General features: G+C 44.8%; 1 protein-coding gene across 3 annotated transcripts; it reads left to right on the forward strand.

Moving 5' to 3' along the window:
* The first annotated feature begins 30,971 nt into the window (after positions 1 to 30,971).
* On the forward strand, positions 30,972 to 60,318 carry HAO2 (hydroxyacid oxidase 2). Of its 3 annotated transcripts, none has more exons than XM_073310462.2 (8): positions 30,972 to 31,392; positions 36,986 to 37,138; positions 39,312 to 39,463; positions 39,978 to 40,261; positions 44,037 to 44,252; positions 49,773 to 49,931; positions 55,921 to 55,990; positions 59,898 to 60,318. In XM_073310462.2, exons 2-8 carry the CDS (start codon positions 37,008 to 37,010, stop codon positions 59,951 to 59,953), a joined length of 1,068 nt encoding a protein of 355 aa, XP_073166563.1. In that variant the 5' UTR covers positions 30,972 to 31,392; positions 36,986 to 37,007; the 3' UTR covers positions 59,954 to 60,318. The 3 variants fall into 3 exon arrangements, with proteins under 3 accessions (XP_073166563.1, XP_073166573.1, XP_073166581.1); XM_073310472.2 differs by lacking the exon at positions 30,972 to 31,392 and adding an exon at positions 35,136 to 35,968; XM_073310480.2 differs by lacking the exons at positions 30,972 to 31,392; positions 36,986 to 37,138 and adding an exon at positions 38,544 to 38,776.
* Positions 60,319 to 69,163: the final 8,845 nt, after the last annotated feature.

The following is a 69,163-nucleotide window of genomic DNA, read 5'->3' on the forward strand; positions in this document are numbered from 1 at the left end:
TAAGACATTTTGAAATTTAGGGGTTTTGTTCCAATTCTAGGCAATTTTTTAAAAATGTTGATGTCACAGAGTAGCTGGTCCTTGTGAGTAGATCAGGCCCAGTTCCCCTGTGTCAGAGCAGGTGGGCCCAGTTGAGCCAATTAAAGGGAGCAGGGCTACATCTGGGACTATAAAGGCCTGTCACAGGGTAGGAAGCGGAGCAGTGACTGGGGCAAGCTGTGCCTGGGGACAGGAGTGGTGCTAACTCCAGTGATGGGTCCCTGAAACAAGGGGCCAGGTGCCCAAGGAGGTACCCCTGAGCCATAGGCGCCAACTTCTGCTGGCGCTGGTGGGTGCTCGACCCCCCTCTGTCCCCAGCCCCACCCCAACTCCACCCCTGCCCCTCCCCCATTCCAACCCCTTCCCCAAAGTCCCCGTCCCAACTCTGCCCCCTCCCTGCTCCTATTCCAACCCCTTCCCCAAATCCCTGCTCCTATCCCAACCCCTTCCCCGCCTCCTCCCCTGAGTGTGCTGTGTTCCCGCTCCTCCCCCCTCCCTCCCAGAGCTTGTTACGCCACAAAACAGCTGTTTTGCAGTAGCAAGCGCTGGGAGGAGAAGTGGGGACACAGTGTGCTCAGGGGAGGAGGTGGAGGTGGAGGTGAGGTGGGGCGGGGATCTTGCACCAATTTTTCCTCATCAGTGCTCCAGCCCCCGAGCACCCACAGAGTCAGTGCCTATGCCCTGGGCTGGTGTTCCGGAAAGGTAGAAGAGCTGTCTGAGAGCTGAGCTGGCTGAATGAGAACTGACTGTGAGAAGGGAGCTGGCTGGGATTGGGAAGCTGCAAAAAAGCAGGATTACCAATCACCCTTGGGAGGGGAGGCCATGAAACCTTAAGACAAAGGGTGAGCTGAGGAACTTATGTTTGGACAAATAAACCTATTTAAAGAAGACTGGGCATGGCAGTGAGTGCTTGTTAAGCTAGGGAGAAACCCTTCCATGTCATATATGGCGGAGAATGAAGGCACTTTGATTAACCATTTATACACTGAGGATCTTTAGTGCCCAATGAAGAGGGGGAAAAGAGAGCCAGAATATCACAGACTGACCTCTGACCACAGGGGGAGGGGGGCACTGGGATGGCAGCTACTATATTACAGTTGATATTTCCCACAGAACAGAAATTCAGGTTTCTGACTAGTTCTATGTTTGAGTGTGCATTGATGGCACAATCTTAAGCACCCCGCCCTCATCTTCGGTCACTGAGGGGGGAGGGGAGGAAATAACCTCTTGTGACACCACTGCTGTTTGTGGCCATTGTCTCCTGCCACAGAGATGCACAGCCTCATTTTCATGAAATGGTGGCAAACCCCAGGATCCAAAATGATCTTGGTGTGGTTGTTTTCTCTTATCTGCCTTTTTATACATTGGCAAGTCCCCAAGGACTGTCATCAGTTTCCAACAGTGAAGGCATTCTTACTTTTGAACAAAAAAGGGGCCCCGGGCTCCCTACAGCGATTTAAAGGTCCTGGGGCTCCCTGCTGATGATGCCACTACCATGCCAGCGGCCAGAGCCCCAGGGCCTTTAAATCACCACCAGAGCCCTGAGGATCCCGGCCAATGCCACTTCTACGCTGGGGCTCTGGCAGCGATTTAAAGGACCCCGGGGCTCCCGGCCGACGCTACTGTCACCTCGGCCCTTTAACTCACCCCGGGTGGCGTGGGCCGGGCAGTGCTAAAAGGCTGGCTGGGGCATTTTGGCCCCACCCCTTCTGTCCAAGGCCCCGCCCCTTCCGGGGGCCCAAAGCTCCCACCTTGCCTAGGACCCCGGCTGCCCTGCATACCAGTAAGTCATTGAAGTTATTTTCACCCCTGTCTAGCAAAAATAGATTTGATATGCACAATCACCTGTTTACCTGCAGTATCTTCTAGTAAGGCTGTATCAGGGAAGTGAGAATAATAGTCCAGGGGAAGTATATAGTTTTTGAGCCAATTTTGTTCCAGGGAGCCAATTTTTCCTGTGCCACCAACATAGGCTCTTTCGCTTGACTTAGTCTGTATTTTTAGCATAGGCAACAAACCTTGACAGCTTTCTCAAAGTTGCTGTTCATTTGAGGCCAGTATAAAATAAGGCCTTTCCCCTTAGATTTTTCTGTCCCTAAATGGCCTTCATGCATCTTTTTAAACATATTTTTCTTTAACACCTTAGGAATCATCATTCTGGTGCCTTTAAACAAAATCCCATCTAGTATCAAGAGTTTTCCCTTAAAATGATAATAGGAGCTAGGAATATCCAAGTCTGGCCACCCTGTGCTAAGATAATAACCTTAATTACATTTGGCAGGTCTCTTCCTGAGCAACAGCTCTGCCAATCACAGTCCACGTCACCTGAGACTGAACAGGAGTTTTTATCAGATTGGCATGTACAAAATCTAGCTCGGAACTTTTCTCGACTGCACTTTTGTGAAACGCTCTAGCGTATGTCTGCAAACACCAAACCTCTCCCTGGTTTGTACTCAATTTGTAAATCACACATTTTTAGCTGAAAAAATAATCTCTATATTCTCCCAGGGTGGGAGGGGAAAGCCTCTTTTGGCAACGGCAATAAGTGGTTTATGGCCAGTTTCAGCTCACACAACTAAATGAAGATGGGAAGCTTTTTACACCCTTGGTTTGAAGCCAAAGCCTCCTCTATTGGAGCATTTTTGACACTCAGTTTTTGTTAGCACCTGTTACGTATACGCCTCTAGTCTCCAATTTTGATGGAGGAAGACTATGCCAATACATTCCTTGGAGGAATCTGTGGGCAACTTATTTTGTGCTCGCAGTCATAGTACCCCAGGACTGGGGCCTCTTTAATTAACTCTTTCTTTTTCTCACACTCTTTATTAAGATTTTTATCCCATGTTGATTGGACATCTTTGCGCAGTAGCACTGTCAGGTTGCTGGTTCAGGAAGCTAGACGAGGCTCAAATGTCCCACCCATAGTTCACCTTTCCAAGGGCTCTTTGTACCCCTTGTCATAGTTTCAGGGTAACTGCACCTGTATCCCCCTTCTCCTTGGTCCCTCCAGGGCACCCACTTAAGGTTTCCAACTCCCAGCTGTCACTTCTCTTAGGCAGAGATGCACATCTCCCTCCCTCCTGACCAGGGTTTTAAGGTTGCATACACTGTGATATCCCCAGCAAGCCAGGCTGCGTAAAGGCCCATGCCTGGTCTTTGCTTTCTCTCAGAGGGCTGCAAACTGTGTTTTGCCAGCAGTTACAAGTTACCACCCAGCTCTTTCTAAACAGGCACCTCTATTCGCAAGGTAAAAACATGACAGAGAAAACATGCAAAACAATAAAAGTTCCTATACACGTGCTAAAAACTTGCCAGAGGTCACCCCATCCATCCTATGAGTCCCTGCAGGCCACAGTCTCTCCAACCCTTCAGCAAGGGTTGGGGTCCTTGGAAAGAAGGTCCTGTCCATTTGCTGGATCAGTCAGAAGACCCCGAGGCAGTTTAAACCCAGCCTTTTGTCTGTTGGTCTCTGGAAAACCCAGGCTGAACCAATATATGCAAGCCTCCTCAGGGAAATGGCACCTCCAGAGAGGTGCCTATAACTAAGTGATTCATCTTAATCACCCACCACTGTTTTTGTTTCCTGGAGGAGTTGGGGTAGCCCTCCCTCCTTGAGTTACAATCCCTGGCCGACAGTGATACATGAACTTAACACAATATGGTCCCCAAAGATATTTTATGGGATTTCAGTATCTGTCACACCTCTTCCTAGTCTGTTAGGACAAGCGTGTTGGTTATTGTCTTTCCCTGTATGCCTTGCTGTGTTCACTTCTCTCCCAGGTAGGCTATTTCTGTTACACAGAATTTTCATTTTGTTTGTGTTACTTTAGCCCAGCAGCTCTGGCTCTTTCCAAACCTTCCTGGAGTCTCTGGTCATGCTCTTTCAATGTCTTTCCTCAGATCAAATTTAATCTGGGGCACCCTTAGCACCCTCTGTACCATCAAAAGTGTGGTGTATTGTCTGGTGACACACTTCAACAAAACCCCAGCGGCACTCTGTGGAAACAGTGGCTCCCAAGGGGTGTTGAATGTGCACACACGTGTTCTGTTTTTCTAAGGGCACCTGCCAGAACCCTGCTGATGCAACCAGCCTAGACAAATAGTTGGCTTCAGCCAACTCCCCTAAATTTCTCTCCATGTAGGCAGTAGGAAATGTTCCTTTTTAATATATTCATTTAATTCTTTGGGGTCTATATGTAAGCAAAGGAGTCCACCTTTTGTTTTCTACAATGTCCAATGGGTGTACCCTTTCTGTTGGTTCTTCTACTCGTATGGTGGTTTTTCAGGGCAATCGGCCCATCCAGCTCCTCCTGTGGCCTCTGCCTTAGGGTGAGAGGAACTTTCCTAGGGTTGTTAATTGTGGGGCAGTTGGGCTTTTTCAGCTCAATTCTGTACACTGTTGAGAACTTCCCTATTGCCTGGAAGATGTCCTCAAACTCTTCTGGGGCTAGATCCTTGGCCCTGAAGGAGTCTTAAATCCATCTTAAATGGCCCCTTAAGGACTCACCCTGCATAGGCAATCCTTGGATGACACAGAGCCGAGCCATAATAGCACTTCCTACACTGGCCTCTCTCCTAGCCTCCTGTGTAGAGGCATGTGGACGGGGGATGTCACCAGGGGCTTCCATGGTATCCAGCTGCCAGGCCAGTCCTTGCAGTATGTGTTCACTGCAAACAAACAAACAAAAAAAACCCCACAGCAGCAAGTCTCAGAGCCCGGATCAACTGACTTGGGCCTGCGTGGCTTGCTCTGTGGGGCTAAAAAGAGCACTGCCGATGTTCCCACTCGGGCTGGAGCCTGGGCTCTGAAAACTGCTGAGGGGAGAGGGTCTCAGAGCCGGGGCTCCAGCCCGACAGGAAGTTCTACACTTCTATTTTTTTAGCCCTATAGCTCAAGCCTGAGTCAGCTGACATGGCCCAGAGACTCACTGTTGTGGGGTTTTGGTTGTTTTTTTTTGCAGTGTAGCTGTACCCCACCAGACCACTGACAGCAAGATTAGTTACAACAGCCCTGAAGCTGCTTTTATTTATATCAGGGACTGGCCTGGCAGTCAGACAGCCCCAGATTTGGGGGAACATAAAAGCAGTTTAAAGCCACATTTGCATGACTCCCTTTCTGAGCTATGCCAAGCATAGCTCAGCTGCAGCTCTAGCCCTGGGTCTCAGAGTTTAGTAAGGCATTTGAAGGTGTTTCATGAAACCTTCATTTCAAAGTAAATTAAAATTGTCATGTACAGAAACTATCAAGTGGACTGAAAACTGGCTGAAGGTGTATTAATGATAAACATCAATGTATTAAGTTGGCAGAAGGTGACTGGTGAGATGCTGCATGTGTTAAGGATGACTTTATTTGACATTTTCGTTAATGATTTGGAAAAGAGTGTAAACAGCAACTTAATGAAGTCTGCAGATAATACTAAAATGGGAGGGTCGTATCCAGTAATAACACTGTAAATACACCAAGGAGAGAGAAATAATACAAAGAGATCAGAGAGATCAGAAACATGGGCACAATGTGACAAAATGAAATTCTACTTTGCAAAAATATAAAGTCATACATATGGGGAAAATTATCTGAAACACATTATTCACTGGGAGAAACCTGGAAATAGGTAGTGCTGGAAGAGACCTAACTTTGATAGCGGACAGCAAATTAGACATGAGTTTGCAATGTGTCAGCAAAAAAGGTCTTTGCAGTTTTAGGCTGTGCACACAAAGGCACCACATCACAGAGCAGGGAGATAATAAACCCTCTCTGCACATGCTTGGTGTGACCACACCTGAAGGACTAAGGGACTTTGAAGTCACTGGAGCTATGCCAATTAACACCAGCTGAAAATCTTGCCCATTGTGTTCAGTTCTGGTCACCTTGTTATCAGAAAGGTATTGACAAGTTGGAAGTGTTCTGAGAAGAGGACCATAAGTTATCAGGGAACTAGAAAGACTGACAAAAATGATTAAATGAACTAAATATTAGAAATGGTTGAATACTGCAAAAAAGCATTCACAAATGTTCATCCAAATTCCAAACAGCTGGTTAGTTTGACTGTAGTTTGATATCCATGAACATTCACATATTCGTAAGAAATCTGGGGAATGGCTGTTCTTTGTATCAGTGGAGATATTAACGCATAGAAGGCATTTGTGCACAAACAAGCGTATTCACTACAGAAGCCTTTCTCAGCATGTTCTCCTAAAACTAACCTATATTTAAGCACCAAAATAAGTGAGCTGTTTGTCAGAGGTTACTGACCCTGCACAACTGCTATGGACGTCTGCAGGACCTGCTAGAAGTTCAGCACCTCTGAAAATGACCCTCTTTTATCTCGGCGTTCAAACATGGATTTAGGGGCTTAATTGTAGGCATCCATGTTTGACTATTTTAGCCTGGATCACCTAAAGTCACCATGAAAATCTTGACATTTTCCATTCTGTCATCTTTTATTTGAACATTGACGCTATGTTAAACCTGTTTACTGCAATATCATTTGAAAGAAATTCCAGAAGCTGAAAGTTCTCTACCATTCCATGTCAAAACCAACAAGGGCCTGATCCAAAATCCATCGAAGTCTACGGGAATCTTTTCATTGATTTCAATGGGCTTTGGATCAGGTCCCAATTGGCAGCATCTCCTTCATTAACTCCAATTAAATTCAATTGTCTGAAATTGCACAGTAGACAAATGAATTCCTCTCCACCACCACCACCACCCTGCATTGTTTGCAGGCCAGATCCCTTTAATACCTTTTGTGGGGCTTACAACATTTAGTGGGATATTTAATTGTTATAGGTATCTTCTGTCCAATCTGGATCCCAGCTGTTGAGCTCTGACTGATCATTGTTAAAACACAATGCACAAAGCAACAACCAGAGAATCCAGAGGAGTCAGTTAATCTAAAGCATCCAACACATGACTACAGATGTCAGTGAGTTGATCAGACCTTGAAAATAGCAGTCAGATATGCCTCAGCAGCAGTCAGGAGACTACAAAAACCCATATGAATCATTAGTCTCCAAGGCTATAAAGTACTGCACCTGCTCTGCAATGGATGGCGACATCATAGCCCCTGTTCCAAACACACCAAGTGATGGTCTGACCACACAACTATTAGAGACCCAAATAACTTACATCACATATAAAGATGAGGTTTAACCTATGGCCATTCCTGTAGGAGACTGAGTCCCAGACAGTCCTTCACTTCCACAAGATGCCACTAATGTATAACGACTTCTAAAAAAGCTCGAAAAACTCAGTTGTGAAATCTGCGTTGAACCTAGTGAGCTAAGCACCATGAAAATAGTGAACTTTTACCTTGCTGTAGTGGCACAAGTCATGGCCAGATGCTCAGGTAGATTCATCTGCATGGTTAGCCATCTTGTGTACGGCAAGTAGGATAAAACTATTGCAACTACACCGCCATCTCCACCTCTACCTTCTCCCTAAGATTGATCAACCATTTTGATGCCCAACTGGAATCAACATCATGCAACCAAGACTCAGCAAGACATACCAGATCCCATGGTCACTTCATGAATCATGAAGTACACTAGTCTTATTCATATGAGACCTGGTATCACTCAACCAAAAATTTATGCAACAGAAACCTGAATTATTCATTCCAACGTAGCCACATGAGTGTTTCTCAGTAGGATATAGGGGATTTTACCAAAGGAGCCTAAGATGAGATGCCTTCTGACATACCTTGGTCTTATCTCCCCTATGGAGAGTTGTCTTAATGGGTAGCTTCATACCCACTATCTCAGCTACTTCACCATATGACTCACTTGTGCTATAACCTCCCCAGTTGGACTCTCTCTCTTTCGTGCATGTCAACAAAGACAAAGCAGTACCTAAGCACTCAAATAATGGGATCTCTCAGCTCCCTTTCTCTAAAGTGGAACAAATCAAACAGAGACAATGAAATAGTACTCCTCACTGTCAAAACACTCCAAAAACTCACCCAGAGAAGCATGCTGTAACCACTGGTGGAGAGAAGGAAATGAAATGATGGGTAGGTAAAATGGGGAAGAGCTCATCTGATGAAACAAATAGCAACTCTCCATACTCAGCAGAGACAAATAGTGCCATTAGGCTCTACCCTGCACTTCAGATGCTATCAGAAGCTGCTGGTGCCAGCACAGACCCTGTCTTTATGCTTTTGCCTCCATTCCAAACACCCATAGGCAAGTTTTGCAGTAAGAATTTTACTGCCTTATGTTATTTTTCTTGACTTAATGCATATTCCCTGCAGCAAGGCAGGTACATTGAAATAAATCATATTTTCCATCATCCTTGGGAATTTAGTATCACTATGAAACTGAGGTTTATAAAATTACCTCCCGTCCCCAAAGATAACAGGATTTGTAAAATCATTCATGGCAACCATGACTCATGGGTAGCCTGGAACATCTTCCCCAGGTGAGGGCTTGAAAGTGGTTATCAGACCACATCATGTCTCATCTTTTGTAAACAAAGTAGAGCAGAAGAGAAAAACGAGGACATCAGTGGAATGCACTTAAGAGAAATAGATACATGCACCAAAGAAAAATGCTTTGATATTTAAAATATTTATGACTTTAAAAGGCATGAAAAATGATACTATCCATTAACTAATAGACATTCCGCCTTTGTGATGTAGCCTCCATCCCTAACTAAAAACACATCTCTGCTCTGCCTTTGAAGCCAGACGCAAACATGATTAAATTTGAGGATTAGGTAGGGGAGAGTGTTTATGTCCCATCACTTATTGTATCTCTTTAGTGCACATAATGGCTCATGAAAATCTGATTGTACATATTACTTGCTTCACTTACTCTTGTTGAGCTGAGATTCTGATCTTCTGCTGTGTCACCCTGCTGCATGCTATAATGTGCAAGCAGAAGGAATTTAAATTTAAAGACACTTGACCTCTGCTCTCAGCAACAGCTCCTGTAGTGTGTTCATAATTTACAAATTATATGTTGTTCAGTCCCTCATTTGTATAAGAAAAGGAAAAATATTGGCTCTAGATCTTGTGGTGTGTAAGTCACTGTAAATGAGAGGAGAGCATACTACTTACAACTTCTGCATTTCAGTGCCTGAATAGCCTAATACTACCTGTGTATTTGTGTCATGCAGCTACCTAGAGTCGGAAACTGAAAAGACGGAGGCTGATTCTTTATTGAGACCCTCAAGTTCCTTGGCAAAGTGTCTCTCTGCTATTTGGAATGAATAAAAAGACACCAAATATATACATTTTTTATGCAGGACAATAATACATCCCCTACTTTACATGAACCTGTACAAATCAGCCAGGACAGACAGGATCCATTCTTCCTTTTCCTCTCTGTTCTAGTCAACACCACCTTCATGTAGCGTTGAGCCTAAACTGAATTTAGGATCAAACACACTCACATTCAGGTTTTTCAGATGCCCACACCCATCTTCCAGCCAAACACAAAGCTCCACAGGGACAGGTTCAGGGACACGAGATTAAGAGGTTCCCCCAAACCACTCCACTTTTGACTTGACTAGGCCCCATCCTCCAGTCACTCCTTTTCCTACAGTTATTCTCCCCCCACACTTCATGGGCCTAGCCTTTTCCATGCCTTCCTCCCCAGGGGCCTTTTGGCCTGGACTACAAATTTGGGCAACTTAGACCTCATGATTTCGGGGAGATGACAGATACTCTAGCCCGGACAGCAGAAAGTTATATCTCCACCAGGCATTCTGTGAGTGTCCATGAGACTACAGACCGTATTAAACCTTTGTGAGACTGGGATGGGTTTTTTCCTTCATATTTCTCAAAGGAACTTGCATTTATTTGGAACTCAAAGTTGGTGTTTTGTTTAGTTTTTTTTTTCCAGTGTGGTTGAGCTGTAGGGGCTATTGTAGTCTCGTCTAGTCTACCTAGGTTCTTATACAACCTTCATCATTGTAGTATCTGAACACTTTACAGTAGTACATGAAGTGACATGACTAGCATCTGTCACATGTAGTTCATTTTCTCATCCACTCCCATGGGGAGAATTGTGTGTGCAGTGGAGTGACTTGATCTGGTAGGTGTTTGTTTTTGAGGGTTTTTTTAAATGCATATGCTGCTCTGTGGTATGTGTGTTAGAGAAGGCACAGTTGAAGAAGTGCACCTTGCACTTGGGGCGGAAGGTGGTGGGGTTTGGGATGGCTCTTAGTGCCTGTGGAACTTCATTCCACAGTCTTGGACTAGTTCCCAAGAAAGCTCTGTCTACTGCACAGATAAGCTTTCCTCTGATGTTAGACAGTTCCATTATGCTAGAGGAGCAAAGTTGTTGACCATGGTCTCCATCCTGGAGTTTTACGCAGTCTTTTAGATATGCTGGGCCAACTCCCTTGGGTACATTGATGATTAGGACTGAGACTTGGAACTTGATTCGACATTCTATGGGAAGTCATTGTAGGGATCAGTGAACAGGTTTGATGTGCTCAGAGAATCCTATGTTGCTGTGCTGAGGAGACATGCTGCACTATTCTATACTAATTGGAGCTTTCTAAGGGCTGAGGACTTCATACCCAGGTATATCACATTGCTGTATGCCAGATGGGAGCTAAGTCATCATTTGCCATGATCAGATGTTTTGTCCTAGCCAATCAGAGATAGAAAGCCTTACTTGTGGATGATGCTATGCCTCAGAGAGGAATCCAGGAGCATTCCCAAACTGTGGGCTGAACTGACCAGATGAAGGTGGATACCTTCAACTATAAAAGACACCACTATGACTGCAAAATCTTCACCATGCTTTCCTCTGCCCACCAGCTTGAGCTCCCATCTTGGCTGGGTTCAGCTTCAACCAGGGGCTCTTTATTCATGAGCTGAGCTCGTCCAAGCCCTGGGCCATTTTAGTGTATTGGTATAGTTATATGTGGTGAAGGATAAACAGATCTGTGTGTCATCTGATCTGTTCTACTTCAAACAGGAGTTAATTCAGGGAAGTCCTGTGGCCTGTGTTATACAGGGGGTCACAGAACCAAAGTTTAAGGCCAGAAGGGACCTCCAGATCATTTATTGCAACTTGTATATCCCAGGCCACCAACAACACCACTCAGCCACCCACACACTAAACCCAACAACTGGAATTAGACCAAAGTATTACAGCTCCCAGGAGACTAAACTATTGTGTGCCACAGGCAAAGAACAGAAGGTCAGACAAGATGTTGACAATGGTCCCTTTTGGCCTTATAACCTATGAATTTGTGTACTGATAGGACTTGTATCCATGTTGTCTGACCAGTTCACCTAGTGGCTGTGTCTAAATATTGAATAAGACCTTAGAGAGAATTAATCCTCAAGGGACTTCAGTTGTCGGGGCTAACCAGGAGGACTGGGTGACACAGAGACAGACTCTGAAGAGGAAACTGGGCCTTCCCCAGATCCAAGAAACAGTAAGCCTTAGGGAGAGGTAGGCATGTGTGTAGACTGGTTTATTAAAATCTGTTTCCTCTATAATGCTTTGGTTTGCTTTAGGAAGGCTCTTTGCTCACTGTATTAACTACTTGTCTCTTACTCCTGCCGGGGACAGAACTGCAGGTACTGAAGATAAGTCTGATCTGTTTAGGTAACCATGGTTAGCACCTGGGGACTGCAGCCCAAGACCTGGTCTGAGAGCTACAAAATCACTGGGTTCCTTCATGCCTGACAAAGGTTGAGACTTGAAACCTAACAGAAGCACACTCAAAAAGATCAGTAGTGGTCAGAGGTGCAGTGAGCCCAGTAACCATGACAGAGTTAACAAGACACACTGACTGTCATGCATCAACAGAAATAACACCATCTTTATACAGGTGTCCAACAACTTTCAATGTGGTAAATAAGGAGAAGAGATCTGCATTACTATGCAAAGTCCTAAGAAACAGCCTTCCTGTTACAAGCTCGGAAAATGTATCTATTTTTACAGAGATTGAGGAAACTATAAAATAATTCCTATGGCTATAACTAGGGCTGCCAAGTAACTAAAAAAATTAATCGTGATTAATCGTGCGATTAAAAAAATTAATCATGCAATTAATCACACTGTTAAAGAATAATAGAATTCCATTTATTTAAATATTTTGGCTGTTTTCTACATTTTCAAATATATTGATTTCAATTACCACACAGAATACAAAGTGTACGGTGCTCATTTTATATTATATATGGTTACAAATATTTGCACTGTAAAATGATAAAGAAATAGTGTTTTTCAATTCACCTCTTACAAGTACCATAATGCAATATCTTTATCATGAAAGTTGAACTTACAAATGTAGAATTATGTACAAAAAATCACTGCACTCAAAAATAAAACAATGTAAAATTTTAGAGCCTGCATGTCCACTCCGTCCTACTTCTTGTTCAGCCAATCGCTCAGACAAACAAGTTTGTTTACATTTGCAGGAGATAATGCTGCCCGCTTCTTGTTTACAATGTTACCTGAAAGTGACAACAGGTGTTTGCATGGCACAGTTGTAGCCGGCATGGCAAGATATTTACATGCCAGATGCTCTGAAGATTCATATGTCCCTTCATGCTTCAAACACCCTTCCAGGGGACATGCGTCCATGCTGATGATGGGTTCTGCTCGATAACGATCCAAAGCAGTGTGGACCAACGCATGTTCATTTTCATCATCTGAGTCAGATGCCACCAGCAGAAGGTTGATTTTTTTTTTTGGTGGTTCGGGTTTTGTAATTTCCGCAACAGAGTGTTGCTCTTTAAAGACTTCTGAAAGCATGCTCCACACCTCGTCCCTCTCAGATTTTGGAAGGTACTTCAGATTCTTAAATCTTGGGTCGAGTGCTGTAGCTATATTTAGAAATCTCACATTGGTACCTTCTTTGCATTTTGTCAAATATGAAGTGCGCGTGTTCTTAAAACAAACAACATGTCCTGGGTCATCATCCGAGACTGCTGTAACATGAAATATATTGCAGAATGCAGGTAAAACAGAGCAGGAGACATACAATTCTTCCCCAAGGAGTTTAGTCACAAATGTAATTAACATATTTTTTTAAACGAACGTCATCAGCATGGAAGCATGTCCTCTGGAATGGTGGCTGAAGCATGAAGGGGCATACAAATGTTTAGCTTATCCGACATGTAAATTCCTTGCAATGCTGACTACAAAAGTGCCATGTAAATGCCTATTCTCACTTTCAGGTGACATTGTAAATAAGAAGCAGGCAGCATTATGTCCTGTAAATGTAAACACACTTGTTTGTCTCAGCGATTGGCTGAACAAGAAGCAGGACTTGTAGGCTCTCAAGTTTTACATTGTTTTGGTTTTTTGAGTGCAGTTATGTAATAAAAAAAAGTCTACATTTGTAAGTTGCACTTTCATGATAAAGATATTGCATTATGGTACCTGTAAAAGGTGAATTGAAAAACACTATTTCTTTATCATTTTACAGTGCAAATATTTGTAATAAAAATAATAATATAAAGTGAGCAGTGTACACTTTGTCTTCTGTGTTGTAACTGAAATCAATATATTTGAAAATGTAGAAAAGCATCCAAAACTATTTAATACATTTCAATTGGTATTCTATTTTGATTAATAGTGCAATTAAAAGTGTGATTAATCACAACTATTTTTTTGTGTGTTAACTGTGATTAATTGACAGCCCTAGCTATAACACTGTGTGGTTCCCATATGTACCTATAAATACGAAGTTGAAAAATCAGGGATAAGAATAAAAGAGCCTTTTTCCCCCCTGACATCTCAACTACAGTGGCACTACAGTACTAGGATTCTGTAATAAAAGAAAAGTGATGAGGAACAGCTGAAAAGCTGACATAATCTAGAGATTTAATTCATGGATGAATTAATTGCACTATATTTAATAGTCCCAATATGAAATTGCAGAGAAATTGGTTTTGTTCCTGCTCTTTGGGAATCCACCAGAGGGAACTGTATCCCCTAATTAAGGAAGACTGATTTGATTTTTCAAGCCTTCTTTTGCCCCAATTCAAAACGATGAGAAATAAATGGTGTGCAGGGTAAATTGAAACCACATTTGAAATGCAAACAGGATTCAAACTTTGACTGCACTGGATGCTAACAGCTAAAGTTCTTTAATCATTTAAATGGAGAGTCAGCCAAGTGGAGAGTCAGCCAGAGAGTCAAGTTAAAATAAGAGAGAATTTCCTTCTATTCTTTCAGTGTGGACAAATCAATGTGCTGGGACAATGTGTGCTGAAACTGTACACATTTCCCACCTATTTTATAGGATTGATTTTGGATTGCAGAATAATTAGTTTATCACTGTATTTCTTAGAACTGTAGGGGAAGAGAGGGGGTTAAGACCAAGAGGTGATCGTAGAGCCTTATGAGAGCCCAGGATTGGAACTGCAGAGAGGATAACTTGTAGTAATGATTTGAAACTGAACAAAAGAAAATGTAGGCTGAATAGCAAGAAAATGGTCAGATTGATTAGAATGCAGACTGGTTTTCAAAAAAGAAGTTATGGAGTCATTTAAAAGTAGGCTGAAAGAAGTCCTATAGAATAAGCTGTTGGAAATAGTCTTTCATTGGTCCACAGGAGAACTAGATGTGAGTTAATAATTCTTTTGCAACTCTATTTTGTGAAACTATACTTTTCCTGATATCTAAAGTTGATAAACAAAAGAAGAGAGAACTGCAAGTTTATTCAGAGAAAGGACAGTTCAGTTCTGCACCTTCTAATATATGCTATGGCTGGTTGATTGGAGGCATACTGCTGTGGTCAGGGTTTTATTGTGAGTTTCCTCCATTGCCGAAATGCCATGGTGAAAAACAGACTAGGGCTTTTTTTGCTAGAGAGAGGCTGAATGGGGAGACCTTTGATGGGTCCACAGATGAGTTGGATGATGATCCTTCTACTATCTACTGCTAGTGGCTTAAAAGTAGTTAATGCTCTTAGTCCAAACCAGTCTCACAGAATTTACCACAAGAAGGAGATGTTTTCCTCTAGTAATTAATATTTGTGTTTCAGAAACTACTCTCTGTGATCCCTAATTTTGCCGGGACAGCCTGGGAACTTTCTTAGTTTGTCAGAAGAAAAGACAGAATCGAATTAAAATGTGAAAAACTGCTGGCAACCATTTCCACTTGCTGATGACACTGAAATAACTCAGTCCTTGGACATGGAGTACCAGAGCTCTGCCCAAATGAAGGCCACATTGGCAGTTTACTGGGAGTCTGTGAGGCACCTCAGACAATCTGTGTATCTGTTCTTGGAATAGTTTTTAATGTGGTGATGCAGCTCATGGGCACCACTTGTTATAGCTTTCACTGTGTTTTGCAGGTCAGAGTGGCTTTCTCCATTCACTGCTGGGGGCATAATGTATGACCTCAGCATACTCAGATACTATGCTGGCAACAATCAATGAGGGAGATGGCTCTGATCTACACAGAGCAGTGTATACCTCACTTGTCTAATACAGATGAGGTGGCTGCCCTCTGAGCATCCCTCCTCTGTCTCACATCTCCAAAATCCCACCATGCATGTACACCCTACCTCCCACCCAAGTGCAAGACATTGTATTTTACTAGTCTGGCTTTTACTTTCACAGTTATTAGGCTAATTGTAGTTTTAGATGAGCAATGCTGTATCTATCCATGGAGAGAAGGATAATCTCTGTCCTCTCTAGTTCAGTGGTTCCCAATGTGCAGTTAAATCATTGTGCTTCCTCCTTCTCCTCTGTACTGCCTGAGCATCTTTTGTGGGGCATTGAGAGCAAAGAAGAGACAGTATTCCTGCACCACAATGACTCCTGGCTGCACAGAGCAGAAACTGCAGGGAAAGTTCTGTTCAGTTCCTGCAGCTCCTGCAGCCCTAGGGTGGATCATACTCAGTGCAGACAGAATCTTCAGAGAAATTATCCACCAGACTGATAACAAGGTCTTCTGAGTATGTGCAAACAGGGATTTTCAGGGGCTTATGACTTGGTCAAATCTGGGTGGATTTTCACAAAGACAGCGAAAGCCACCTCCATGACCCCAGGAATAATCCCCTTCTTCAAGCATAGAGCTGCATGAGCTTATCAATGGAACAGTTGTAAGAATTTAGCATGGGAAGTGTCATTCCTGGAAACTACTGAAGCACTTTTGCTGCAACTTTCCAAAATATTCAGCCCAACACAGAGAGCGAGCATAGAAAAACTCATCCTGAATAATTAAAATCTGACAAAGTGATAGTCAACTGAAACTGGACCTTATAATCGGAAGTGTTAGGCAGCATTAAGTTTAAGACTTGCTTTCATCTGAACCTATAATAAAAGGGTAGATATTTGAGAGGACCTTCCTCCATGAACAGTATAGGAGGGGAAAGTGTTTTTCTGCAAAACCTGGGGCATATGCCCAAGAAACAAATCTGATAAGAAGAATCACTGCTGACTTAATAGTTTTGCCATCTGGTTTACATCACTCAGAATTATGTCAAGACAGGCTCCCCACCAAATTCTTCCAAAGTCCCAATCCCAGCCTGCCATTACTGGATGCTAGAGTGAGATGACAGCATGAGCCATAGTTATTTGCTTGCTATAAAATTAAACAGTATAACCAACCTGGGCTAATAAACATTGTGATTGCTGTAGAAACTTGCACACGTTTACACAGGAAGTTTTTGCTTGGACTCACAAGATAATATGCTTCTCTCACCAACAGAAGCTGGTCCATAAAAAAGAAGCTTAAAAGAAGTGGAAGGTTGGACATATGACCAGGGAAGAGTATAAAAATATTGCTCGGGCATGTAGGAATGATATCAGGAGGGCCAAATCGCACCTGGAGCTGCAGCTAGGCAGAGATGTTAAAAGTAACAAGAAGGGTTTCTTCAGGTATGTTGGCAACAAGAAGAAAGCCAAGGAAAGTGTGGGCCCCTTACTGAATGAGGGAGGCAACCTAGTGACAGAGGATGTGGAAAAAGCTAATGTACTCAATGCTTTTTTTGCCTCTGTCTTCACTAACAAGGTCAGCTCCCAGACTGCTGCACTGGGCATCACAAAATGGGGAAGAGATGGCCAGCCCTCTGTGGAGATAGAGGTGGTTAGGGACTATTTAGAAAAACTGGACGTGCACAAGTCCATGGGGCCGGACGAGTTGCATCCGAGAGTGCTGAAGGAATTGGCGGCTGTGATTGCAGAGCCATTGGCCATTATCTTTGAAAACTCGTGGCGAACGGGGGAAGTCCCGGATGACTGGAAAAAGGCTAATGTAGTGCCAATCTTTAAAAAAGGGAAGAAGGAGGATCCTGGGAACTACAGGCCAGTCAGCCTCACCTCAGTCCCTGGAAAAATCATGGAGCAGGTCCTCAAAGAATCAATCCTGAAGCACTTGCATGAGAGGAAAGTGATCAGGAACAGTCAGCATGGATTCACCAAGGGAAGATCATGCCTGACTAATCTAATCGCCTTTTATGATGAGATTACTGGTTCTGTGGATGAAGGGAAAGCAGTGGATGTATTGTTTCTTGACTTTAGCAAAGCTCTTGACACGGTCTCCCACAGTATTCTTGTCAGCAAGTTAAGGAAGTATGGGCTGGATGAATGCACTATAAGGTGGGTAGAAAGCTGGCTAGATTGTCGGGCTCAACGGGTAGTGATCAATGGCTCCAGGTCTAGTTGGCAGCCGGTATCAAGTGGAGTGCCCCAAGGGTCGGTCCTGGGGCCGGTTTTGTTCAATATCTTCATAAATGATCTGGAGGATGGTGTGGATTGCACTCTCAGCAAATTTGCGGATGATACTAAACTGGGAGGAGTGGTAGATATGCTGGAGGGGAGGGATAGGATACAGAAGAACCTAGACAAATTGGAGGATTGGGCCAAAAGAAATCTGATGAGGTTCAATAAGGATAAGTGCAGGGTCCTGCACTTAGGACGGAAGAACCCAATGCACAGCTACAGACTAGGGACCGAATGGCTAGGCAGCAGTTCTGCGGAAAAGGACCTAGGGGTGACAGTGGACGAGAAGCTGGATATGAGTCAGCAGTGTGCCCTTGTTGCCAAGAAGGCCAATGGCATTTTGGGATGTATAAGTAGGGGCATAGCGAGCAGATCGAGGGACGTGATCGTTCCCCTCTATTCCACATTGGGGAGGCCTCATCTGGAGTACTGTGTCCAGTTTTGGGCCCCACACTACAAGAAGGATGTGGATAAATTGGAGAGAGTCCAGCGAAGGGCAACAAAAATGATTAGGGGTCTGGAACACATGACTTATGAGGAGAGGCTGAGGGAGCTGGGATTGTTTAGCCTGCAGAAGAGAAGAATGAGTGGGGATTTGATAGCTGCTTTCAACTACCTGAAAGGGGGTTCCAAAGAGGATGGCTCTAGACTGTTCTCAATGGTAGCAGATGACAGAACGAGGAGTAATGGTCTCAAGTTGCAGTGGGGGAGGTTTAGATTGGATATTAGGAAAAACTTTTTCACTAGGAGGGTGGTGAAACACTGGAATGCATTACCTAGGGAGGTGGTAGAATCTCCTTCCTTAGAGGTTTTTAAGGTCAGGCTTGATAAAGCCCTGGCTGGGATGATTTAACTGGGAATTGGTCCTGCTTCAAGCAGGGGGTTGGACTAGATGACCTTCTGGGGTCCCTTCCAACCCTGATATTCTATGATTCTATGATTCTATGATTCAATATCACCTCACCCACTTTGTCTCTCTAAACTTCAGACTGTGCACTTGCATAAAAATAATCAACTGCAAATAACCAGCTGGCAAAAATCATGCAAAAAGGCAGACCTGAAGGTCAATAGTGCTTTGGCCTGAATGCTGAATTGCAGGAGTACATGTTTCTTATTTTATTTTCCTCACTATCCTAGAAACAGGGCAAACACTACTTAAAAGAGAGAAAGCCATTATTATTTTAGCTTGAGTCGGTCACAAGTGAGCAGGAAAACTTTGGGAAGCAAGTGTTAAATACTCAGTCTCCTATCGGCCAGAATCTAAAACCAAGAGTGTCTTTATTTTCTACTTGAAAAAACCAAATTTAGTAGCATTGGCCCTTTTTAATCTGTTTGTTATGGTGATGGCTGAATGCTTGAAAACCCTGAAGTTTGGTGAGTTTGCTAGACAATGTACATCCTAAAGTTAGGTGTGTTTACTGAGCGTGTGCAACTTGAGAACAATGGCAAAGGACACTGGTGATGATTTTAGCTGAAATGTATATTGGTCCAGTCTGGATTTATCTCAGTTTTACTTTCACACTGTGTACTAATGACTGGCAAGAATAAAAAGCATGGAATGAAGATTTCTAAGCATATTAGCAGACACTGGTAAAGGCACCAGGCTGTTTTATGCCCTTTGTGTCTGGCAGAACCCCAAGCAAAGGCTGTTTTTATACCAGCATTAATTGATATTTGTAAAGCAAAGCTGACATCTAGTGGGGAGAAAACGAACACAGGGAGCTTCCCTACCTATACCAGGGATGCCTGAGTGCATGACAGAAGGTAATAGTGCTTTTCCTCGTATAAAATTATACGTAATCAGTAGGCCACTTTATGCCAATACCATCTAACTGGAAAAGAAAGATGACTAAAGAGCACAGAAGTGAAGTGTGCTTTTTTTGGGCCCCTGCAAATGTAGTGATGAGTGAATGCCAGTGGGTACATTGCAGCATTCTCAGTGTATCACAGGTGTGAAGGTGGGAATTAAAGGTGCTTCATATGCTAATCTTAGCCCTGGTCTACACTAGGACTTTAGGTCGAATTTAGCAGCGTTAAATCGATGTAAACCTGCACCTGTCCACACGATGAAGCCCTTTATTTCGACTTAAAGGGCTCTTAAAATTGATTTCCTTACTCCACCCCTGACAAGTGGATTAGCTCTTAAATCGGCCTTGCCGGGTCGAATTTGGGGTACTGTGGACACAATTCGACGGTATTGGCCTCCGGGAGCTATCCCAGAGTGTTCCATGATGACCGCTCTGGACAGCACTCTCAACTCAGATGCACTGGCCAGGTAGACAGGAAAAGAACTGCGAACTTTTGAATCTCATTTCCTGTTTGGCCAGCGTGGCAAGCTGCAGGTGACCATGCAGAGCTCATCAGCAGAGGTGACCATGATGGAGTCCCAGAATCGCAAAAGAGCTCCAGCATGGGCCGAACGGGAGGTACGGGATCTGATCGCTGTATGGGGAGAGGAATCCGTGCTATCAGAACTCCGTTCCAGTTTTCGAAATGCCAAAACCTTTGTCAAAATCTCCCAGGGCATGAAGGACAGAGGTCATAACAGGGACCCGAAGCAGTGCCGCGTGAAACTGAAGGAGCTGAGGCAAGCCTACCAGAAAACCAGAGAGGCGAACGGCCGCTCCGGGTCAGAGCCCCAAACGTGCCGCTTCTATGATGAGCTGCATGCCATTTTAGGGGGTTCAGCCACCACTACCCCAGCCGTGTTGTTTGACTCCTTCAATGGAGATGGAGGCTACACGGAAGCAGGTTTTGGGGACGAAGAAGATGATGATGATGATGATGAGGTTGTAGTTAGCTCACAGCAAGCAAGCGGAGAAACCAGTTTTCCTGACAGCCAGGAACTTTTTCTCACCCTGGACCTGGAGCCAGTACCCCCCAAACCCACCCAAGATTGCCTCCTGGACCCAGCAGGCGGAGAAGGGACCTCCGGTGAGTGTACCTTTTAAAATACTATACATGGTTTAAAAGCAAGCATGTGAAAGGATTAATTTGCCCTGGCATTCGCGGCCCTCCTGGATGTACTCCCAAAGCCTTTGCAAAAGGTTTCTGGGGAGGGCATCCTTATTGCGTCCTCCATGGTAGGACACTTTAACACCCCAGGCCAGTAACACATACTCGGGAATCATTGTACAACAAAGCATTGCAGTGTATGTTTGCTGGCGTTCAAACAACATCCGTTCTTTATCTCTCTGTGTTATCCTCAGGAGAGTGAGATATCATTCATGGTCACCTGGTTGAAATAGGGTGCTTTTCTTCAGGGGACACTCAGAGGTGCCCGTTCCTGCTGGGCTGTTTGCCTGTGGCTGAACAGAAATGTTCCCCGCTGTTAGCCACGGGGAGGGGGGATGGTTGAGGGGGTAGCCACGCTGTGGGAGGAGGCAAAATGCAACCTTGTAACGAAAGCACATGTACTATGTATGTAATGTTAACAGCAAGGTTTACCCTGAAAGAGTGTAGCCACTGTTTTATAAAATGTGTCTTTTTACATACCACTGTCCCTTTTTTTTTCTCCACCAGCTGCATATGTTTCAATGATCGCAGGATCTTCTCCTTCCCAGAGGCTAGTGAAGATTAGAAAGAAAAAAAAAACGCACTCATGATGAAATGTTCTCTGAGCTCATGCTGTCCTCCCACACTGACAGAGCACAGACAAATGCGTGGAGGCAAATAATGTCAGAGTGCAGGAAAGCACAAAATGACTGGAAGGAGAGGTGGCGGGCTGAAGAGAGTAAGTGGCGGGCTGAAGACAGGGCTGAAGCTCAAATGTGGCGGCAGCGTGGTGAGAGGAGGCAGGATTCAATGCTGAGGCTGCTGCAGGACCAAACCAGTATGCTCCAGTGTATGCTTGAGCTGCAGCAAAGGCAGCTGGAGCACAGACTGCCACTACAGCCTCTCTGTAACCAACCGCCCTCCTCCCCAAGTTCCATAGCCTCCACACCCAGACGCCCAAGAACGCGGTGGGGGGGCCTCCAGCCAACCAGCCACTCCACCACAGAGGATTGCCCAAAAAACAGAAGGCTGGCATTCAGTAAATTTTAAAGTTGTAAACTTTTAAAGTGCTGTGTGGCATTTTCCTTCCCTCCTCCACCACCCCTCCTGGGCTACCTTGGTAGTCATGCCCCTATTTGTGTGATGAATGAATAAAGAATGCATGAATGTGAAGCAACAATGACTTTATTGCCTCTGCAAGCGGTGATCGAAGGGAGGAGAGGAGGGTGGTTAGCTTACAGGGAAGTAGAGTGAACCAAGGGGCGGGGGGTTTCATCAAGGAGAAACAAACAACTTTCACACCGTAGCCTGGCCAGACATGAAACTGGTTTTCAAAGCTTCTCTGATGCGTACCGTGCCCTACTGTGCTCTTCTAACCACCCTGGTGTCTGGCTGTGCGTAACCAGGAGATTTGCCTCAACCTCCCACCCCACCATAAATGTCTCCCCCTTACTCTCACAGATATTGTGGAGCACACAGCAAGCAGTAATAACAGTGGGAATATTGGTTTTGCTGAGGTCTAAGCGAGTCAGTAAACTGCGCCAGCGCGCCTTTAAATGTCCAAATGCACATTCTACCACCATTCTGCACTTGCTCGGCCTGTAGTTGAACAGCTCCTGACTACTGTCCAGGCTGCCTGTGTACGGCTTCATGAGCCATGGCATTAAGGGGTAGGCTGGGTCCCCAAGGATAACTATAGGCATTTCAACATCCCCAACAGTTATTTTCTGGTCTGGGAATAAAGTCCCTTCCTGCAGCTTTTGAAGCAGACCAGAGTTCCTGAAGATGCTAGCATCATGTACCTTTCCCGGCCATCCCACGTTGATGTTGGTGAAACATCCCTTGTGATCCACCAGAGCTTGCAGCACTATTGAAAAGTACCCCTTGCGGTTTATGTACTCGGCGGCTTGGTGCTCCGGTGCCAAGATAGGGATATGGGTTCCGTCTATGGCCCCACCACAGTTAGGGAATCCCATTGCAGCAAAGCCATCCACTATGACCTGCACATTTCCCAGGGTCACTACCCTTGATATCAGCAGATCTGTGATTGCGTGGGCTACTTGCATTACAGCAGCCCCCACAGTAGATTTGCCCACTCCAAATTGATTCCCAACTGACCGGTAGCTGTCTGGCGTTGCAAGCTTCCACAGGGCTATCGCCACTCGCTTCTCAACTGTGAGGGCTGCTCTCATCTTGGTATTCATGCGCTTCAGGGCAGGGGAAAGCAAGTCACAAAGTTCCATGAAAGTGCCCTTACGCATGCGAAAGTTTCGCAGCCACTGGGAATCGTCCCAGACCTGCAACACTATGCGGTCCCACCAGTCTGTGCTTGTTTCCCAAGCCCAGAATCGGCGTTCCACAGCATGAACCTGCCCCATTAGCACCATGATGCATGCATTGGCAGGGCCCATGCTTTCAGAGAAATCTGTGTCCATGTCCTGATCACTCACATAACCGCGCTGACGTCGCCTCCTCGCCCGGTATCGCTCTGCCAGGTTCTGGTGCTGCATATACTGCTGGATAAAGAGTGTGGTGTTTAATGTGCTCCTAATTGCCAAAGTGAGCTGAGTGGCCTCCATGCTTGCCTTGGTATGGCATCCGCACAGAAAAAAGGCACGGAACGATTGTCTGCCATTGCTCTGATGGAGGGAGGGGCGACTGACAACATGGCTTACAGGGTTGGCTTACAGGGAATTAAAATCAACAAAGGGGGTGGCTTTATATCAATGAGTATTTCAGGCAGGACTTCACGGAGGGTTCCAATAAGAAATGGTGCACCTAAGTAATTGTTCTTATTGGAACAAGCAGGTTGGTCTGGCCTCTGATTGATACATGGCTAGATTTACCTCGCTGCACCTTCTCTGTGAGTGACTGCAGTGTGACCTAGAGGACTGAGTCCCCTAGACGGGGAGTGGGGGAAGCAAATGAGTTCAAAACAAATCTGGTCTATTTCTTGTTTTAATCCACTCCATCTATCTTTTACATCTTTGGCTGGCAGCAGACGGTGCAGAAGGACTGCAAGCCATCCACATCCCATGGCTGCTTGGCAGAAGATGGTGCAGTAGGACTGCTAGCCATCCTCATCTCTTGCCTGCCTGGCAGAAGATGGTACAGTAGGACTGCTAGCAATCCGTATCGCCTGCCTGCTCACCATAAGATGGTTCAATAGGACTGACTGCAGGACTAAAGAGAATGACCTGGTCAAGTCACTCCAAATTTAGTCCCTGCGCCCATGTCTGCCCAGGCGCTCCTGGCCGACGTGGCCAGGAGCACCTCGGACATGACGATGACGGCTACCAGTCCTACTGTACCGTCTGCTGCCACAAGGCAATGGGTTGCTGCTGCTGTGTAGCAATGCAGTACCAGATCTGCCAGCACCCAGGAGACATAGGGTGACTGTTACCTGAGCGGGCTCCATGCTTGCCGTGGTATGGCATCTGTACAGGTAACTCAAGAAAAAAGGTACGAAACAATTGTCTGCTGCTGCTTTCACGGAGGGAGAGAGGGAACGGGGGCCTGACGATATGTACCCAGAACCACCTGCGACAATGTTTTAGCCCCATCAGGCATTGGGATCTCAACCCAGAATTCCAATAGGCAGCGGAGACTGCGGGAACTGTGGGATAGCTACCCACAGTACAACACTCTGGAAGTCGACGCTTGCCTCGGTACTGTGGAAGCACTCTGCCGAGTTAATGCACTTAAAGCATTTTCTGTGGGGACACACACACTCGAATATATAAAACCGATTTCTAAAAAAATGACTTCTATAAATTGGACCTAATTTCGTACTGTAGACAAATCCTTAGTCTCCTGCACCTAGTAGAGCGTTGGCCAATACTCAGACATGGATAGAATAAAAATGGAATTCTTTACTAGGCCTGGAAGAAAGAAAATGGTGTAAATGTCCTCGGCTTGCAATATTGCAGTTAGGAACACAGAACCTGCCAGACTGCATCAGACCAGTGCCTCAGTTATTGGGTGCCCAATTTGAGACACCTCAGGACTCATTTTCAGAAAATGCTGAGCATCAAAAACTCCAATGGAAGTCAATAGCAGCTGAAAATTAGGCCAAAGATGTCTCAAGCTGGCATACTTGTCAACATCTTCAGGCAGAATAATAGTCGATTTCTAATTTGCAAATTGAATTAGACCTTATGTAGACTGGAACTTTGCACTGGTTACTGCTATCAGTGTAGCTGTACCAATTTGGATGGAATATACAAGCCAAAGATGTTAACATAACCCAGACACAGTCCAACAGTATACAGTTTTTAACAAGGTTCGGTATTTGCTATACAGAAACCACATTCTGCTTAGTACAATGGGAAACACACCATGAAACATCCTTTTAACCTTTTGTTAAAGATAATGTGGAAAAAAAGCAGTTAAAAATTTGACATGTAAAGTATTAAGCCAGGCTCTCATTTTAACAGTGTTTCTTGTTCTCTTTCACTTTAGCTGGAGAGAGTTTTTAAAAGACAAACGCCCTTGTTTGACAGTCTGTTAGATGGCAGTTAGCTTGGTAATACTTTCCTTTTGGGGAAGATAGAAGAAATAAAGAAGTATGGGCTGGATGGATGCACTACAAGGTGCGTAGAAAGTTGGCTAGATTGTCAGGCTCAACGGGTAGTGATCAATGGCTCCATGTCTAGTTGGCAGCCGGTATCTAGCGGAGTGCCCCAAGGGTCGGTCCTGGGGCCGGTTTTGTTCAATATCTTCATAAATGATCTGGAGGATGGTGTGGATTGCACCCTCAGCAAATTTGCAGATGACACTAAACTGGGAGGAGAGGTAGATACCCTGGAGGGTAGGGATAGGATACAGAGGGACCTAGACAAATTGGAGGATTGGGCCAAAAGAAATCTGATGAGGTTCAACAAGGACAAGTGCAGAGTCCTGCACTTAGGATGGAAGAATCCAATGCACCGCTACAGACTAGGGACCGAATGGCTAGGCAGCAGTTCTGCAGAGAAGGACCTAGGGGTGACAGTAGACGAGAAGCTGGATATGAGTCGACAGTGTGCCCTTGTTGCCAAGAAAGCCAATGGCATTTTGGGGTGTATAAGTAGGGGCATTGCCAGCAGAACGAGGGATGTGATCATTCCCCCTATTCGACATTGGGGAGGCCTCCTCTGGAGTACTGTGTCCAGTTTTGTGCCCCACACTACAAGAAGGATGTGGAAAAATTGGAGAGAGTCCAGCGAAGGGCAACAAAAATGATTACGGGACTGGAACACATGAGTTATGAGGAGAGGCTGAGGGAACTGGGATTGTTTAGTCTACGGAAGAGAAGAATGAGGGGGGATTTGATAGCTGCTTTTAACTACCTGAAAGGTGGATCCAAAGAGGATGGATCTAGACTATTCTCAGTGATAGCAGATGACAGGACAAGGAGTAAAGGTCTCAAGTTGCAGTGGGGGAGATTTAGGTTGGATATTAGGAAAAACTTTTTCACTAGGAGGGTGGTGAAACACTGGAATGCGTTACCTAGGGAGGTGGTGGAATCCCCTTCCTTAGAAGTTTTTAAGGTCAGGCTTGACAAAGCCCTGGCTGGGATGATTTAGTTGGGATTGGTCCTGCTCTGGGCAGGGGGTTGAACTAGATGGCCTCCAGAGGTCCCTTCCAACCCTGATATTCTATGATTCTATGAAATTAGATGAGTTGGGATGGAGCTGTTTCGGCCCAGGTGGTATTCAGAATTCAGCTGGAGCCTGTAGAGGTGGTGATGTCACCTGGATCCATCTCTCTGGCTTGGTCTGGATCCCAGAAAATGTGTGTATGGGGGTAGCCATCATGGTGAAGCTCACTCCAGTAGCCAATTTTTGTGCCCAAAGTCTCTTTCTTTAAGGATCCACAAAGGAAGTGGTGGGCAGAATAGTTCATACGCTCGTTATTTTATCCACCAATTAGGCCTAATTTCTGACACACCAATTTTGGTTCATTGATTTTTTCGGTCTCACACTTTTCTTGTTTACCAACCATGATCTTAGCACAGGCCATGAGTTATATCAGTAGTCTTTTTTTGTTTGCACTAATTCAGTCTTTCATACCATTTCCCATCAACATTTGTTATTATAGATCATTGTGACATCCTAAAAACTTGCACTTACTTTTTTACAGCTGAACTCACAATTAAAGTAAATTTGTAGGCCCAATTATCACAACAGACCCTACTGTAGACAGGCACAAGTAGAGTTTACGGTAGGGTTTCAGGCAAGGGTAAACTCCACCAGAGCAAAGCGTGGTTATCTTATCTACGCTAAGGGGTTCACTGGTACCTACAACAGCAATTGACCACCAATGACTGTAATCAGCACAAAATCAACAGTTTAGAAATGGCTGCTGATAGTGTAGTTCCTCAGCTCAGTGGGAGAGGAGCTGATGTGCATGTTCCCCTGCACACTAAAACCCACACTAAGGCAGTGCAGCTAGAACCCCCATCAAATACTCAAATTCCTAATTCTACTCCTAGTCAATTAATTTCCCCGTCCAACACACATGCCCACACAGATGCCCCTTAATAAATTGTCAGCTACCCACCCCCACCCACAACCCCTCAGGGAATTAATTACTCCCTTTGACCACAAACCCCAACACCAATTATGGCCCCCACGTGCACATCTTCATATTGTGCTACTGCTGTGCCCATTCCTGTTGTTCCCCTTAGCCCTTGGTTTCTGTGTCTTCCTCCACTGCTCTGCTGGGGCTGCTCTGCTCCCTCATCTACCCTCAAAGAGCACTCAAGGAAGCTAAGATCACTGCAGAGAAGAAAAATGAATTCTTTACATTGGTCTTCACTGCAGAGGATGTGGTGGAGATACCCAAATCAAAGCTCTGCTTTTTGGCTGACAACGCTGAAGTACTGTCGCACACTGATGTGTCAGTAGAACAGGTTTTAGAACAAATTGACAAATTAAACAGTAATTGGTGACCAGGCCTAGTTGGTATTCACCCAAGAGGCCTGAAGGAACTCAAATATGAAGCTGAAGAACTTCTAATTGTGGTATGTAACCTATCACTGAAACGATAGTCTGTCCCAGATGACTGGAAGTTACCTAATGTAACGCCAATTTTCAAAACAGGCTCCTGAGTTAATCCCGGAAATTACAGGCTAGTAAACCTAACTGAGTACCGGGCAAATTGGTAGAAACTATCGTAAAGAACAGAATTATCAGACACATACATAAACATGATTTGTTGGGGGAGAGTCAACATGGCTTTTGTAAAGGTAAGTCATGCTTTACTAATCTATTAGAATTCTTCAAGGTTGTCAACAAGCACGTGGATAAGGGTGATCCAGTCAATATAGTGTACAGTACTTGAATTTTAGAAAGCTTTTAACAGGGTTCCTCACCAAAGGTTATTAAGGAAATGAAGCAGTCCTGGGCTAAGAGGGAAGGTCCTCTCATGGCCCAGTAACTGGTTAAAAGATAGAAAACAAAGGGTAGTAATAAATTGTCAATGTTCACAGTGGAGAGAGGTAAACAGCGGTATCCCCAAGAATCTGTACTGGGACCTATGCTGTTCAACATATTCATTACTGATCTGGAAAAGGGAGTGAACACAGACGTGGCAAAGTCTGCAAATGATAAATAAGTGTTCAAGACAGTTAAGTTCAAAGCAGACTGCGAAGAGTTACAGGGGATCTCATAAAACTGAATGACTGGGCAACAAAATGGCAGATGAAATTCAACTTTGTTAAATACAAAATAATGCACATTGGAAAAAATAATCCCAACTATACATATAAAATAATGGGATCTAAATTAGCTGTTACCACTCAAGAAAGAGATCTTGGAGACACCATGGATAGTTCTCGGAAAACTTCAACTCAATGCTCAGCAGTGGTCAAAAAGGCTAACAGAATGTTAGGAACTATTAGGAAAAGGATAGAAAATAAGACAGAAAATATTATAATGCCACTATATAAAGCCATGGTGCACCCACACTTTAGTCCATTTCTGGTTGTCACATCTCCAAAAGGATATAGTGGAACCGGAAAAGGTTCAGAGAAGGGTAATAAAGATGTTCAAGGCTATGGAATGGTTTTCATACAGGAAGAGATTAAAAAGATGAGGGCTGTTCCGTTTAGAAAAGAGACGATTAAGAGGGAACATGAGAGAGGGTTATAAAATCATGACTGGTGTGGAGAAGTGTTATTTCCCTTTCCCACAACACAAAAACCAAGGGTCACCTGATGAAATTAATAGGCATCGGGTTTAATAAAAAACAAGAAGTACTTTTTAATACAACATACTGGAACTAATTGCCAGGGGCTATTGTAAAGGCCAAAAGAATAACTGGGTTCATAAAAGAACTAGATACATTCATGGAGGATAAGTCCATCAGTGGCTATTAGCCGCAATGATCAGGGATGCAACCCCATGCTCCAGGCATCTCTGAGCCTCTGATTGCCAGAAGCCAGGAGGGGAACACAAGGTAGATCACACCAACTGCACTGTTCTGTACATTCCTCCTGTAGCCCTAGTAGTGGCCACTGTCAGAGACAGGATACTGAGCTAAATGGACCATTGGTCTGACCCAGTAGGGCCGTTCTTATGTTCTTATGTTCTTATGAGAATTTCACCTTTCATTTAAAAAAATAAGTCTCCAGCTCTTATGCTTGCAGAGAAAAGCTTGAAAATGTGAACCCGAAAGGCTCCCGAAGCAGAAGACACATACAAACAATTCAACATTTGTTATTTTTTAAAATCTCATCATTTTAAAGCCAAAATCATGAATTTTCAGATCCTGACTCACGCTTTTTGAACTCTTGGGCATGGCAATACTAGAGCGAGCAGGATTCTCTCCCCTCTCCCTAGGCATGGGTGGGGGAGGGGAGTGTTGGGGAGCGGGCAGCACTAGCAGCCAGAGAGGCGAAGCTGCAAAGCCAGCTGGGATGCAGGAGGGCTGAGAGCTTGGGGTGCACTCCTGACCCCTTAAGCAAGGGAGTGGGTAGAAGGGAGCTCTGCTTGCTCCATGTGTTGAGGGCAGACGAAGAAGCTCTGCAGCACGTGGAGCAGCATTTTCCCAGAAGGCAATGGGGAAGGACAGCTATCGGAGGGGTTTCCCCCCAAAGACCTGTATGAGGGCCTGAAAACCTACAGTCTATAGGGAAAGTGGGTAGAGCTGGCAGCCCTTTGATGAAATCCTTAAAAACGAACACACCCAAAAGCAGTAGCCGCTTTTGAAATTTGGGGGCTAAGTGCCCACCTGTGAGCCTCTGGTCCTTATCCACTGCTGGAATGTGGGGGCATGACCAGTCAAGTTCATTGATAAATCATTCTGTCTGTTCAAAGAAAACTTGAAGTGTATGTTCCTACTGAGGCACAGAGGGTCTGTATTTAACATTTACATTATATTTATTTAAATGCTACATAACTCTGACACAACAGCAGCCTGGTGTTTCTGGTAGTCCACAGCCTGTACCTCACCAAATGGAGGAGGCAGGGGAGTGGTACTAGGGACTTGGAGAGAAAAACTAAGCTCTCCCCCTCCTCCCATTCATGGTGTCCTGTACTTGCATTCGCTGTGGGGATTCTTTTTTGCCCAAAGGCAGTGCTATTTGAAGAAAGGAGGGGAAAAGTGGTATCAACAGGAACTGGTGATGTTCAAGGGTATTTGCACCAAAGATCTTTCAAAGTGTCTCATCTCTTTTCCTCCCATCTCTGGGATAGGGTCTGAAATACGGTTGTGTTCAGAGCGACTAACTAGGGTTGGTCTTAGACAAATGCTACCGGGGAAGGGCTCCCAGAATGTGAATCCTTGAGGCCCCAAAACATGGTGCCCTGGGAGGCCATACACCCCACACAGGCCTGCGACCTGCTCTGCACCATGCTTCAGTGTTATTCACTCTGCATTGCCTTCTGGGATGCTGCAGAGTCCAGTGGTCTTTGCACTGCTATATCCAGTCCCATGTATGCAGCATTCTGCTGCAGTGGCTCTGTACTTTCCATTGGTGACTGCACTGCCTTCAGTCCCTGCCACCCGGCAGTTCCCAGGGCTGTTTGCCAAGCAATCAGTTTGTAACCAAGATGACCTGTGTCTTTGGAAGGAACTTTCTTTCAGAACAAATGTAGACATACACAAAAGTACAAAGTTTGCTGGTGGGTTAAGCTTTAACCTCATAGTTGTTTATTCACTCCAGAAAATAAATAGTGGCCATTCTGTAGGTCGGTAATCAGGCCCCCCTCTAGCCATTTTGGTGCCCTACGCAGCCCCTCTCGCCGCCCCCTCCCTCCCCCGCGGAGGCGGCGGGGGGGGGGTGAGAGAGCCGGCCCCAGGCCTCCACGGGGGGGGGGGGGGAGCGCTGGCCACTTCCTGTGGGAAATGGAGTGACCCGGCCCCAGCCTGCTCCACCCCCCTGGCTCCCAGGCTTGGGGGGCAGGGGGAACCAGCCCGCAGCAGTCGCCAGCGGCGCAGCTGGCAGCCAGAGGAGCGGAGCAGGCTGGAGCCCAGTCGCTCCACTTCCCACCACCGCCGAGTGGAGCGAGCCCAACCCTGCTGCAGTCCTCAGGGGCAGCGCTGGAGCGGGGCCTGGGGCCAGGCGGAAGAGGCGGAGCAGGAACTGGAGCAATACGCAGCTGTGTAGTTTCCTGGCGCCCTTCACAGCTCTGTACTTTGCGTAAGGGTGGGGACGGACCTGTCTGTAGCCCACTCTGAAGCCTGGGGTCTTACCTGGTGCTGCTTGCTTTTAAATCCCAAAGTAAGTTGTTTTTTTGCAAGTGATTGAGAGATGAGTGAGGGCTGTGTCTGGGTGACTATGGCTCCTGTTTCTCCTGCTGTGAAATAATTTGATTTCGTATTTGTCCTTGGTGCCTTTGGCTTTCTTTGAGCTAGGAAACTTAAGACCTAGATCTCTCCTCTGGTATGCCTCCCCTTGTGTCTGCTGTCATGCAGCTGTGTAGACAGGGCTCACCTTCTCAGAGAAGACGACACAGTGACAAAAACACCCAAGTCCTGTCTGTGCTACTGGCTCCAATGTTGCAACTATTACTGGAGTTGCTGTAGTGGAGAATTACAGGTCCCAGTCTTTTAGTGTAGAGTTAAACATGTCTGTCAGTGGGACAGGCCATATCTACTCTTGGAAGTTTGATTGAGTGATTTTGTCTACATAATCAATCTGTTTCTCTATGTCTGGAGCACACGTTGTCATCATTTGGTCGACTTTCCAACCTGGTAGCTCACATCGTGGCTATCTGACCTGCTGGTTCCAATAAGGGTTGCAACTCCTAATTAACTGATATAGAAGGATAGCAGAGAGAGCTGGAGCACTCTCCTGGGTATTTTCAGAAAAATTAAATTGTAAACAATGCATTTATTCATAGTCTGAAGCGCCTCCATTTTCATTTGCACTGTAAAAGGTCTATTTTAACTAGGCCTGCAAAACTATTAGTAACAAATCATTTATTTAACAAATTTTGCTTCTTTTTCTGTTTTGTGAATTGTGAGGAAACACCTCACACTTATCTCATATTTTGTCATTATTTTCCAAATCATTTCTGTGAATAATTCTTGGTATGTAGTTTATTCACAATAGTTCATAGATTAATATAGTGCAAGGTCAGAAGGGACCACTGTGATCATCTAGACTGACCTGTATAACACAGGCCATAGAACTTCCCCAAAATAATTGCTAGAGCAGTTTTTTTTAGACAAGCATCCAGTCTTAATGTAAAAATTGCTATTGATGGAGAATCCACCATGACCCTTGATAAATTGCTCCAATAGTTAAATTTGCACCTTATTTGCCGTCTGAATTTGCTAGCTTCAATCTCCAGTCACTGGATTGCGTTATATCTTTGTAAGATTGAAGAGTGTGTTATCAAATATTTGTTCCCCATGTACGTACTTACATCTTCAAACTTTAGCAGTCATTATTTTCGTTTTCTTCCAGGTCGTTGATAAAAATATGAAATAGCATAACAAGAATATAGCATAGCATAGCAAACAGAATAGCAAGAACTGATCCCTATGGGGCCCTACTAGAAACATACCCATTCAGTGACGATTACCTGTTTACAGTTACATTTTGAGACTTATAAGCCATTTTTAATTCATTTAATATGTGCTGCATCAGTTTTAAATCATACAAGTTTTAATCAAAATGTCATGCAATACCAAGTCAACACCTTACAGAAATCTGTTACATCAACCCTATTACCTTTATCAACCAAGCTTGTATAATCTTACCAAAATAGAGATATCAAGTTAGTTTCAAAGGATCTGTTTTCGATATAAACCCATGTTGACTGGCAAGTATTTGATATTCAGTGTTCCTGCTGCTTTGACTGCAGTGTTATTTCTGTTCCCTGACTGGATGAAGTAATACTAAGAATCATATTTCCAGTGTGAACAGTTGCAACTACAATTTCAAAATTTTGTTTGTGTCAGTATTCTCCTGTAGTTGCTCCAAATGTTATACATTTGCCTTCATGCCTACTCATTTGCTACAATATTCACAGAAAGCAAATAGCAAAGGGACCTGGATTCATTACAAAAGTCAACTGAATATTTCTAGAAAATATTTGGCGGATTTCACCCAGCTCTAATTCTAACTATGAATTGGAACATAGTTTTGCGCTGCATTTATTCTGGAATGGGTTTAGATGCAGGTTTCTGTATTTACTCCTTTCAGAATTTTCTAGGCCAAATTCAGAAATGTTCTAAGTGAGGGTTGCATATTGGTGAATGTGTGTAGGGCCGGTATCATTTATAGAAGGGTGGAGAGGGACACTGGAAAATGAACAAGCAGGAGGATGTAAGAGAAAGGGCTGCTTTAATTTGCACCTTCTAACAGGCTCTTGTTGGGTGCTTTTCATACTACAGCCTCACCCTTCCACCTCCAGTGTATGTTCACTTACACCACCTACTAGTAGCAACATGTAACACAACTATCTATTGTTCTCTCTGAACTTAGCCCTATTCTCTGTTGTTGATTGTTTTTTCTGACAGCTGAACCTTGGAGAAGACAACATGGAGATAGAGACTGAGACAGAGAGATCATAAAATATAGGCTTCATTCTGCTTTCTGGCCATATCAGTAATGCTTTTTGTAACACTGGGGCAGAAGATGATTTGCAGGATTTGCTTGAGGCCAAGTTAAGTAATCATTAACCTGGATAATCAGAACCTGGTAAAGCAGTAGCTAAGGTTAGACTATGTTCTGGTTTTAGCTATCTAAAAAAGATCAAGGGGCAAATTCTGCCGTCATTTGTGATCCTTTCATTCCCAAGTGGCATCCATGGGGTTGTACAGGTATAAAGAAGACAGAATTAGGCCCACTTAACACTGTGGCCAACATCAAAGAAAGTGATTTGAGTTGCTTGCAAAGTATTTCCCCTTAAAGACATATGATTACATAAAAAAAATCTAAGTTAAAAGAACAATAAGGTTGCAAAGTCAAGCACTCAAAAGTTAGGAAATGCCAGAATTAAGGTGGCCTAGGCCATCTTAATTCAGCCCCCTGTGTGTAAGCATTATGATACAGTTTTTAATTATATGATCATATACTATTTTTTCCACTGCCTCATTCAGTGAACACAATGGACAGTGCTCACTTAATGAGCAGCTATTCATTAAAGTAATTTTATCTTTATCATTGAATGTGTGGGCCTATGTGTTATTTAATGAACACCAGTCATACATTGCTCTTAATACAGAATTATTATTTCCTCAGGGACTTTTCCATAGTGCTCATCACTATGATATCAGTGCTTCACAAACATTAACACATTTATCTTCAGATCACTTCTAATATTGTTATTCCCATTTTACAGATGGGGAACTGAGGCACAGAGATATTATTGTCAAAAGCATCCACTTACTTTGAGCGCCAATTTGAGATGCCTATGGCCTGATTTTTCCTAGAACTTATCATTTTATCGCACTGTTCAGACTATAGCTCTCACTGATTTCAGTTGCAGCTCTGAGTGCTCAGCACTTCTGCAAATCAGACCCCTTCTGTTTCAATGTAAGCATCCAGAAAATGAAGAACACTCAATTAGTGGCCAACTGTAAAAATTTTGCTTTCATTGGATTCCACAGGAACTCTGTGGCAGGGGCAGGGATAGAATCTAATTCTCCAGAGCGGCATTCAACTGCCTTAACCATAAGACTGTCCTTTCTCTTTCTGCAATCCCCAACCTCATTCACTCACACCTTCCAGATTCTGCAACAATGAGGGAGGGGTTTTACAGGCAACAGTGTTCTTCTTTACACAGCTCTGATTCATTCTCTGAGCATGGTTCATCCTGTGCGCTAAATGAGGCAGGAATCCTGTGGGGGAAAAAACTAGTATTTGATCATGTAATTAAAGAGTGTATCATAATGCATACACACAAAGGAGCCAAATTATGGTGGCACAGGCAACTTTAACTGTGGCATTTCTTAACTTTGGAGTGAGTGATTTGCAGTCTTAATGGGATTTAAATGTATTTTTGTAAGTAATTTCCTAGTTTTTTTAAAAAAGCAAACTGAAAAAAACCCCAGAAATTCTATCATGTGGAACCATATTGATGCTCACATGGGTCATCTTCAGATTTCAGAATTTTAAATCCACAGCACAGCCCTCTACCACTTGAACTAAAAGAATAACTGATAGCAGTAGTAGGTTGACATTCTCTATGTGGGCCAGCAACGAGAGGGTGGGAGATGAGGCATACATTTTGGGTTACACAGATATTTGCTGACAGAAAAGGAATGATGAGGCCCAGGAATCCTGGGTTCCATTCCAGGTTCTGAGGGGAGTGTTCTCTAGTGATTAGAGACTTCTGTCCCTGTTCCCTGAAAACCAGGCCCCTTCTGCCCACCAATGCCTCCAGCCTGTCCTAGGACCAGCCCCAGTTATCCATCCCCCATCTCCTCATCCCTGTCCAGAGCCTTGCCCCCACAGGCCCCACCCATCAGTCCTCTGGGTCTTCATCGCAGTCTCCCCTTCATCACCACCCCAGTTCCTCACTTTCTGCATTACAGCTAGCAAGTACCTCCTCTTCCCTGCTGAGGCGCCAGTGGTGGATCAGTCTCCCAGCTCTCAGTTCCTGTGTTTGCTGCCTCAGCTGGCAAGGAGACAATTACAGGGAAAGTCCTTCAGGTCTGGGCTGGAGAATGCTCAGAGAAAACAAAATCCTCAGAAACTCTGTCTCTACTGAGATGTGCAAACTGAAATTTTCAGTCTCACAACTTGGACAAATTTAGGTAGATATTCACAGTGAAGACACAGGACGTGTACCTTACATCAAGGACCTGCACCTTATTCCAAGTCCCTGGACCAAAGGACAGAGGTACTAGACCTTCTCAATGAAACAGTTATTCATGAGCAAAACAATGTATTTTCCCTAAGTGTGTTCTCAGAAATGACTGAACTGCTTTTGCTGAAATTTAAAACAACAAAAATCAAACAAAAACTCAGCCTGAGGTAGACACAAAGTATGGAAATTTCAATCCAAACCATTAAAGTCTGACAAAGTTAAAAACAGCTGAAAACAGGGTCTTATGAAAGAAGTGTCAGGCAACCTTAACCATTGGCAGCACTACCTGCGTCTCTTATAATTATGCAGCTGGGAGGAAATAGCTGTGTGGCCAACAGCTAGACCTGCAGATGTGCACTATACAGCAATGCCCAGTGACAAGTGCCCAGTAAAAAATAATACGATAGGTGTAGCATGCACAGTATCTGCAAGGGGAATGTGGTACACAATAGATAACACATAGTACATATCACAGGCCAAATTCAGCCAGTAGTTCTACCCTACAACCTCACAGACTTCAGTGGTATTTCACAGAGTACAGAATTTTTCTCTTTATGCTTCAATTTCTGAAAGGATGAATATTCCAGCTTATGCAGTGATCCTACCATGCAGGAAGGAGTCTTGTCAGTACTTTGGTTGGAGACAACCAAGAAAAATCCCTAGACTGCTGCAGGAAGCAGTGTGCGTGACTGAAATTTGTTTGGTGAATGGTGGCCAATACAAAATGAGATAGTGGCATCTGAGACCATTTCAGATCTTGAAAGCCATCCTTGCCTTTAAACTCTAAGGCATTCTCAATAGATAGATTAGGGATAAGTGCCCTTCTCATTCCTGGAGGTCGCTCCATCATGGCAGAGATGTGGCACACTAGTTGGTCACTGTGGAGAAGCTGGAGCTGTAATTCTTCTGCAGACAGAGGATTGTAGAGCTGTCAATCCAAGACCAGCACTAAATTAAATTGAAGTGGATAAAAGAGAGAATGCTGACAAAGGGAATGCTCAGGGACCTCATATCTACTCTGTGTTTGACATGTTATTCCTCTCTTCTCAGGTTCCAATAACCTTTCTCTAAAATGCCCATGATATGTTTGTCAGACTTTGAAGCTTATGCTAAGAAGCATCTGCCCAAGACCACTTGGGAATTTTTTGCAGGTGGAGCTGATGAGTGTTGCACCCGAGATGACAACCTCCTGGCATATAAAAGGTACAGAGAGCTCTTCTTTTGTGGGCAAAAATCTTTTAAGCTATGTTGGGATGCAAGTTCCTGGTGTTCTCAAGTGTCTAATACTCTCAACACCTATCCCTTATATAAATGACCACAGCAAAATGCACCTGAGTTACTTACAATGTAGCCTCTGGTGTTACCCAGCAGATGAAGGTAGGTAGCATGGAGCACAGTGGACTTGAGGGTGGGAATGGGCAGCAAGGGAGTGAAAGCAAGTGGCATGTTGTGTAGGTGAGAGGGTAAAGGGTGGGAGTGGCCATAGAGTGTGGGGCATTGGGAGTATGAGGATGGAGTATGTAGCATAGGGGGCTGAGACTTGGGGGCAAATTGCATGGATAGTGAGAATGGGCAGTGTTCAGGCTGATGATATGGTATAGCAATCTGAAGGTTTTTGATGTAAGGGAAGAGAAATGGAATCTGACAAAAAGTAGCAAAAGTGCAGATGTGTATGCCATGGGATACATGGAAGGCAAATGACGGAGCAAGGATCATTTGAGTGGGTGGTTTTCATGTTCTGGGATGCTATTCAGACCAGTGAGGGGTGGTATCACCACTTTCCCTGTAACTCTGAGTGCTTTAAATGCTCTGTTGCTGAAGCTCTCTGTCTGGGATGCTCACAGTTAGCAACAAGCATGCCCTCTGTCTGTTTGCTGTGCAACCCTGATACAGCAGCAGTTTGCCTTCTGCAGCAACACAGTCACTCCCTGGTTTCCACCAGCTTTGGTTGCACCTGGTAATTTGACCCCAGCATCCACCCCATCCCAAATTTTCCTGAAACCATGTGCTCTGCAATGTGCAGACCTTTCCTGGACCATTCAGAGGAATAAGATTTGTTTGTTCCTCTAAACAGACAAAACACACAGTGTATCACTTTAACTGGAGTTAATCACTTCAATGCACACACAGCACTGGGATGGTTTGGTTTAAAAGTAAAACAAATGTATTGACCAAAGGGGAGAGATTTTAAGTGATACCAAGTTGAAAGAATTAAGTTAGAAAGGGTTAAAAACAAACAAAAATAAAAATACACTTTCTAGTTAACAAAACTGTGGTCTTGGTTCAAAGTAAGATTCTTACCAGACTTCCTTCCAGCATAGGTGCTGGAACTAGGGGTGCAGGGAGGTGCAGCAGCACCCCCTGGCTTGAAGTGTTTCCATTATATACAGGGTTTACAGTTTGGTTCAGTGGCTCACTATAAAAAATTGTTCCAGGACCCCTGTCTTCCAGCAAGATGGCCGACCACCTCCTTTGGTCAGAATCTCCCAAAAAATCTGAAGTGCTCAGTTCCTTTGTCGTCTTAGGTGAAAGTTCTTTGCCCTACTTTTTATATCTTTTTTTCCTTTGAAAGGGATTCAGCTGAAGGTTACCCCTCAAAATAAAGTTCATTAAAGCTGTGAGGAAGGAGCTATGGAGTCTGGTGATGAAGGAAGTTCCATGCTGGGGTCTTCCCCTACTAGTGTTCACTATAATGCAAATTGATCTGTTCCTTCCCCATCCAATGCAAATGAATGGCCACTAGACATGTGATAGCCAATTGATTCTGACAACACCTCATTGGAGGGTTGGCTTGTCCTTTGTCTGGGAGAAACCTGTTTACTCACTCCACAGATTTATCTGGTAAACACATTTTAATCTCACATTTCCTCCACATTTGTATAGTCCCTTGGGGTGTTTACTGTATATACACCGCACAAGGATATTAATGATCAGTGTGTTGTTACTAGTTTTCTATTGATATCTTACATGACACATATCAGCTATGGTTTATTACCTTAATGAATTGGGGTACACTGAATTGGTGACACCAGTGGAAACTGTCTACCATATATCAGGGTGCTTCTTGCCCTCTGGCATTGGGGTGCTCTTAGGTTACAGTGGTACAGAGAATGATGGCAGATAGTTCAAGAGCAGATGGTATGGGGTTTACAGGTAGGTGGCAATGACTGTGAGGAGAGTCATGTTGGGGGTGAAAGTAAGTACCAATGAGGGGGTGGAGTTCTCAACAGGCAATGGCCCCTGGCTTTTCCTGATTGGGTCAGACTAGTGTGTGATAACATGTAAATGAAGATCCATTGATCAGGGAAGATCGCAAGCATTAAAACCACCGGGCTGCTACCTTGTTGACTGGCATGTCATCTTTGTCTTCTTGCAGAATCCGCTTCCGGCCACGCATGTTGCGGGATATGTCTGTGATAGACACTAGGACTATTCTTCTAGGGACTGAAATCAGCTTCCCTGTAGGGATTGCTCCCACCGGTTTCCACCGGCTGGCTTGGTCCGATGGAGAGAAGAGCACAGCAAGAGGTACCCTGTGATTTCATTCTGTAAAACAAAAGAGGACATATTAAAAACCTGTTAGAAACTGTGAGCAACTCTGATGGCATTTTAATGTGTGGCCAACCCCCTGAAAAGCCAATCTGTAAGAATGACACTGAAGTGCCATGTTTTAGAGCCAGATTCTTTTCCTGACCTACTCCTCTCTCCCTTGTGATGCTCTGGAGGCACAAAGCAGCTGGAAAACCACATACAGTCACAGTGCTGCAGCACTGTAGTTATCCTCTTGGGGGCTGCTGTAACTTAAAGAAGCCCTGAAGCTATTCCTACTTGTGCCAGGGACCAGACTGGCCCCCTTTTGGCCCCAGGATTGGAGGGGGGTGACATACAGCATTCAGCCTATACAGTCCGTACATACTTTATAAAATATGGATGAAAGATCTTGTATTGGGGGTTATTAGCTGGCATTCCCATTGTACCCAGGCAAAATTGGTGAGGAAGCTTCAGCACCTCGTACTGAGGCTTTTTTAAATATCTCCTGCAGCAGCTGAAGCCATGAACACCTGTTACATCACCAGCACATACTCCACCTGCACGGTGGAGGAGATTGCTGCAGCCGCACCCAATGGCTTCCGATGGTTCCAGCTGTACATTCATCGCAACAGGGCACTCTCAGAGGGACTGATCCGACGTGCAGAGGCCGCGGGTTTTCAAGGCCTGGTGCTCACTGCCGATCTTCCCTACCTTGGGAAGAGACGAGACGACATCCGCAACAACTTCCAGCTCCCACCGCACATGACAGTGAAGAACTTTGAAGGAGTTTTTGAGGTTTGGGAAATGAGTTGTGTGTGTGAGAGAGAGAGAGAGAGCGAGAGAGAGAGAGCGAGAGAGAGCAAGCAGATGGGAGCCTCACTGGCCAGAGGCAACCCCTGCCTGCCGATAGTGGGGGAGGAGGCAGAGTGAGGGCAGCCGGCTTCAGCAGTGTTACTGAGCATGCTCAGTCCATGTGAGCATGCTCAGTACAAGCCAAGCAACATATCTGGGGGGATGGGAGGGCTTGTGAATACATGTCTCCCTCACACACACACACAAAAAATATCACCTTTGCCACTGGACTACAAAAATAGTTCTTAGCCTTTTTGGATACATGTTACCATTTGCCAAACTCAGGCCTGGTCTATGCTTAAAAGAGTTACTGTTATAAATACTTCAGTGAGGGGATGGGATGTTGTTACTAGTGTGAATGCAGTTATACCAGTATAATGGTGACTCATACTAGTATAGTTATTCCCCTTTTCATATGGGAATAGCTTTATTAGTAGATGCACCTTTATACCAATATAACCGCACCCATGCTGGTGGCAGTGGTGAGGGGGCATGTCACACTGCTTTAATTATATTAATATTGTTAAAGTGGTACAGTTTTTGTGTATAGACAAGCCCTAAGACCTCAGCTGTACTAGCCAGTGCTCACCGCCTTTCATTCATCTGTGCCTGCTCTAAATTCTGGTGGAGCTTGGGTTCCTCTAAAGCCTGGCCTCACTCTCAGAGCTCCGCTGATGGTTACAGCAGTCACAACTGAATGGGAGGTGAGCTCTAAATCCGTCTAATGCCCCTGAAGTCACTTTGTTCAACAGCTCAGGTGCCTTTGCAGGAAAAGATTGACAACTGTTCGGCACAAAGTCCTCTGGTCAGACATTTTCCTTTCAAATGGTTGGATGACAATCTGTTTTGATTTGACCAAATGTTTAAAATCATACTCTGTATATGCACAAGAATATTTTAATAGTGCTCCCCCTATTTTCTATTGCAGATCTAACAAAATTGTGTGTGTGGAGATTTCACTAAAATGTTTTGAAACACCGGGCCAGGTTATCGGCTGCTGTAAATCTGTGGCACTCCATTGGTTTTAATTGAGCTACATTGATTTACAACAGATAAGAATCTGGTCTCCCTTTTCTAATTCAGGGTGCTCATGTATATTGACTGAGGCAGGGCTTCAAAGCATAGGCACTGACTTACAAGTTGCCAGGGGGTGCTCGACCCCTGTTCCGCCACAGGCCCCAACCCCACTCCACCCTTCACCTAGGCCCCCACCCCCGCCTCACCTCTTCCAGATGATCTGGGATGGGTGGGAGGCACTAGGAGGGAAAGGGAGGAGCTGCTCGGCAGGGCTGCTGGCAGGCAGGAGGTGCTGGGGTGGAGGAGGAGGCACTGACCCCCGGGGCTATCAGTAGGTGCTGAGCACCCACTATTTTTTTCCATGGGTGCGCCAGCCCCGGAGCACCTTCAGAGTCGGCGCCTATGCTTCAAAGTAGCTTGGCTTAATTCCATTCACTTTTTCAGGCTCTGCATCAGCAAGCAGTCATGGGATAAGGGGGGGAAGGTTCTCTCATGGACTGGTAACTGGTTAAACAATAGGAAACAAAGGGTAGGAATAATAGTCAGTTTTCAGAATGGAGAGAGGTAAATAGTGGTGTCCCCCAGGGGTCTGTACTGGGCCCAGTCCTATTTAACATATTCATAAACAATCTGGAAATAGGGTAAACAGTGAGTGCAAAATTTGCAGGTGATACAAAAGTACTCAAGATAGTTAAGTCCCAGGCAGACTGCAAAGAGCTACAAAAGGATCTCTCAAAACTAGGTGGCTGGGCAACAAAATGGCAGATGAAATTCAATGCTGATAAATGCAAAGTAATGCACACTGGAAAACATAATCCTAACTATACATATAAAATAACGGGGTCTAAATTAGCTGTTACCATTCAAGAAGGAGATCTTGGAGTCATTGTGGGTAGTTCTCTGAAAACATCCGCTCAATGTGCAGCGGCAGGCAAAAAGGCGAACAGAATGTTGGGAATCATTAAGAAAGGGATAGATAATAAGACAGAAAGTATCACATTGCCTCTATATAAATCCATGGTACGCCCACATCTTGCATATTGTGTGCAGATGTCACCTCATCTCAAAGAAGATATATTGGAAGGGGAAAGGTTCAGAAAAGGTCAACAAAAATGATTAGAGGTATGGAGCATCTGCCATATAAGGAGAGATTAACAAGACTGGGACTTTTCAGCTTGGAAAAAAGATGACTAAGGGGGATATGATAGAGATCTATAAAATCATGACTGATGTGGAGAAAGTAAATAAGAAAGTGTTATTAACTCCTTCTCATAACACTAGAACAAGGGGTCATCAAATGAAATTAATAGGCAGCAGATTTAAAACAAACAAAAGGAAGTATTTTTTCACACAACACACAGTCAACCTGTGGCACTCCTTGCCAGAGTATGTTGTGAAGGCCAAGACTATATCAGGGTTCAAAAAAGAACTAGATAAATTCATGGAGGATAGGTCCATCAATGCTATTAGCCAGGAATGGTGTCCCTAGCATCTGTTTGCCAGAAGCTGGGAATGGGTGACAGGGGATGGATCACTTGATGATTACCTGTTCTGTTCATTTCCCCTGAAGCACCTGGCACTGGCCACTGTCGTAAGACAGGATACTGGGCTAGATGGACCTTTGATCTGACCCAGTATGGTTGTTCTTATGTTAAGCCAGGATTCAAAATAGTGCCTCATTGAAAGCACAATGTGAGAACTGAGTGAGGCATGATTCTGCAGGAGTCCTTGCCTCCTTCAGTGTGCATCTAGAATGGGATAGCGCAATCTATCGTGGGCTAGCCACATCCAAGTTCTTTCTTTCCCCCCCTATTGTTTCATTTTTAATAAACTAGTAATTCCATCAAGAAAATGGCACTAAAAGCACTCATAAATCAGGAAATGCCAAAGTGACAGTTGGTTATGTGAATGTATTGTGATACTGTCTTCGTTTACATGCTACTCTTTCTGCGGGTCTGAGTGGCACACACTGAATAAGGCAAGGTACAGAATGAGTGAGAAATGTTCTGTGGATCTGGGCCTGGTTTGTGGCCCAGATGTTTCTGTACTTACCACAGCGTAATTCCTGAGTATGCATTACAGTCCATGCACTTACTCTCAGTCTAAACCAGTGTAACTGAGAGTACCTTTAAGGTTAATGGCAGGATGGATGATATGTAGCAAATAGGCAAGTTGCATAAATCAGAGCTGTATGGCTATGGGTAGCCTTCCCTTTTGTATCTGCTGCTTTCTCATCTTGTTTTAAAATAGAGTGAATGGAAAGGAGACCTGCCTTGGCCTCCATCACACCAGACAGTTTATGTTGCTGTCTAAAGAAGCCCAATGATCTTATTTGCAGGAAAAAAAAACATTTTGACAACTGCTGTATCAAGGGCATCTCCCCTCCTGTTTCTGCTCTGCAATGTCCTCGTTTGCACTCCTGCCTTCCAATACCTTGGCTTTGACATCTCAGCCTACATCCCTCGGAGACTCTGCTTTCCATATCCATTCCCCGTAATAATTGTTGTCCTCCAGAGACATACCCTTTATAAAGCTAGTTGATGGAACTGTTATGAAGTCTATTAATGTCTTCTGTGGTAGGGAAAGAGTTTGAGGGATTTTATTTTATTTTTATTTTTATTTTTATTTATATAATAATATATTTTATTTATTTATTTATTATAAACCTGTAATGTAATTTCCTTCTACTCCATGGCTTCAGGAAGAGAGTTGTTCTGAGTATGGCCTCCCGCCTAACTCCATAGACCCTTCTATAAACTGGAATGACATCTATTGGCTGCAGAGCCTGACTCGCTTGCCTATCATTGTCAAGGGAATTTTGACAAAGGAAGATGCAGATCTGGCAATGAGACATGGAGTTCAGGGGATTATTGTCTCCAACCATGGTGGAAGGCAGCTGGATGGAGGACCTGCCACTGTAAGTGAAAAGCTATAATCTGTTGTCATAGGCATGCACGTGTGTCCTGACATAGGTAACTGTGTGTTTACATTCATATACATAGCTGTGGTATACCTGCACATACATTTGCATGCCTGTGTGTACTGTAGCAAAGATGAAGTAAAGAGCAGAAAATATAGAGATGAGGGTACAATACGGTCTCAGCACCTAATTCTGCTGAGACACAGACCCATTGAATTTAGTGGGAACTGCCTGCAAATATTTGCAGCATTAGATTTTAATGGAATGGAAATTTATAGTCCCTTAAACCCCAGAGTAAAGATAATTTATGTAGCAAAAATCTCCCTGATATCCAGCTCTGCAAATTAATCACTGGGTGTTTGAATGTTTGCATCCACCCATGTTTCTTCCCATCTTTTTTCTCTTTCTTTTATCCATGTTATTTTTGCATATTGTCACATCTGTGTTTTATTGTGACCTATTCACTTTACTATTTTTACTGACTTTTCTGTCATTTGCTTTACAAAATACGACACAATAATCCAGGGAATTCCATGAAAACACTACTTAGATGCAATGACAAGGATGAGGCTGGTCCCAAGATCCCTATACTCCAGGCTCCCCGGTTCCCATTACCCAGCATGTCCAGCGCTCGGCTGCCATCCCGCTGCCTGGAGACATTGGGCTGCCCCCACTGCCATGTGCTCCTCAGGAGCTCTCACCAGATAGCATCTGCCTGGCTGAGAACCAACTTAGCCTCTTCCGGGGCAGCCTGAGCACCCCTAGCTTTGAGGCTGTTTGCTGCAGAGACTGAACGCAGGAGATGGGGGAACTGGTGAGAGGAAGGTTCTGCTAGGAGAACGGGGGTCTGGGTATGGGAGATGGGGACTCTGCTACAGGGAGACAGGCCAGAAAGGGGGAGTTGCCCTGGATAGAGAGCAGGGTCTGGGTAGGAAGAAGGGAGGGAGGTGATAGCACTGCTTGGGGGCTGCTGGGGAGGCAGGGAAATTCTGATGCCAACCCAAGGCTGGGTGCTCTGCTGGGGAGATGGGGGCTAGGAATGGGGCTGTCCCAGAGCCTGGCTCTGGCTGCTCTTTGAAGGGCCAGGTGATGGATTCCCCTTGTCCAGCAGCCCTGGCCTCCCCAACACACTATGGGGCTGAGAAGCTGTTCCCAACTAAGGACCCCACACCCAGAGTTGAACCCATGGGATCCATGCACTCCTTCTCCTGCCCCTCTGCCCTAGCAACTGAGCCCCCTCCTCAGGGAAGGGGTTGTGGAGCATGTGGGGACTCTTCCGAATTCAGCACCGTCTGGGTCCCCTCTGTTCCAAGGAGGCACCCATAGGACATGAATATCCAAAGGGCATACAGCCAAAAGAAACAAAGCTATGAGAACCTCTGTTCTACTATACTTCCAACCACTGCTATGGCTCCAGGCAAGGTCTGTCACGCCTTCTGCTGCCCCAATGAACCAGCAGATATCAAACTTAGAAAACTTCAGGCTGAAACTTTGACAAAATTATAAACAACTGAAAAGATTACTCTAGCAAATGTAACTGTAACTATTATAATTACAATACATAAGGAGACCAGAGAAGGGAAACTGAGAGATCAACAGACAAGTGCCTTCTAAAGATAAGATTGAGACAGTAGCCAAGGTGATTGGGGGGAAAAAAAACATGCCTTTGTTATCAATTTTTGCCCAAACTTCTTCAACCCCCTCTTATTGGCCCTCCCTCCAAAATTTCTATGGATAGAAATTCCATGCTTGAATAATGAGTATAGAAGTAGGAATAGACTACCAACCACCCAACCAGGATGGTGATGGTGATCGTGAAATGCTCAAGGAGATTAGAGAGGCTACAGAAACAGAAAACCCAATAATAATGGGGGATTTCAACTCTCTCCCTGTTGACTGGGTACATGTCACCTCAGAATGAGATGCAGAGATAAAATTTCTAGATACAGTTAATAACTGCTTCTTGGAACAGCTAGTCCTGGAACTCACAAGGGGAGAGGCAATTCTTGATTTATTCCTGAGTGGTGCATAGGATCTGGTCCGAGATGTGAATATAGCTGAACCATTGGTAACAGCAACCATAATGTGGTTAACTTTAACATCTTCGTAGGGAGAAAAATACCAAAGAAACCCACCCCAGTAGCATTTAACTTCAAAAAGGGGAACTACAAAAAAAGGAGGAAGTTAGTTAAATGGAAATTAAAAGGAACAGTCACAAGTGTGAAATAACTGCAAGCTGCATGGATACTTTTTAAAAACACCAAAATAGAGGCTCACACTATATGTATACCCCAAATTAAAAGAAACAGCAAGAGGACCAAAAAATGCCACCCATGGCTAAACAACAGAGTAAAAGAGGAGTCTAGCGAGAATAAGACATCCATTAAGAATTGGAAGTGAAATCTTACTGAGCAAAATAGAAAGGAACATAAACTCTGGCACGTCAAGTGTAAAAGTACAATTAGGCAGGCCAAAAAAGAATTTGAAGAGCTCTTTGCAAAAGACACAAAAACTAACAGCAACAACAGTTTAAGTACATCAGAAGCAGGAAGACTGTCAAACAATCAGTGGAGTCAGTGGACAATGGATGTGCTAAAGGACCACTCAAGATAGACAAGGCTGTTGCAGAGAAGCTAATTGCATTATTTGCATCAATCTTCACTGCAGAGGATATGGGGGAGATTCCCATATCCAAACCATTCTTTTTAGGTGACAAATCTGAGGAACTGTCCCTGGCTGAGATGTTAATAGAGGAGATTTTGGAGCAAAATTGATAAATTAAAAAGTAATAAGTTATCAGGACCAGATGGTATTCACCCAAGAGTTCTGAAAGAACTGAAATAAGAAATTGCAGAACTACTAACTCTGGTATGCAACCTAGCACTTAAATCAGCTTCTGTACCAGATGACTGGAGGATATCAAATGCAATGCCGATCTTTTAAAAAGTCTCAAGAGGTGATCCTGGCAATTACAGGCCGGTAAGCTTAATTTCAGCACAGGCAGATTAGTTGAAACTATAGTGAAGAACAGAATTATCAGACAGATAGACAAGCACAATATGTTGGGGAAGAGTCAACACGGCTTTTGTAAACGGAAATCATGCCTCCCCAATCTATTAGAATTCTTTGAAGGGGTCAACAAGCATGTGGATAAGGCTGATCTAGTGGATATAGAGTAGTTACACTTTCAGAAAGCCTTTGACGTGCTCCCTCACCAAAGGCTCCTAAGCAAAGTAAGCAGTCATGGGTCCTCTCAACTGGTTAAAAGATAGAAACAATAGGTGGGAACAAATGGTCAGATTTCACAGTGGAGAGAGGTAAATAAAAGTGTCCCATTCCCCCCACCCCAACCCCAAGGATCTGTCCTGAAAATAGTGCTGTTCAACGTATTCATAAACGATCTGGAAAAATGGGTAAACAGGTGGCAAAGTTTGCAGAGGATACAAACTTACTCAAGATAGTTAAGTCCAAAACTGACTGTGAAGAGTTACAAAGGGATTTCACAAAACTGGGTGACAGGGCAACAAAATGGCAAATGAATTTCAAGGTTGATAAATGCAAAGTAATGAACGCTGGAAAACATAATCCGAACTATACATACAAAATGATGTGGTCTAAATTACCCGTACTACTCAAGAAAGAGATCTTGGAGTCATCATGGATAGTTCTCAGAAATCATCTGTTCAGTGTGTCGCGGGAGTCAAATAAGCTAACAGAATGTTAGGAACCGTGAAGAAAGATATAGACATTAAGACAGAAAATATCATAATACCACACTATATGAATGCACACCTTGAGCACTGCCTGCAGTTCTTGTCGCCCTATCTCAAAAAATATATTAGAATTCGGAAAGATGCAGAGAAGGGCAATAAAAATTATGAGGGGCGTGGAACAGCTTCCATACAAGGAGAGATTTAAAAGGCTGGGACTCTTCATCTTAGAAAAGAGACAATTATGGAGAGATATGATAGAAATCTATAAAATGATACCTGGTGGGGAGAAAGTGAATAAGGAACTATTATTTACTCCTTCACATAATACAAGAACCAGAGGTCATCCAATGAAATTAATAGGTAGCAGGTTTAAAACAAACATAATACTTCTGCACAGTCAATCTTTGGAATTTATTGCCATGAGATGTTGTGAGAGCCAAAAGTATAATTGTATTAAAAAAGCATGAGATAAGTTCATGGAGGCTAGGTCCACCAATAGTTATTACCCAAGACGTTCAGAGTCTGCAACCCCATGCTCTGGGTGTCCCTGGACCTCTGACTGCCAGAAGCTGGGACTGGATGTAGGGAATGGATCTCTCTATAATTGCCCTGTTCTGTTCATTCCCTCAGGAGCGTCTGGCACCGGCCACTGTTGGAAGGCAGGATACTGGGCTAGATGGACCATTGGTCAGACACAGTATGGCCATTCTTGTATTCAGAATGCTGCTGCCAAAATTGTCTTCCTCTGATCATGTTATTCCCCTGTCTGAATCCCGCTGTTGGCTTCCCTTTATCTTTCACAAAACTTCATCCTTCAGAAATTCATTTTCAAGGCACCTCACAACTCCACTCTGCTTATTTCTCTGCTCTCATGTCTTTCAAGCCATATTCCCTTCACTCTGTACAAGCATCCACCTTGCATCTTCCCTTTGTATCCTTCTCTCCCTCCTGTTTCCATGCTGTCTTTCATGCCAGAACCAGTCCCTTCTATTCTTGTGGAGCAAATGACCATCATTGAAATCTCTACTTGAAATTAATTTCCCCAAAGTCTTTCAGGGGTACAAATCCTCAACAACATCAAAAGGGAAAAGGGAAGAATTTAAAACAAACTAAAGATCTTCAACATCTTTGTTCTGCACCTTAAGTAGGGCAGCGAGTGTTTCTATGGCACATTCTACTGTATGTACTCATACAGTACGTACTAGGCCATGGTGGGTACACTGTCAATGCTCATTAAATAGTGGAACTAGTTGAAAATTTTCAAATAAATCTGTTTTTGCTGAAAAATTCCCTTTTTTCTCCCTCAGATTTTTTTTTACAAATATTTTTATCTTTTATCATTTATTTTCTATTTTCAAAACAAGAAATTTTCAAAAATGGTTTCTTTTTACATTTTTAATTTTGGGGGGAAGAACCTGCATGCCATGTGACCAAAAATGCAATTTAAAAGTATTTCAAAAATGGAAAACAACAAAAATGTCCCACTATTCACTTTGTTATTTTTGTGTTTGTTTTGTTTTTTTAATCAGCAATAACAAATAAATCAAGTAATCATAACATGTTCATGACACTAGAAACTGGGATAAACGATTTGGCAAGTAGACTGGAGGACTGCATTTTTTTCTACAATTTAGAAACACATATATGGCATTTTGTATTATGAGGTGCATCATTAAATTTCAGTTTAAAAGAGCATAAGCAGTAATAGAAGGTCTTACATGTTTGTACCCCCCCTTTCTCTTCTTATATCTTTCTCTAAGAATCAAAGGCTGAATTCTATGTAAAAGTATCTGTTTCTTTTCAGATTGATTCTCTGATTGAAATTGTAGACACAGTGCAAGATAGAGTTGAAGTTTATTTAGATGGTGGAATACGAACAGGAAGTGATGTATTAAAGGCACTGGCACTTGGAGCAAAATGTATCTTCATTGGAAGGCCAGCTTTATGGGGTCTGACCTACAAGGTAAATGAGGAAACGTGGGGTTTGTACATGCATTCATTCTCATATGCACAAACATTGGGTTACTGACAGAGCTGGTAGTGATATTTTTTCCTCTGAAAAAATTAAACAAAAATGAAATATTTTTAATTTTCATTGTAAAGTTTCTCTGAAAAATGTCAAGCTTTTGTTTTTTCAATGGAAACCCAAAACATTTACTCAAAACCAAATATTTCACACAGAATTACCAGTTTTGACAAAAATGCCATTTTCTGTCAATGGACATTTCTCTGGAAACTTTTTCACCAGCTCTAGTTACTGATAAAGGAAGAAGTTGCAGATAAGCAGTGTTTACCCTGAGTAAAAGACTCCAACTCTCCAGATGGTAGGTTACCTTGCTCTGTGACATAACTTTCCCAACTCTTGTGAGGAGTCTTGTGATTATTGAGAATTTCAGGGGTTTTTTAAAGTACATTTATAGCGCTCATGGCTATGAAGAGTGGTATGAAAATGTAAAATCTAAAGACTCAAAAACCAAAAAAGAAAAAGAAAAAAACTAAAATGTATTTATAAAAAAAATCATGACTTTTAAGCCAATCATATGATTGTAAAGTGCTCAAGACCTTATTGAGCACCCAACCACTCCACCCCAGTAGACAGCCCAAGCAACAGAAGGCTGTCATTCAAGAAGTTTTAAAGTGGCCTTTTTCTTCCCTCCTACCCTCCTCCCACACCCCACCCAGGCTACCTTGTGAGTTATCTCCCTATTTTTATAATCAATTAATAAAGAATACATGTTTTTTAAATGATAGTGACTTTATTTCCTTTGCAAGCAAGCTGTGATCGAAGGGAGGAGGGCAGACGGCTTACAGGGAATTTAGAGGCAACCAAGGGGGCGGGTTTTCATCCTCCCACCCTGCCATAAACATCTCCCCCTTACTCTCACAGAAATTGTGGCCCACACAGCAAGCAGCAATAACAATGGGAATATTGGTTTCGCTGTGGTCTGAGTGAGTTAGTAAACTGCTCCAGCGACCCTTTAAATGTCCAAATGCACGCACTACCACCGTTCTACACTTGCTCAGCTTATAGTTGAACAGATCCTTGCTACTGTCCAGTTTGCCTGTGTACGGCTTCATGAGCCAGGGCATTAAGGGGTAGGCTGGGTCCCCAATGATAACTATAGGCATTTCAACATCCCCAACAGTTATTTTCTGGTCTGGGAAGTAAATCCCTTCCTTCAGCCATTTAAACAGACCAGAGTTCCCTGAAGACGTGAGCGTCATGAACCTTTCCCAGCCATCCCACATTGATGTTGGTGAAACGTCCCTTGTGATCCACCAGTGCTTGCAGCACCATTGAAAAGTACCCCTTGCGGTTTATGTACTGGCTGCCCTAGTGGTCCGGTCCCAAGACAGGGATATGCGCTCCATCTACAGCCCCACCACAGTTAGGGAATCCCATTGCAGCAAAGCCATCCATAGAATCATAGAATATCAGAGTTGGAAGGGACCTCTGGAGGTCATCTAGTCCAACCCCCTGCCCAGAGCAGGACCAATCCCCAATTAAATCATCCCAGCCACGGCTTTGTCAAGCCTGACCTTAAAAACTTCTAAGGAAGGGGATCCACCACCTCCCTAGGTAACGCATTCCAGTGTTTCACCACCCTCCTAGTGAAAAAGTTTTTCCTAATATCCAACCTAAATCCCCCCCACTGCAACTTGAGACCATTACTCCTTGTCCTGTCATCTGCTATCACTGAGAATAGTCTAGATCCATCTTCTTTGGAACCCCCTTTCAGGTAGTTGAAAGCAGCTATCAAATCCCCCCTCATTCTTCTCTTCCGTAGACTAAAAAATCCCAGTTCCCTCAGCCTCTCCTCATAAGTCATGCGTTCCAGACCCCTAATCATTTTTGTTGCCCTTCGCTAGACTCTCTCCAATTTTTCCACATCCTTCTTGTAGTGTGGGGCCCAAAACTGGACACAGTACTCCAGATGAGGCCTCACCAATGTCGAATAGAGGGGAACGATCACGTCCCTCGATCTGCTGGCAATGCCCCTACTTATATACCCCAAAATGCCATTGGCCTTCTTGGCAACAAGGGCACTCTGTTGACTGATATCCAGCTTCTCGTCCACTGTCACCCCTAGGTCCTTCTCTGCAGAACTGCTGCCTAGCCATTCGGTCCCTAGACTGTAGCAGTGCATTGGATTCTTGCTTCCTAAGTGCAGGACTCTGCACTTGTCCTTGTTGAACCTCATCAGATTTCTTTTGGCCTAATCCTCCAATTTGTCTAGGTCCCTCTGTATCCTATCCCTACCCTCCAGCATATCTACCACTCCTCTCAGTTTAGTGTCATCCGCAAACTTGCTGAAGGTGCAATCCACACCATCCTCCAGATCATTAATGAAGATATTGAACAAAACTGGCCGCAGGACCGACCCTTGGGGCACTCCGCTAGATACCGGCTGCCAACTAGACATGGAGCCATTGATCACTACCCATTGAGCCTGACAATCTAGCCAACTTTCTACCCACCTTGTAGTGCATCCATCCAGCCCATACTTCTTTAACTTGCTGACAAGAATACTGTGGGAGACCATGTCAAAAGCTTTGCTAAAGTCATGGAACAACATGTCCACTGCTTTCCCCTCATCCACAGAGCCAGTTATCTCGTCATAGAAGGCCATTAGATTAGTCAGGCATGATTTGCCCTTGGTGAATCCATGCTGACTGTTCCTGATCACTTTCCTCTCCTCTAAGTGCTTCAGAATTGATTCCTTGAGGACCTGCTCCATGATTTTTCCAGGGATTGAGGTGAGGCTGACTGGCCTGTAGTTCCCAGGATCCTCCTTCTTCCCTTTTTTAAAGATGGGCACTACATTAGCCTTTTTCCAGTCATCCGGGACCTCCCTCTATCGCCATGAGTTTTCAAAGATAATGGCCAATGGCTCTGCAATCACAGCCGCCAATTCCTTCAGCACTCTCGGATGCAACTCGTCCGGCCCCATGGACTTGTGCACGTCCAGCTTTTCTAAATAGTCCCTAACCACCTCTATCTCCACAGAGGGCTGGCCATCTCTTCCCCATTTTGTGATGCCCAGCGCAGCAGTCTGGGAGCTGACCTTGTTAGTGAAGACAGAGGCAAAAAAAGCATTGGGTACATTAGCTTTTTCCACATCCTCTGTCACTAGGTTGCCTCCCTCATTCAGTAAGGGGCCCACACTTTCCTTGGCTTTCTTCTTGTTGCCAACATACCTGAAGAAACCCTTCTTGTTACTCTTAACATCTCTCGCTAGCTGCAACTCCAGGTGTGATTTAGCCTTCCTGATTTCACTCCTGCATGCCCGAGCAATATCTTTATACTCATCCCTGGCCTTTTGTCCAATCTTCCACTTCTTGTAAGCCTCTTTTTTGTGTTTAAGATCAGCAAGGATTTCACTGTTAAGCCAAGCTGGTCACCTGCCATATTTACTATTCTTTCGACACATCGGGATGGTTTGTCCCTGTAACCACAATAAGGATTCTTTAAAATACAGCCAGCTCTCCTGGATTCCTGGATAAATAAATCAAATAAATTGGTTAGTCTCTAAGGTGCCACAAGTACTCCTTTTCTTTTTCCCCCCTCATGTTATTCTCCCAGAGGATCCTGCCCATCAGTTCCCGGAGAGAATCAAAGTCTGCTTTTCTGAAGTCCAGGGTCTGTATTCTGCTGCTTTCCTTTCTTCCTTGTGTCAGGATCCTGAACTCGACCATCTCATGGTCACTGCCTCCCAGGTTCCCATCCACTTTTGCTTCCCCTACTAATTCTGCCCGGTTTGTGAGCAGCAGGTCAAGAAGAGCTCTACCCCTAGTTGGTTCCTCCAGCACTTGCACCAGGAAATTGTCCCCTACATTTTCCAAAAACTTCCTGGATTGTCTGTGCACTGCTGTATTGTTCTCCCAGCAGATATCAGGATGATTGAAGTTGCCCATGAGAACCAGGGCATGCGATCTAGTAGCTTCTGCGATTTGGCGGAAGAAAGTCTCATCCACCTCATCCCCCTGGTCCGGTGGCCTATAGTAGACTCCCACCACAACATCACCCTTGTTGCTCACGCTTCTAAACATTAATCCAGAGACTCTCAGGTTTTTCTGCAGTTTCATACTTCAGCTCTGAGCAGTCATACTGCTCCCTTACATACAGTGCAACTCCCCCACCTTTTCTGGCCTCCCTGTCCTTCCTGAACAGTTTATACCCATCCATGACAGTACTCCAGTCATGCGAGTTATCCCACCAAGTCTCTGTTATTCCAATCACATCATAATTCCCTGACTTTGCCAGGACCTCCAGTTCTCCCTGCTTGTTTCCCAGGCTTTGTGCATTTGTATATAGGCACTTGAGATAACCTGCTGATCGCCCCTCATTCTCAGTATGAGGCAGGAGCCCTCCCCTCTCACACGCTCCTGCTCATGCTTCTTCCCGTTATCCCGCTTCCCCACTTACCTCAGGGCTTTGGTCTCCTTCCCCTGGTGAACCTAGTTTAAAGCCCTCCTCACTAGGTTAGCCAGTCTGCTCGCGAAGATGCTCTTCCCTCTCTTCATTAGGTGGAGCCCGTCTCTGCCTAGCACTCCTCCTTCTTGGAACACCATCCCATGCTCAAAGAATCCAAAGCCTTCTCTCCGACACCACCTGCGTGGTGACACTCAGAGACACCATGCACACAGGGCATGGCCACACTGCAGCTTAGCCCAGGCTGTGATTTGGGTGTGAGCCCAAGCGCCCCTTCTGTCCACACACAAATTGGTCTGACCCGGGGCAGCGAGCACGCGGGACACGGGTCTTAGGATGCTGCCAGAGGGGTGGGCCAGAGCCTGAGTCCGGCTGTGACTCAGGTCCAAGCCCTGTCATTTTGTCGTGTGGACGCAGCTCAAACCACAGAGCTGAGTCAGAAGGTCTGCGCACTGCAGTATGGACCTGTTAGCACGGCTGTGAGACCCAGGCCCAGCGATGGCAAGCCCACGTTTACACATCCACTATGATCTGCACATTTCCCAGAGTCACTACCTTTGATAGCAGCAGCTCAATGATTGCGTTGGCTACTTGCATCACAGTAACCCCCACAGTAGATTTGCCCACTCCAAATTGATTACCAACTGACCGGTAGCTGTCTGGCGTTGCAAGCTTCCACAGGGCTATTGCCACTCGTTTGTGAACTATGAGGGCTGCTCTCATCTTGGTATTATTGTGCTTCCGGGCAGGGGAAAGCAAGTCACAAAACTTTCCATGAAAGTGCCCTTACGCATGTGAAAGTTTCGGAGCCACTGAGAATCATCCCAAACCTGCAACACTATGCGGTCCCACCACTCTCTGCTTGTTTCCTGTGCCCAGAATCAGCGTTCCACGGCATGAGCCTGCCCCAGTAACACCATTATCTCCAAATTGCTGGGGATCGCGGTTTTAGAGAAATCTGTGTTCATGTCCTCATCACTCTCATCACCGTGCTGCTGTCGCCTCCTCACCTGGTTTTTCGGGTGCTGGTTGTGCATAAACTGCACGATAATGTGCGAGATGTTTACGATGGTCATAACTGCTGCGGTGAGCTGAATGGTGAGCTCCATGCTTGCTGTGCTATGGCGTCTGCTCTGGTAATCCAGGGAAAAGGGTGCAAAATGATTGTTTGCTGTTGCTTTCACGGAGGGAGGGAGGGTTGACTAACAATATTTACCCATAACCACCCGTGACAATTTTTTGGCCCCATCAGGCATTGGGAGCTCAGCGCAGAATTCCAATGGGCTGCGGGAACTGTGGGATAGCTACCCACAGTGCACCGCTCAGAATGTCGACGCTTGCCACGGTACTGTGGATGCACACTGCCGAATTAATGTGCTTAAGTGTGGACACATGCACTCAACTTTATACAATCTGTTCCCAAAAATCGACTTCTGTAAAGTCAGAGTAATTTTGTAGTGTAGACATGGCCTCGGTGACCGCATTCCTCTTACCTTCACTGCTTTCTCTGATTGAATAGGGCGAAGAAGGGCTTCGAGAAGTTTTGCAGATTTTACATGAAGAATTTTATTTGTCAATGGCCCTGACTGGTAAGATTTTTTTGCTATTTGATTAGTAATTGATGAGAAGCTGTATTGCCACCTTAGAGTGAGCACAAAGGCGCCACATGCAAACAGATGGATCAAATCAAAGTGAGGGGGTTTGTAAAAGGGCCGCTTAGTGCAGGGGTGGGCAAACTATGGCCCGTGGGCCACATCCGTCAGGCCACCGTCCTGCCTGGCCCCTGAGCTCCCAGCCGGGGAGGCTAGCCCCCAGCCCCTCCCCCGCTCTCCCCTGTCCTTCACAGCCATGCTGTCGCGCAGGCAGGGCGGCTTGTGCCCGCCCACCTCTCAGGCTTTCAAATAAGCCTGTCCTGCTGCTCTGAACAGTCTGGTAAGGGTAAGGGTATGGGGGGAGGGCAGGAGGTCCCAGGGGGCAGTCAGGGACAGGGGGTGGTTGGATGTGGCGGAGGTTTGGGGGGGGCAGTCAGGATACAGGGAGCAGGGGGATTGGTTAGGGGGTGGGGTCCTGGGATTCGGGGGGGGGGGGACAGGGAGCATGGGGGGTTGGATAGGGGGTGGGGTACCGGGGGGGTGGTTAGGGGTGGGGGGTCCCGGGAGGGGGCAGTCAGGGGACAAGGAGCAGGGGGGCTTGGATGGGTTGGATGTTCTGAGGGGGGCAGTCAGGGGGAGGAGGCAAGGCTATATCGGGAGGCACAGCCTTCCCTACCCAGCCCTCCATACCGTTTCACAACCCTGATGTGACCCTCGGGACAAAAAGTTTGCCCACCCTTGGTTCTGTGCAACAAAAATCATTCTATTCACAGAAATTCAGGCTGGGAACCTGTTGCTTTATATGAATGCATCAAAACAGAGTGGGTAGAAAAACTCTCACTGAGTCAAATAGGAAGTAAGACAGGGGTACAGCCTGGCTCCATCCCATAGTACTCTGGGCAACCCAATTAACCCTATCATGTAAGCACCTGAAGGATAATAGGGTTATAAGGAATAGTCAGCATGGATTTGTCAAGCCAAATCAACTTAATTTCCTTCTTTGACAAGGTTACTGGCCTAGTGGATGGGGAGAAGCCCTAGGCATGATATACCTTGATTTTAGCAAGGCTTTTGACACGGTTCTGAATTCTCATAAGCCAACCAGGGAAACATGGTCTAGATGAAATTACTATAAGGTGGGTGCACAACTGTAGAATGTATGCAAAAAGTGCTTTTCAATGGCTTGTTGTCCAACTGGGAGGGCACATCTAGTGGAGTCTCACGGGGGTCAGTTCTAGGTCCAGCACTATTCAATATTTTCATTAATGACTTGGATAATGGAGAGGAGAATATGCTTATAAAATTTACAGATGACACCAAGCAGGGAGGGGTTGCAAGCACTTTGGAGGACAGGTTTAAAATTCAAAATGACCATGACAAATTGGACAGTTGGTCTGCATTCAACATGATAAAATCCAACAAAGACAAGTGCAAAGTACTTCACTTAGGAAGGAAAAATCAAATACACAATGACAAAATGAGGAATAACTATGAAGATGGTCGTACTGCTGAAAAGGATCTGGGGGTTATAGCAGTTCACAAACTGAATATGAGGGAATGCAGCTGCAAAAAGGGCTAATATGATTCTGAGGTGTATTAACAGGAGTGTTGTATGTAAGACACAGGAGATAATTGTCCCGCTCTACTCAGCACTGGTGTGGTCCCAGCTGGAGTCCTGTGTCCAATTCTGGGCACCACACTTTAGAAAAGATTGGACAAAGTGGAAAAAGTGCAGAGGAGAGCAACAAAAATGATAGAAGGTTTAGAAAACCTGACCAATGAGGAAAGGTTAAAAAAACTGGGCATATTTAGTCTTGAGACAAGAAGACTGAAGGAGGACTTAATAACAGTCTTCCAATATGAAAATGGCTTTTATAAAGAGGACAGTGATCAATGTTCTCCATAACCACTGAAGGTAGCACAAGATGTGATTGGCTTAATCTGCAGCATGGGAGATTTAGGTTAGATATTAGAAAAAACTTTCTAACTCTAAGGGTAGCTAAGCTCTAGAACAGGCTTCCGAAGGAGGACGTGGTCCCCATCATTGGAAGCTTTTAAAAATAAGTAGGAGAAACACCTGTCAGCAATGATCTAGGTTTACTTGGCCCTGCAACAGTGCAGGGGACTGGGCTTGATGACTACTCGAGGTCCCTTCCAGTCTTCCATTTCTATGATTCTGTGACCACTTTACTACAAGGGTATAGAGATTAGATCAGAGGATTGGGGATCAGGATTAAAGCATTAGAACCATGCTGGTTTCAGTTAGGGTTCATGAAAACCCTTTTTCATTTTTGCTTCCCATGGGTTCACACACTTTGCGTTTTGTGTACCAATGGAATCAAAATGTCAGTGAGAAAGTGGGCTGAAGGTACTTTTTCACCTGGTTTGGGTTGAAACCAAGCAAAACCACTGACCAATGCTAAGCAAAAATTGGAATTTCCATCCTGCAGGAAATTCTGATATTTCAACATTTTGTTTCATCCTAAATTGGAATGCACCGTAGTTCACTAGTACCGTTGCTCAGGCGGCAGCAGTGCATATTGCAGCGCTGATGGTGTTGGCTGTTACAATTGCATATAATATGATTTATTTTTATCTTTTTCCTTTAAAAAACAAAGAATTTACAATCTGGAAGTTACATTTAAAGTAAATTATGTAGTTTGCAAAGTCAAGCGCTTGAACGTTAGGAAATGCCAGAATTAAGGATGTCCATGCCACCTTAATTTGGCCCCCTTGTGCGTATAGATTCTGATAGATTTAACTATCTCATCACAGACTGTACTGTTTTTGCACAGGATCCATGTCTCATTCAGTGCACAGCATGGGTGATGCTGAGGGAATGAGACAGCTGCTCAGTACTTTTTTTTGTGATTTCTGGTCAATGTGTGGCCCCAGGCCTTGTTTACTGCACACCGTCCAAACCCCGGACTGGACACTCAATTATTTATTTCCTCATGGGCTTTTCTGTGGCCCTCACCATCGTAGTATTGGAATGTTTTGAAAACATTAATTTCCCTGTAAGAGAAGAAAATATCATCACTTCCACTTTACACATGGGAGAACAGAAACAAACAAACTAAGACAACACATTGAAACTTTGGCAAGGCCTAGAAATCCATGATCATTCCACCAGAGCACATAACCTTACTGCCAAAAAGATTGAGCAGCCACTAGTTTCATTAACATCAGTTACAGTCAGGAATGCTCAGGAGTTTGAAAATCACACCCCAGGTCTCTCAAGTTAGGCTTACAGAAAATAAGAGATACACAATTATTGGCCACCTGCAAAACTTTTCGTTTAAGTCTATTTGCACAGCATTATAGCGGAAGTCTGCCAGCTGGCCAGGGATAAAAATCCATATCTGGGCAGCTGTCTTAACTACGAGCCCATCCTTTCCTTGCCTGCATGTGTTTGCCTCTACACCATCCATCCTGTGCACTGAGTGAGGCATTTTTGCCTGTGGAAATAATAGTACAGTATGTGATCACGTACTTAAAGACTGTACCATAATGCATGTGCCCAAGGGGGCCAAATTTAAATTATGCAGTCAGTCTTAATTCTGGCATTTCCTAACTTTTGAGTGCTTGATTTTTGCAAACTTAATATTATTTATAAAGTAGGTTTTTGGTATGTAATTATTATTTATGGTACATTAGTGTCTAGAATCCTCAACATGCTAGGTGCTGTACCTACACATAGAAAACTCTGGCGAGTTTACAAGCTAAAACAAGAGTTTTATTGTCCCCATTTTATAGATGGAGAACTGAGACAGAGTAAGTGGCTTGCTCATGGTCACACAGGAAGTCTATAGCACAGCCAGACCTCCCAAGACTTAGCTCAGTGCCTTAATCATAGACCATTCTTTCTCTCAATCATCATTTTAAACCCTGTATTTTATTTCAGGCTGTCAAAATGTCTCAGAAATCGGACGACACCTGGTTCAGTTCTCCAAGCTTTAAATGGTTCATGCAATGCCCACCAACAAGACACATGGAAGCAGCTCCTGCTAACTATCAAAGCCTTGAGTGTCCTCAGTAACAGACTCCCAGCTGTGTAACCCTCCCACTGTCCCCCGACAAGCACACCCCGTTCCCCTCTGAGCTGTTGAAATGTCCTCCCCCACATAAAAACAAGTGAAACTATCAGGATGTGTGCATAACATCACTGCATGTCCTTATCATCACAACCCCCCCCCCCCCTCCACACACACCCTACGCAGACCCCTCTACTTTAAGGCTAAGCTTGGACACAGCAGGGGTCAGGCCTTATTTCTGTATAGAGCACCATGCATACCTATGGCTCTGTATAAATAATCGTTTGGTCACCCTGTGGTCTCCTTATTTGTGGATCAGTGCAGCCATATGGGGTCGCTGAATAATGATACTGGCATAAGCTTAGTTTAACAACAGGTATTTGTTTTTGGAATAGGATACAGAACATCCTGCTGCTGGTACAAATAGTTTCCATCTCTCTCTGAAGCAGAAAATACACTCTTCTATTGCCTCTCAGAGTTACTTCTGGAGACGCGGTCTTTCCATCCTGTCTGGGAGGAGCCACCGCCTTTGGGGGTCTGCCTGTGGCTGTGCCATGCACACAGACCCAACCAGCACACTGCCTCTATTAAATAACTAATAATAATGAGCTATCTTTTTACCACTCTTCCCATGTTCTTTTTCCTCTATCCCGTTTCTCCCTTCCCACAATTGTCTGCTTCCCTTCCATCCCACCTCATCCAGAGTATAGCCATTTGCTACTTTCCCCCTGTATCATCCCTCTTCCTCCTTTCTTCTATACCCCACTTTGGGACTGTCCGTAAATTACATCATGCATTAATGGCTGGGAGGGTGGGTCTTTAATTTTGTGTGTTTGTTTCAGTGTTACAAGTGGTAGGTGGGTCTTGAAAAATCAACAAAAAATGTGTTATGTAATTTATGGACAGACCTTTCTCTCCCTCCATGTCTTCTGTCTCCCCTCTGCCCAGAATGTTGTTTCTTTATTTCCTTTTGCCTTCCCCCATGTCCTCTCTCTTCCTTCTTTCAGGAACAAGACATTCCATCCTTTTAAATTATCCAGAGGCTGTTGACTGGGATGATGCTTCTTCCCACTTATTGTCACATTTTGCTTTTTAGGCCTTGGCTACCTGCACAGTTGCATGGGTTGAACTAAAGTTGATAATTTATATTGATATAGTTACAGTGATGAAAACCCATGTGGACACTCATATTTTGTTGTACGTGGGACTTACTTTGGTCTAGCTTAAGTCAGCTGGGAATTGGTTTAAACTAAACTGAAATAAGCCAATCTACACCAAAATAAAGAATGTTCACAGGGTTTTAAGTGAACTGGGTTAACTAACTGTGATGGTTCTCATTTGATGGTTCTCAGGGTGCCCAGGACTGTGTGTCTCCTCATTACCCCCTGCCTCTAGCAGGAGGTAGCCTAGCCTGTGCTAGCTGGGTATTAGCTCCCTAATGCCACCAGCCTTTCAGTCACTCAAGCACTGTCCTCCGGGCTATGACAGACCTGTCTTCCCTTGCAGGTTAACTGTAGGTGTACCCCAGTCCCTGAGTCCCTTTGAATCATTCCCCTGTGATACTCAGCCCTTGACACTGGCTACTCACAGAAATCCCAGATCCTTTCCCCCCAAGAGAGCAGTGTAACCCAGTTTATTAATTTTACCTTAAATCACCACTTCTGTATAACACACAGCACTTGTGACCACTTAAAATAAAACAAAAGAAGGTTTATTTAAGAAAGAATAGAGACAAGAGAGAGTGGTGGAAACAAATAGTTACAATATAAAACAAAATCATAAAATGTGAACCAGGATCTATACTTATTCATGGTTACTTCTCCTATCTAATAAAGTAGGGTTTCCTCCACCCCCACCTCCCAAAATCCACAAATTCTGTTGCGGAGCTGGTTGGATTCACGAGAACCAGAATCCAGCTTTTCATGAGAACATCAGTACCTGTGAGAAAACATCCCTGCTCCCCAAGATGACTCTTCAGTGAAAGGATCCAGGGGGTCTTTCCCCTCCTCTGGTATACTGAAACAGGCTTTTGTCTTTATTCATAAACAGGGTGAACCTCTGTTTGTTGTAATGTTCCTTTTCTACCTTCCAGTGGTTTTGATTGTTTGCACACTAATACATGTCCCTAGAAGCCTTTCTCCTTTCCCTTCCTTCCACATTTGCCACACACTTGGTGCCAGGGCAGGGGGATGGAGGCATCCACAGGGGAGGGATTCAGCATGAGGACTGCATGAGGCACATTTGCCCTATTCTGCCACTCATAGGGCCTGATTGCATGGGCCACCCACCCAACCATAGAGTTGTCCAAGCTGCTCCTGGAATGCAGGCCAGGGTACTGCAGAGGGAACACAGGCCATGGTGTGGGTGCAGCAGGAGCCAGGACTCTTGCAGATAGTAGAGACAGCAACTGCTCAGCCAGCTCTTTCTCTGTTGTGCTCGATCTTCCTCCCTTAACCATTGTATCTGTTCAAGGAACTGTAAAGTGAGGGCCTGCTCCTGCATCACTACCCTGTCCTCAAGGCACAAAGCTAGCCTCAGTCTTTTCCACTTGCCTCCTACATGTCTTTCCTCTTGTCACCAGTCCCTTTGCCTTTGGTACTCGACCTGGTTGTTGAGTCCTGTCCAGAACTTCAGTCACAAGTTCATCCCAGAAATCCTTCCTCTTGGAATGGTCGGTGAAGGTACGATGAGCCCTCTGCCGTGAGGGCGAGCTGTGGAGGTTCTGAAGCCTGTAGAGGTCGAGGGGCCTGCAATAGGAGAAGACACTGAGGGTTACTGTCTCAAATGTGTCAGTGCACGAGCACAGAAACAATTGTTTTGGACTTTCCAGGGCAGAAAACGTTACTTTTGGAACCTGAACTTCAGTGTATTGGCAGAGGGCTGCTTTAGACCACAGAGGCTCACTGGAAACAGCCAGATTAAAGATGCTGAGAGAATGGTATGTTAAAAATCACAACTTTAATAAAAAAATCAACAAAATGGAGTTTTGGGGGAGGTTGGTCGCCATGCTGCATAAGCCTTTTCTATCGCTTCAGGCCTTGGACATTCTGGGGGCCATAACAGTTCTTGTGGTGCCCAACTGGCAAAGAGAGGTGTTATTCCAAGCTGCTGGTGGGAAACCAGGTGTGTTTGTCACCGAAGTATTCAAATGTATGGCGACTGAACAGCACATCTATGTGTGGTGTTGTTACCCGGGGTTCTTTCAACCCAAAGCTGTCAGTAACTTTTACTCTATGCAAGGTGGTGTCAGGAAATAAATCAGGGGAGGCATGGCCGTCCAACCGATAGATGGCTGGCACAGACAGGACAACACAAGAGTGCTTTCACTTAAAGCTAAACTTTACTTAGTCTCAAGCACTTACACACACGTCCTCATCAGGTTAGTAAAACACCCCCAACCCGTGATAATTACCGAAGCTGAGTGTGGCTCTCAAGTGGCACAGCAGCAGCCCATCTGCCAGTGGGGAACACAAGATGCATCCAGAGGGAGAGTCCAGTCCCAAAGAGTCCTCCCTACTTCAAGCTTTCCCCCCTTATTGATACATTAGTAATAGAATGACATGTCCCTTAAAGAAAACTTGTTAAACAAGCAGTTTCAATGGTCAAGCAAGAGGCTTTCTTCTGATTATTGATTAACCAGGTGTGGGTTTTTCCAGAGTTTGCAGCCTTGAAGCCCCAACAGACATTCCTGGGGCACATCCTGCCCTTCTAAAATGCACGTATCAGCAACTTCAACACAATCCTTATCAGGAAGAATGCAGGGTCAAGCTGCCCTTTCTGTGGCACCCAAAACCCCCTCCTCTCCTGCCTTGGTCAAACTGAGGCTGTGACATGGCCAATTTACAGCCTGCTGACTTGACTTCTGTCAAGGTTCCTCCCCCACTCTGAACTCTAGGGTACAGATGTGGGGACCTGCATGAAAAACCTCCTAAGCTTATCTTTACCAGCTTAGGTCAAAACTTCCCCAAGGTACAAAATATTCCACCCGTTGTCCTTGGACTGGCTGCTACCACCACCAAACTAATACTGGTTACTGGGGAAGAGCTGTTTGGACGCGTCCTTCCCCCCAAAATACTTCCCAAAACCTTGCACCCCACTTCCTGGACAAGGTTTGGTAAAAAGCCTCACCAATTTGCCTAGGTGACTACAGACCCAGACCCTTGGATCTTAAGAACAATGAACAATCCTCCCAACACTTGCACCCCCCCCTTTCCTGGGAAATGTTGGATAAAAAGCCTCACCAATTTGCATACGTGACCACCGACCCAAACCCTTGGATCTGAGAACAATGAAAAAGCATTCAGTTTTCTTACAAGAAGACTTTTAATAAAAATAGAAGTAAATAGAAATGAAGAAATCCCCCCCTGTAAAATCAGGATGGTAGATATCTTACAGGGTAATTAGATTCAAAAACATAGAGAACCCCTCTAGGCAAAACTTTAAGTTACAAAAAAGATACACAGACAGAAATAGTTATTCTATTCAGCACAATTCTTTTCTCAGCCATTTAAAGAAATCATAATCTAACACATACCTAGCTAGATTACTTACTAAAAGTTCTAAGACTCCATTCCTGGTCTATCCCTGGTAAAGACCAGCATATAGACAGACACACAGACCCTTTGTTTCTCTCCCTCCTCCCAGCTTTTGAAAGTATCTTGTCTCCTCATTGGTCATTTTGGTCAGGTGCCAGCGAGGTTACCTTTAGCTTCTTAACCCTTTACAGGTGAGAGGAGCTTTCCCCTGGCCAGGAAGGATTTCAAAGGGGTTTACCCTTCCCTTTATATTTATGACACGCCCCCCAAATCTCAGCTAGGGTGAAACATTGGCTGGGATTTCTTCCTGGAGCTCTAGGAAAAACAGAGTTAATAAGACACATGCATCTCTAAATATACTACCAAGTACATAGTATTTATACTACCAAGTACATGAGCAGGAGGGGGATTAGGGCTGGGGCAGGGGGTTGGGGAGTGAGAAGAGGCTCAGGGGGTGCAGGCTCCAAGCGGCACTTAACTCAAGTGGCTCCCGGAAGCAGTGGCATGTCCCTTCTCTGGCTCCTATGCGGAGGTGCGGCCAGGAAGTTCTGCACGCTGCCCCATCCGCAGGCACTGCCCCTGCAGCACCCATTGGAGCACGTAGGAGCTGGAGCAGAGCCATGTAAATTATGTAGTTTGCGAAGTCAAGCGCTTGAACGTTAGGAAATGCCAGAATTAAGGAAGTCCATGCCACCTTAATTTGACCCCCTTGTGCGTATGCATTCTCATAGATTTAACTACCTCATCACAGACTGTATGGTTTTTTCCACAGGATCCATGTCTCATTCAGTGCACAGCATGGGTGATGCTGAGGGAATGAGACAGCTGCTCAGTACTTTTTTTGTGATTTCTGGTCAATGTGTGGCCCCAGGCCTTGTTTACTGCACACCGTCCAAACCCTGAACTGGACACACAATTATTTATTTCCTCATGGACTTTTCTGTGGCCCTCACCATCGTAGTATTGGAATGTTTTGAAAACATTAATTTCCCTGTAAGAGAAGAAAATATCATCACTTCCACTTTACACATGGGAGAACAGAAACAAACAAACTAAGACAACACATTGAAACTTTGGCAAGGCCTAGAAATCCGTGATCATTCCACCAGAGCACACAACCTTACTGCCAAAAAGATTGAGCATCCACTACTTTCGTTAACATCAGTTACAGTCAGGAATGTTCAGGAGTTTGAAAATCACGCCCCAGGTATCTCAAGTTAGGCTTGCAGAAAATAAGAGAGACACAATTATTGGCCACCTGCAAAACTTTTCGTTTAAGTCTATTTGCACAGAATTATAGCGGAAGTCTGCCAGCTGGCCAGGGATAAAAATCCATATCTGGGCAGCTGTCTTAACTACGAGCCCATCCTTTCCTTGCCTGCATGTGTTTGCCTCTACACCATCCATCCTGTGCACTGAGTGAGGCATTTTTGCCTGTGGAAATAATAGTACAGTATGTGATCACGTAATTAAAGACTGTATCATAATGCATGTGCCCAAGGGGGCCAAATTTAAATTATGCAGTCAGTCTTAATTCTGGCATTTCCTAACTTTTGAGTGCTTGATTTTTGCAAACTTAATATTATTTATAAAGTAGGTTTTCGGCATGTAATTATTATTTATGGTACATTAGTGTCCAGAATCCTCAACATGCTAGGTCAGGGGTGGGCAAACTATGGCCCACCAGACCGTCCTGCCCGGCCCCTGAACTCCCCTCCGGGGAGGCTAGCCGTGGCCCCTCCCCCGCTGTTCCCTCTCCTCTGCAGTTACGCCACCGCGTGGGCAGCGCAACTTGTACCCGCCCACCTCCCAGGCTTTCAGATAAGCCTGTCCTGCTGCTCTGAGCAGCCTGTTAAGGGTAAGGGGGTGGGGGGAGGGTAGGAGGTTCTGGGCGGCAGTCAGGGGACAGGGGGGCAGTTGGATGGGGTGGAGGTTTGGGGGGGTCAGTCAGGAGACAGGGAGTGGGGGGGTTGGATAGGGGTTGGGGTCCCAAGGTTTGGGGGGGGACAGGGAGCAGCGGAGGGTGGATAGGAGGTAGGATCCCGGAGGGGCAGTTAGGGACAGGGGTCCTGGAAAGGGGCAGTCTGGGGACAAGGAGTGGGGGAGAGATGGATGGGTCGGGGGTCCCAGGGGGCCTGTCAGGGGGCGGGGGTGTGGATAGGGGGCGGGGCAGTCAGAGGACAGGGAGCAGGGTGGGTTGGATAGGGTGTGGAGTTCCCGGGGGGGTGGTTGGGGTGGGGGGTCCCGGGACGGGGCGGTCAGAGGACAAGGAGCAGGGGCGGGTTGGATGGGTTGGGAGAACTGAGGGGGGCAGTCAGGGGGCAGATAGGGGGCAGAGGCCAGACTATTTGGGGAGGCACAGCCTTCCCTACCCAGCCCTCCATACCATTTCACAACCCCGATGTGGCCCTCGGGCCAAAAGGTTTGCCCACCCCTGGTCTAGGGTAGAACTGCTTCTGAGAACCAGACATAACTGTAAACAATTCATTCAATGAACATACAGATGAAGTATGGGCTGGATGAATGCACTATAAGGTGGGTAGAAAGTTGGCTAGATTGTCGGGCTCAACGGGTAGTGATCAATGGCTCCATGTTTAGTTGGCAGCCGGTGTCAAGTGGAGTGCTCCAGGGGTCGGTCTTGGGGCCGGTTTTGTTCAATATCTTCATAAATGATCTGGAGGATGGTGTGGATTGCACTCTCAGCAAATTTGCGGATGATACCAAACTGGGAGGAGTGATAGATACGCTGGAGGGCAGGGATAGGATACAGAGGGACCTAGACAAATTGGAGGATTGGGCCAAAAGAAATCTGATGAGGTTCAGTAAGGATAAGTGCAGGGTCCTGCACTTAGGACGGAAGAACCCAATGCACAGCTACAGACTAGGGACCGAATGGCTAGGCAGCAGTTCTGCGGAAAAGGACCTAGGGGTGACAGTGGACGAGAAGCTGGATATGAGTCAGCAGTGTGCCCTTGTTGCCAAGAAGGCCAATGGCATTTTGGGATGTATAAGTAGGGGCATAGCGAGCAGATCGAGGGACGTGATCGTTCCCCTCTATTCGACATTGGTGAGGCCTCATCTGGAGTACTGTGTCCACTTTTGGGCCCCACACTACAAGAAGGATGTGGATAAATTGGAGAGAGTCCAGCGAAGGGCAACAAAAATGATTAGGGGGTTGGAACACATGACTTATGAGAAGAGGCTGAGGGAACTGGGATTGTTTAGTCTGAGGAAAAGAAGAATGAGGGGGGATTTGATAGCTGCTTTCAACTACCTGAGAGGTGGTTCCAGAGAAGATGGTTCTAGACTATTCTCAGTGGTAGAAGAGGACAGGACAAGGAGTAATGGTCTCAAGTTGCAGTGGGGGAGGTTTAGGTTGGATATTAGGAAAAACTTTTTCACTAGGAGGGTGGTGAAACACTGGAATGCGTTACCTAGGGAGGTGGTAGAATCTCCTTCCTTAGAAGTTTTTAAGGTCAGGCTTGACAAAGCCCCCTGGCTGGGATGATTTAATTGGGGATTGGTCCTGCTTTGAGCAGGGGGTTGGACTAGATGACCTCCTGAGGTCCCTTCCAACCCTGATATTCTATGATTCTATGAAAGGGCAGAGGGGAGATGGGGTGATAGCTAGAGAAGCAAGTGAAGTCATGGATTTTTTTTTAATATGGGAGAGACTAAAGCATATTTATAGTACAAGGGAAAATAGCAAGGGGAGAGTGAGAGGTTATAAGAACCAGAGTAAGGGAGGGGATAAGAGTGGGCATGCCCAGAGATGGGATGGGGTCACTGGAGCAAGTGGAAGGGTCAGACGAGGTGAGTGGATAAGAAACTTCTGCATCTGTGTTGGGAAAAAGAAGAAGGAGAGCATTGCAGGTGGAAAGAGGGAAGGGAAGATGAACTGATGGGAAGATTTTGTCAGTTCTTCTCTTGGAAGAAATCTGCAAGTTCCTGTGCAGAGAGAAAAGAGGAGGGTGGAGGATTGAATCAAAGGTGGCAAAAAGTCGGCTGAGATTGTGGTGTGGAATTCACTTGGGGACTTATGGGGCTTTAGTGTGCAGCAAGCTGGGGTGTGAATCTACAGTGCACCATCCTGCTGCGCACTAAATGGCCATGTGGACATGGCTGCAACACATTAAAAGTTCTGTAGTGTGCTTTGAGCACTAGATCAAAGTGCACTATGGACCTTGTGGTGCACAGTGTGATGGGGTCCACAATGCTTATTTTAAGTAACTGCTATTTTCTTCTTTTTTGGAAACTTTTAATTTTTCTGCTTGAGTAAGCTGTATATTAATAGGCTACGAGTCAACTCTGTTACCAGGCAGTGACTTTTCATTCAGCTAAAATTATAACACTTTAATGTTGCAATAAGTCTTGGGATGTTTTTCAAAAGCACTGACAGTGAAAATATGTGCAGCTGGAAGGGAGTGAAGAATAGCAGTGATAGCCACTAAGTCACGTATCATGCACAGACTCTGGAGGGGCCTAAAGGAACTTGATCATTGATACTCAGGGCTAACACCCTGGGTGGGTGAAAACTGCATTTGTGGAGTCATCTCCTTTTCTTTTTATATCTATGGAAGGACAAATCTGCTTGGTGATGT

This window comes from Lepidochelys kempii, chromosome 1, assembly GCF_965140285.1.
Source record: "Lepidochelys kempii isolate rLepKem1 chromosome 1, rLepKem1.hap1, whole genome shotgun sequence".
NCBI classification, from domain to species: domain Eukaryota; kingdom Metazoa; phylum Chordata; order Testudines; family Cheloniidae; genus Lepidochelys; species Lepidochelys kempii.

Coding starts and splice junctions, on each gene's coding strand:
- HAO2 (XM_073310462.2), top strand. CDS start 37,008: ATGCCCATGATATGTTTGTCAGACTTTGAAGCTTATGCTAAGAAGCAT. Junction 39,464..39,977: donor AGAGAAGAGCACAGCAAGAG/GTACCCTGTGAT, acceptor TATCTCCTGCAG/CAGCTGAAGCCATGAACACC. Junction 44,253..49,772: donor TGGATGGAGGACCTGCCACT/GTAAGTGAAAAG, acceptor GTTTCTTTTCAG/ATTGATTCTCTGATTGAAAT.